Genomic DNA, 72,089 nt, shown 5'->3' on the forward strand with positions numbered 1-72,089 from the left:
CCAAAACACCAAATAAATGGCCAAGGGATTCTTCACACAAAACAACATTAATATAAGGAGCTACAAAGAAGATTCTTCCCCAACAACTTGTCAGTTGTGAGAAGTATCATACACCATGATCCTTAAGCAATAAGGAACAATGAGACAGAGTTTCTCTTATCCTTGTCTAGAGCGACTTTGCATACGGGGCGTATGCCCTAGCTATTCAATGCGTTCGTCCTTATTCATAGACTTTAGTGTGATCCTCGTCAATAAAACTGTCAAGTCTTTCTCTTCACAATTATAATGAATAATAATAAGGGCTATTCTCCATCAACTTGAAAGTTAAGATGATAATTACACGCCATGAGCCTTAAGTAGTAAACAAGGAATGAGACTGGAGCTTTCCTACACTCATTCTAGATATCTTTGGGTGCGAGACGTTTGGCCTGTTGCTTATCGTATCCACCTTTACTCATAGACTTTAGTATGATTATTATCAAGTAACTATCAAGTCTAATCCACCCTTCATTTTAATCAATCACTCCTCTTGCCTCCTTAATCGTTCTTGTTTTCAGCCCTAGTGGGCTAAACTACGAAAGCTTTGATTTCCTTATTGCACTATATGAATACATAGGTAGTAGAATCCAGTTTCTTCGCGAGCTACCCTATTTATAATTCAATCATTCTTCATTCGTTCAATAAAGACCATCTTTTTGAGATCAAATATACTTCTCCATGGACTCCATGCACATCCTTTTAGGACGATATAACGGTAGTCCACCTCATCAATCGAGAGTTGTTTGGATCGTCCCCAAACATTTAATTCATTATTTTTGGCTAAAACACCACCTTGCTCTTCGATTCTTAGTCCATCTCGTAATGTATCCAAGGTACTTCTCCTTTGATCTCGAACTATATGTTCCTCATCCAGTGATATACTGTTCCTTGTACACAATAATACTTTTTCTTGGACCCCGCATATACCCTTTTAGGATGATATAGCAGTAGTCCATCTTGTGAATCAATAGTTGTTTAGATCGTACCCAGACATTTAATTCACCTTGTTTTTGGATTTACCCTATAGCGACAACCATGCTAGCCCACATACTAGTAAATGCATTTTACTCTTTGAATCCAAGTTCCATCAATTTGTAGGCTCCCTTGATACCATTCTGTTGGTACAAGTCATACTTTTCATCACTGTATATCTCTCTCTTTGTTCTCGTGGTTCCACGTGTAAGAACAAAGTTGGTTCTACAATATATCTCTAAGATTTTGATGATAACAAAGGATGAAACAAAAATGGTACTCTAACGAGATTTCTTAGTGCGCAGGACTCTGATCAAACATCAGATAGAAAATTACATCATATACAAAATATTTGATTATTAGATGCTACTCAGAAAGAATGTGTCCAGAAGGCACTGATTCTGATCAACACAGATACCAGTGCAACATAAAGAAGTCAGAAACTCTGATAAAAGAATATTGAATCCAGACTCTGAATCTGAAGAAGTCTAGAGCATTGAGAAACTCTGATGTGGTCAGACATAATCAACCTTTGAAGACAAACTCTGATTTATCAAGACTCTGATGCAGACTCACCAGTTCAGAACGCGTAACCGAAAAGAAATCTTAATTTGGAAAGAAAGTATTTTGAGAAGGAAATAATGAGGCGTGCAAAACTGTTTTAGAAAGAAACAAGGAGAGTAATGACATTAAACATTCTTCAATGACCAAGATCATGTCATCACTCCAACGGTCCTTCACAACGACTATATAAAGGACGGAATACTTCACAAGAACACACATGAGACACACAAGAATACGAAAACTCTTAAATCATTCTTTCTTATCTTTCACGAGTTGCTGCTCATACGTGAAAAGCTATCGTTCTTACAATTCTGTAATTCTTGCTTGTTTGTTAGAAGCACATTACATTACACTTTATACTTTTGCTTAAAAATACTTCCTCAAGTGACTCTATGTAGTCTGAATACTTGAGAGGACTGAGAGATTATTCTCTTAGACGATTGGTTGTGTAATCTTTCAAGACTAGTGGATTAAGTCCTTTTTGAAGGCGAAATCACCTTGGCCGGGTGGACTGGAGTAACTTTGAATTTCAAGTGAACCAGTATAAAATTCTGTCTCTTTTCCCTTTTGATTCTGTGTGTGTCTGATTTCTGAAAAAGTTTTTTATTTCCAAAATAATTCAAACCCCCTTTCTTGTTTTTCTTAAACTTCAATTGGTATCAGAGCTTCAACTTTGTTATTGATTTTCAAATCAAACACTTAACCGTGTAGAGAGATCCAGCGTGAGAAAAACACTATGGCCAACACCAATGAAAGAGATAGTTACAATGCTAAACCTCCAATCTTTGATGGAGAAAAATTTGATTATTGGAAAGATAGAATTGAAAGTTTCTTTCTGGGCTACGATGTTGATCTATGGGATATAGTCATAATCGGTTACACACCACCTGTGATTGACGCTGGTGTTGCTATTCCCAGAAGTAAAAGGACAGATGATCAGAAGCGTGAATTCAAAAACCATCACAAAGCCATAACGATACTACTCAATGCCATTTCCTACCATGAATATGAAAAGATCACCAACAGGGAAACAGCTAAAGAAATACTTTACTCCCTGAGGATGACTCACGAAGGAAATTCTCAAGTTAAAGAGACAAAGGCTCTGGCTCTAATCTAGAAATATGAAGCCTTCAAAATGGAGGACGATGAAGCTATAGAGGTAATGTTCTATAGATTTCAAACTTTAATTGCAGGACTCAAAGTGTTGGACAAAGGCTACACAACTGCAGATCATGTCAAAAAGATTATCATAAGTCTTCCAAAGAAATGGAGACCTATGGTCACAGCCTTAAAGTTATCTAAAGATTGAACAATATCAGCCTTGAGGAACTCGTCAGCTCACGTAGAAGCCACGAGATTGAATTGGAGGAAGATGAGCCTCAAAAGAAGATCAAGTATGTAGCACTAAAGTCCAGATCTAAAAGACGCAAACCAGAAAGAAACAAAGCCTTCCAAGATGAAGAGGAAGACAATGACGACTCTGAGAAGGAAGACTCTGACGATGAAGAAGAGTCATCTCTTTTAACTAGAAGAGTAAAACAACTCTGGAGAAAAAGGAATAATAACTTCAGAAGACCAAGACCCAAGGGAGATCGTTCAGAATAACTTCCAGAGGTAAGTCAAACAAAGATATAACATGCTATGAATGCAAGGAAACAGGCCATTACAGAAATGAATGTCCCAAGCTAAAGAAAGAGAACTCCAGAAGAGAAGGTTTTAATAAAAGCTCATTCAGAACTAAAAAGGGACTGATGGCCACCTGGGACGATAGTGGATCTAATTCCTCAGAATCAGACTCTGAAGAACGGGCAAATGTTGCACTCATGGCTATCACCTCCAGAAATACATCAGATGGAGAATTTGACTCTGAAGAGGTATTTTCTGATCTTTCTCGCTCTGACCTTGAATCATGCCTTTCTGAAACTTTAAACTCATATCAGAAACTTAAACAAAAATTTAAAGCTGTAAAAGAGGTTCTTGAAGAAACCATCGAAGAATGTGGTAAACTTGAGATGACAGTTTCAGAACTAAAAGATGAAAACCAAACTTTGATATTAGAAAGAGACTCCATAAAGAAACAATGCTCAAAACTTGAAGAAGCATTATCTCTAGCTCCACAAACTTCGAACACAGTAATATATGAATATGAAAAAACTTTTCAAAAGTTTCTGAAAAATGGGATAGAGAGAAGCAGAATGGCATCTATGATTTATGGAGTAAGTCAGAATAATAAAAGAGGAATAGGGTATGTCCCCAATGAAGATAAATCTTCCACAAATGACAAACCTAAATCTCCTTTTTCTTATCACTACACACATAGACAAGCACAACGTTTTGATAAATCTAGAAAACCCAAAGTTCTAAGAAACTCTGGAAAAACTAATCATAAATGACCCAAAAGATTCAGGGTACCAAAGGATAAGATTGTTTATGTTGCAAATATCTTATGCAGCAGAGTTAAGACACCAGTCATGGTACCTGGACTCTGGATGCTCGCGACATATGACGGGAAGAAAGTATATGTTCTAAAACTTAGAACTTAAAGATGCGGGCTCTGTAAGGTTCAGAGGAAATCAGAAGGGAAGAATCAGAGGCTCCAGAACTATTGGTAATGGAACTTTTCCCTCTATATCTGATGTCCTCTATGTAGAAGGATTAATGCATAACCTTTTATCTTGAAAAATTTAAACATTCAAAATTGTCCAGAATAAAATGTGCCTCTGAAATAGCAAAATAAGACTTTGAAGTAAACACCTGGAATTTGTATCTGACTCTGATGCTACTACAAGTTAGAAGTCATCTGAGTCAGAAATCCTCAGGATCCAACCCTTTGGTATTCCTGAAGATCAGATAAAGTAACACGTGGTATGTCTTGCGTCTGACCTTGGAACTTCTAGACAGTTGTCTAGCAGAAATCAAGAAACAGACTCTTGATATCTCCTCAAGCAGTGTGCTGATTTGGGGATTAGACCTTCATCATGGGTTGTAATCATTCTCCTTCAAATGTGCTTACTTGGTTAATGTGCTGCATTCAATTTCTTAACTGTTAAACTCACCTTCTATTGTCGTTTTACATGCACCACAAATGTGTATGTATTCATTTCACAAACTACACTTGCACACTTTACACTCACGACCTCACAAAACCCTCTCTCTCAGTTCTTCATCTTCTTCAAAAAATTCTGCAGTTTTCATCAAGCTCTTCAATCCTTCAACATCATCTTCAATTGTTCTTCATAGATTCTCAGCAACAATCCGTTTATAACTTCTCCCAGCAAATGAACTCAACGGAGCAAACACTTATTTCAAGTCAACAAACTACAGCAACCACTGGTGTCGTCTCAACCCCAATCTACAGGGAACCCCATATCCTTAATCGTGAGCCCCACATCCATCTAGCAACTCCCTTTGAGAAGCTTGAAGCTCTTTGTGAATCATTAGTTGGTTTTGAAAACATGAAGAGAAATGGCGTAGACCTTACTGAAGAATTAAGAATACAAGGGTGGGAAACCTACTTTCAACGCCTCTATGGTCATGTGTACACAAATCTGGTGAAGGAGTTATGGCGTTTTGCAGACTCAGATGATCACTACATTGTCTCCTACATTCTGGGAGTCAAGATAGTCATCACTGAGAAATCAATTGCCACCCTTCTGAACATGGAGAAGACGGGAGGAAGACGCGTCTACAACATAAACCCTAAGGCAAAATACTTGTCCCAGGAAATCAATCCTACCATCTTCCAACAGAGTGCTGAAGGCAAGCATTCCAAGAACAAGGAGCTACATCAGAACCTCTGGGTCTGGTTGAAGATCATCTTAGACACCATTCATTATCGCCCTGCTTCAAACTCTTCTGACTACATCAACACAGATCAGAAGTGTATCCTGTACTGCATTCCCAAGGGTCTGAAACTGTGTCTACCTGCACTCCTCTTCAAGTACCTCAGAGACTCAGTCAAAGACACCAGAAACAACATAAAGACAAGGAACTACATCCCTCTTAGGAGACTCATATCAGATGTATTGATTGAGAGTGGCTTAGTGGATCACCTGATTCAGCTCAGACTCATGGAGGATGTCATCATTGACACTAGAAGACCGCTGAATGCTAGGAATATAAAGAGCATGGGAATCATTGATCAAGTAAGAGCCAAACCCACACTTGATACCTCCTGGGAAGCACTCAGAGATCAGAGGAAGATTCCCAACGGACTCTACCTGTTCTCCAAGATTGACCCTCCAAAGGTAGTAGCCTACTATCTACAGGACCTTGCCAATCAAGGGGTGGATATATCTGACTTCACAATGGACTGGCTTCCTGAGCATCCACCTAACTTCATGAAGAGGATGCGGGAGCCCTCTAAGAAGTCCAAGAAGGCGAAGAAAGCGAAGCTGGGAGAATCCTCTGGACGAAGACCCCTAGTTCCTCTGGTTGGCTCTCCAGGTAAGTCTGTACCTCTCCCTCGCTCTGTCAAAATTAAACCAATTGCTTCTTCTCTTCCCCAAATAACTCCCATATACACCTCTTTTGAAACTCCTCCCTCAACCACCAGATCCTCTAACCCACCCTCTCTCAAATTCAACCTCGCTACCACCACATTACCCGTTTCGGAAGCAGAAATGCTGAATGAAACCACTTCACCATCATCATCACCATCTCCTTAATCCACACCTTACTACGAACTCTCCTCTAACACCGAACCATCTGACCCTCAATCCCCCACTCTAGCTCAGCTACAAGCCCGTGCTCTGGCCTCTCAACAACCATCACACTCTGAACCTGCACCAGACTCTCCTTCCCCACCTCTTGTACATCCAAATCGCACCATATTTGAACAAACACCACCACCTACACAACAACCAACCCACTCTGAACCACAACCAACCCAACCACCATCTGAACCAACCCCATAACCTGAACTATCCTCACAGTCACACTCTGACATTCCACCACCCATCACTTCCGTTGACCCCATAACTCCCACACTCAATCTAAGTGCCCCGAACTCACCCTCCCCAGCCTCTGCCACTAGACCAGCAACTACCCTACCTACCCTTGAAGAAGCAACCCAGGTTTTTGCAGAGTCTTCAGTCGAGAAGGACAAGTCTCTGACCATCAATTCTGGTATCAGTGATGATCCCTCTACTGTAAGGATCCACTGGAACAAATGATAAGTTGGATAACCTTTGAAGCCTTCGAGCTGAAAGGCCTCTTTGGACAAGTCCGCAACGACTTCATAAAAAACGTTGGTATTAGATTTCAAGAGCGCTTAGCCAGAGAAGCTGAGGAACGGGCAAGGAAGGAAGCTGAAGAGAAAGAGCGCCAAGAAGAACTTAAAAGAATCAGATAAGCTGAAGCAAAGGCTGTTGCTGATGCTGTTGCGGCTGCTGCTGAGGCTGAGGCAAAAGCTAAAGTCGACGCTGAAGAAGCAGCTCGTATTGCTGAAAAAGCTGCTACCAAAGCCAACGCTAATGCACTGACTCAGGGGGAGCACTCCAACTCTGGGTTCGTCCCAATGGTCTTGAAGACTCTAGAGGAACTGCAGAAAGAACAACAGGTAGTTCGGGCCAGGTTGGATCAACAGGACTCAGTCAACGTCAACATTCAGAACATGTTATCCCAGTTGTTCCAAAGGATGCCTCCGTCTCCAAACCCTTAGGCACCTAGGCTATTTGCTTGTTTCTTTCTCTGCTTTGTTGTTTTCTATTTGCTTTCTGATTTCTGACTAATGTGTTGCTTATCTATAAATTCCTTCTATCAATATCAACCTTTTTTTGCTATGTCTTTTTTATTCTAACAAAAAGGGGGAAAACTAAAACAGCTCTGATGGAAACATAACTATATCCTCTCAAGCATTGCAAACATCATTAATAAATTATTACTGAATCAATGACTAAAGATATGCAGGAAAGTAGCTAAAGCACTAAACCAAGGAAGGTCTGGTAAGAACTTCTGAGTTATCCAAGGATCTAACTCAGGGGGAGCCCACTTTCCTATCTGATCTAAGATTTTCTTTAATGTTTCACATTTACTCTGTATTGTTTTGTCATCATCGAAAAGTGGGAGATTGTAAGAACAAAGTTGGTTCTACAATATATCTCTAAGATTTTGATAATAACAAATGATGAAACAAAAATGGTACTCTAACGAGATTTCTTAGTGTGCAGGACTCTGATCAAACATCAGATAGAAAATTACATCAGATACAAAATATTCAATTATCAAATGTTACTTAGAAAGAATGTGTCCAGAAGGCTCTGATTCTGATCAACGCAGATACCAGCGCAACATAAAGAAGTCAGAAACTCTGATAAAAGAATACTGAATCCAGACTCTGAATTTGAAGAGGTCTAGAGCATTGAGAAACTCTGATATGGTCAGACATAATCAACCTTTGAAGACAAACTCTGATTTATCAAGACTCTGATGCAGACTCACCAGTTCAGAACGCGTAACCGAAAAGAAATCTTAATTTGGAAATAAAGTATTTCGAGAAGGAAATAATGAGGCGTGCAAAACTGTTTTTGAAAGAAACAAGGAGAGTAATGACATTAAACATTCTTCAATGACCAAGATCCTGTCAGCACTCCAACGGTCCTTCACAACGACTATATAAAGGACGAAATACTTCACAAGAACACACATGAGACACACAAGAAAACAAAAACTCTTAAATCATTCTTTCTTATCTTTCACGAGTTGTTGCTCTTATGTGAAAAGCTATCGTTCTTACAATTCTGTAATTCTTGCTTGTTTGTTAGAAGCACATTACATTACACTTTATACTTTTGCTTAAAAATACTTCCTCAAGTGACTCTGTGTAGTCTGAATACTTGAGAGGGCTGAGAGATTATTCTCTTAGACGATTGGTTGTGTAATCTTTCAAGATTGGTGGATTAAGTTCTTTTTGAAGGCGAAATCACCTTGGGCGGGTGGACTGAAGTAGCTTTGAATTTCAAGCAAACCAGTATAAAATTCTGCCTCTTTTCCCTTTTGATTCTGTATGTGTCTGATTTTTGAAAAAGTTTTTTATTTCCAAAACAATTCAAACCCCCTTTTTTGTTTTTCTCAAACTTTACCACGAACTACGATTGCTCTGACTTTCTCATTGCACGATGAGAATACGTAGGCACGAGGATGCAAATCCTTGGCGAGCATACTCATAATTATTCCTTTTTCCTCCTTAGGGCTCCATTCATATCTTTCATGGTCCATTATCTACCTTCAATCATTAAACTGCTCACCTAGTGACATAGTATTTCTTTGACATCGAAACATAGCTTTCTTTGGTTATCTATATACACCCTTTTAGGACGCCTCGCGAAAAGTCCACATTGCTACCTAGAGTTGTTTGGCTCGTACCCAAACATTTAATTCCTTCTTTTTTGGCTAAATATCAGATAGTGACAACCATGTTGTTCCACGTATCACGTAACGTCATTTCCTTCTATGGTATGAATCTCATTTCTCTTATGGATTCCAATACACTTTCACCTTTCGATTTCAAACACTTCCTCAGTCACTCGTTACTGAATCCTTCAATTCTGTGACTTTAGTCAATTCACTCCGTTCATCTCCATGATGCACCCATATTCTATTTTCATTCACTCCATGTGATATACCAGTTATCTTTGAGCCAAATACACTACCTCTTTGTGCTCCTTCTTTCGTTCCCTTATGAACCAATAGATGTTTGGGTCATACCCCCCAAACACTTATTTCTTTGTGTTTTCGGTATTACTCTATAGCGGCGGCCATGCTAGCCTACGTACTGGTAAAAGCCACCTTACTTCTGGGTTCATGTTCTCACCCTTATTGGAGTTCAAAACATAATCATTTGGTTTAGACCATACTTTGATCACAATTCTTTTTCACCTCCTGCCACTAGTTTTTTGAACTACAAAGCTCTGAATTCCTCATTGCACTATGAGGATACGTAGGCATGAGGGTCATAATCCTCACCGAGCACTTTATCTATTTCTTTCCTTTTCCCACATTCTTTGCAAGTAATCTTTAGATATCACACCTATTTGAGCGAGAACAATCAACACGGTTCCCATGGAGTACCGTTGATGTTTGGGGTGCTAATACCTTCCCCTTGCATAAACGACTTCCTTACCCAACATATATTTTTCCCCCGAGTTTTATCGATATTTTCCCTTTTCTTCGGGAATAAATAAAGTTTGATGGCGACTCTGTTGTATATTTGAGCATGTGATACATTCGGGTATATTTCCACTAGCTTCAGAGATTTTGTACAAAGAACCAAACTCCGAAAACATACCACACACTAAAAAAATGGGAAGGACCTATCTCAGTCTGGCTCATGTTGATTCATCTGACACAAGATCATTGATGAATCAACTAGCATTAGACATGAAGAGAACTCATTAGTCAATGATGGATCGGGGAAGAATAGGGATGAAGATGAAGAGGGAAGGGGAAATAGAAACCCAAATTGATCATAGGAGGAATTTCATCTGATCAATACTATCCATTCATTTTGGGAGATGAAATGTACAATTCATCAATCCCCTAAATCCAATAATATTGGTCAAACAAAAATCAAATCAACCATGATCAAGGTCAAATAGAAAGTCAAACATCACAAGACCAAGTAAATGGCTCAACACAATTTTTAAATAATTATTCAATTAAAAATGAATTAAAATGCATTTTTAAATGGACAAAACCTTAAATCCTTTCAAAACACCAAATAAATGACCAAAGGATTTATCATAGATCAAACAAGGTCAAAGGACCTTAGACAAAAAAATTCACAAATTTTGGAAAATTAAAAGTATTTTAAAAATATTTAAAACAAGTTGAAAATCATTTAATTCATGAAACATATTAAAATTAATCCAAAAATGATTTTAATTCAAAATATGGAAGAGGAAAATATTGAAAGATTTTTGGTGAAAGTCCCATATTTTTTGGATTAAAAATGAAATTATTATGAGTTAAACAAAATAAATGGATTAAATGAAAAATTAGAATTAAAAAAGAAAATAGAAAAAACGAGGACCACCAGATCTCCCTCATTAATTGAGGTGGCATATCTGATGGTCAAGCGCACGCGTTCCACCATAGTCTTTAGTCAACGCGACACAAGCTTGGTAATCAAAACAGATGGCTAAGATTAAAATATTTCAAATGGATCAAATGGTAAGGAGACATGACAACCCACCACCAGAGCCCTAGCTCCAGTTGTCTTCTCCGGTGGACCTCACCGGACTGGTCCACCACTAAAATAAAAAGTGAGTATACTAATTTAAAGAGAAAAAGCTCAGTAACTCGAATCTGGCCTAGATTTTTCCTATTTCCAAATATATTGAGAGATATGAGGAATTGAATTTTGAGGTACACAATCTGAATTGCTTCAATTTGACCTCAAAGTAACTAATCTTGTTGCCTACATTAGTAGGACTTCAGATAACCAGTAAACAAGTACAATAGTGGAGAATTGAGAGAGAATAGAAGGCTTAAAGTTTTGGAAAATCACCTTCGAGTAGCATTGATTTGACTGGATCTTGATGTAATTCCAATTGGTTTTTCCTCCTCTTGCTTGCAGTGATCAATTTAGATGATAATGGCTATGAATCCTTGGAGTTCTTGTTCACAAATAAAAGTTGAATCAAGAACTCGATTTCAAAGAAATCTTTAAGAAATTCTATGGAGTAGGGTTCTGAGTTTGCTTGGCAAAGCTTGGGCGAGGTGTATGTATCATTTCTGAAGCAATGCACTTGTATTTGTAGGCTATGGAATTCAGTTTTGCACCATTTGAAAATTGAGCCAAAAATAGCAATGTTGTGCATGAGTGCATATGCATGGAATTAGGCCCAACCAATTATGCAATCCACTTCCAATTCGGGTGCAATTTATGCTGAAGTCATTACATGGAAGCATGCAAAAGGAATTAATCACTTGAGTGCAAAAATTGCCAAAATAAACCAAACAAACGAACCATGCGCAAGTCCCCCAATTCTTGTTCAAATGAAGTAATCTTGGATGCTTTAGAAAGGTGACATTAAGGGAAACAACTTTTATGTTGAACACTTTTCCATTTGGAGCTTGTATCATGATGAATTTTAAGGTGGAAGTTAGACAAATCAAACATGATTGAAAATTTTCTAAGTACAAAGTCAAATGACCACTTCTTCCACCTTGAATAACTTTTGCTATGAGCTTCAAATGAAAATGGTTTCTTCACCAAAGTTGTATCTATTTCATTCCCCTTAAATTTTGTCACAAATTTGACACCATTTAGATTTAGCATGGGGAGTTATGGATTTTAGAAGTTGATGAAAATTGCTTATTCAATGGTAATGACCCAAAATGACCTATAATGTTTCCTCTTGGAACATGCCCTTGCAAGTTGAACTTGATATTTATCAAAGCATAAAAGTTGGAGAAGATAGCTTGAAATTTATCATGAAATTTGGATGGCCTTTATATCATAAAAATTGAGCAAGTTATGATCCTTGGAAGTTGACCTCCTAACTAGGGCACAAACAAAATGACCTATAATCTTTCACCATAAAAATGACTTTTCAAGCAAAATTAGCTTTTTATGTCAACATGAAAGTTGTTTGGAATGTCATAAAGAGTAACTTTTCTCTTGTAATAATTTTCATATGACAAAAATTGTAGGAGATAGGGTCTAGGGAACCCCAGTTTTGACCAATTGACTTTCTCTGGTCAACCTCTTTGAACCACCTTGAAAACTTGAAGTTTTTTATCTTTAGGGATCATGGAGAATCACATATGCTTGAGATTATGTATAATGGAATATCCCTTTATATCTTTGACTAATTTTTGGAGAAACTTGTCGAGGAAGTCACACAAGATACTCAAATGAATTAGGATTTCCCAGGCAAACAAACTTCAATCTCTTGATGAATTCTTGGTCAAATTGACAAATGAAGAACATGGGGATACATATATGATGTTTAGAACCAATGTGGATCATTGCTTGCTTGATCTCTTTCATTGAGGGTCTCAATCCCTAAGTATGAGCTTGATGGGGCACATATGGACACACACACTATCTACAAAGGAAACAAAGCTATACATAGACATATTTTTGGTATTTTGGTTAGTAAAGAAAATAAAATAAAGTATGATACAATCAAATGTGTTTGGTGATCTCTCCCAATGCAAACCAAATGACTGAGGGGTAAGGAGGATGTCAAGGTGTGATCCTAAAGCCAATGCAAATGATGAGATAGCATGAGGGATCTTAGGGTCAAAATTGGGGTCTTACGGACATCTGTTAGCCTGGAATTTCTATTTTGGAAAAATTTAATTGAATGTTTCATTGAGAAAATAATAATTGTTAGCATTGATTGACACAAGTCGACATGAATGAATATGTCGACTGAAACGTTTTGACTAGCATCTTGAAACATGGTTTGGAAGAATCTCGATAGAAGATTTTGAAACATAGTTTGGAGGAGTCTCAGGAACAGATCTAATTGATCACTCGACAATTTGTCGAAATCGAAGCATTCAACGAACTTCAAAGACTTAAAAGATTTTGGAAACCAAAGACTTGAGAGGGGTCTTAGAACTTTTAGCAACCACCCTCGATGAGCAGACAATTGTTAGTCACTAAGAGCAATTACGAATGTGAGATAATGGTTTTCAATAATTTTTAAGTTTTGTCAATGTGGCAGTGCTTCAAATGACTAAGTTTCATGTTCTTGGTACGTGTCTATTTTCTAGGAATAAGTTGTCGGAGACAGTTATAGTTATTTTAGTATAAATATCGGATTCATGTATCATAATCAAGATCGTAAAATTTATATACTTTCTCTATAGAATTGGAGTACTCGAGTTAAAGAGCGAAACAATTTGTGAGTAACATGTGAGTCTGTGTCCCTTGTTTTTATTGCATTTATGTTTCCTTAATTGAAACACTTTAGAATTCTTGTCATTTTTCATGCTTGTCATTTACTGCTTTTCATTTAATGCCATCTATTTCAGTTTTCATTTATTTTAACTCAAGCTTTTGCATATGTAAAGTTTGTTTTCCCTTTGTCTGCATACAGACATTCAGAGTTACTTCACACACATATGTTCTTGTACACGCGTTTTGCATAAATTACTTTTGAGATTTTTCGAATTAATCTCATAGACTATTTAAATTGAATATTCGCTAAAAACACATGCGAACACATGGTCAAAACAAAGAAGATAAGTATGTACAATCTAGTGGATATGAACAAAGACTTACTTCTAAAGCTTGAATGGAAAGTTAAAAATGATGATAAATATTTATGGTGTCAAGTAATGAAGGGTAAATATGCAAGGAATAATAACCAAAATACGGTGGAAACCAAAAATAAGTGATTTAATCTTATGGAAAAATATAGCGAGTATTTAGCCATTTTTACAAGAGAAGACTATGTGGTCAATTGGCAATGGAAGAATGATATATGCGCTCTTATATATCAAATAATTTAACTCTTCAATTTTTTAAATAAGAACATAAACCTCCCTATTACCCCCACCGGAGAAACCCTCGCCGTCGCTGAGAAAAAGAAGCAACGTTACATAACCACCGTCAACCGAAAATGGAGGACATCGGTGGAATGAAGCAGGAACTGCAACTTCATCTCCATAAACTGCGCCACATGAAATCAGAAGAAACTCTAAACCACATACTCTCCACTCTCTGGAACACAAGGAAAACCGGTCTTCCCCCTCCCGATAAATCGAATTTCCAATCCCTTCTCAAACTCTCTTCACATTCTCAACTCGATCCTGTAATATACTCTACTACTCTTTTCTTTTTCATTCAAATTCAAATTCACTGAAATTCATATTAATTCAAAACGCATGAAATAGGTGTTGGCGTGTCTTCGGTGGCTTATCAGGAAATTTGTTTATCAAAACTGGAGCGACGATGAGCTTCTCGAATTGCTTCCGGCCGATCTCCCGTTGCAGTTGCAAACCATTCTTTTACTCACCTTCCAGAAAAATCGAGATCGCTGGAAGCAAGATATATCTTCACAGCAAGTAACACACTTTTCATGTTTATTTCTCAACCTATTCCTTTAGGCTATGTTTGAATTGACCTGAACATGATGCATTCCATCCAATTCCATCATTTACTGTTTATTTTTGTACCTTCTGAATGGGGCGGAATAACAATTTTGTTCTATTTCATCCAAAAATATCCAAACAATAGAATGAGATATTTATTCCGTTCCACTCCGTTCGGTACTAAAATCTCTTTCAATAAGTATTTTTTTTGGAAAAGTTTGAGTTATTAAAACTGAATTTTAATAGCCGGCGTTGGATAGTATCATTCTTCTCTTGCCCACTCTCAAGCGTTTTGTATCAGGTCAGAACACATGTCCCTCCATCTTTTTCCTCTGCACCTTCTTCCTCGATGTCAATATCTACGTGGCCACGGCAAGACCATGATTCTCTTTCCCAGCTAATCTGCGGTGATTTGGGACTATCAACACCACTTGTTGCTGATGTTAATGAGTCGGGGCTGCCTGCTTGCTTCCAATGTGATATCACTTCTTCTGAGAATTTGGTACTTGAGGTCCGTTGGTTTTGCCGTGTCTTCTTATTTACCTTTTGTATCATATCCTTGATTTTGCATTAGCTGCATATTTTCTCCTATTACTGTTAATTTTTTATACAGTATCCAAATTTTCAAACTACATTACAGTCTTATCCTTTAGTTACTTGAATTTCACTTAGGTATGCATTACAAATGTATAGGATTGCATTAGGCTGAAGGGATTATATGCAAATCGTTTGATGTTTTGTACTGTATATTGTGAATTTCATTCAGCTGCATAAATTGTTACAGTGCTTCAAAGTGGAAGACTTTCAAAAGATTTGGTGCTAGGAAAATTTTAAGTTTTGAAAAGGATATGGCAATAATATGTGGAAGCTCAAAGAAGGGGAATTAAAAAACATAACCAATTGAAGATATCATAGAAATAATAAGGAAATGTGAAAGGGAAGATATAGTTGACAAGGGCTTTGGTTAGCTAGAATTTTGAAATTCTACTTTCTTTTATTTATTTATTTGTTATAATTTATAAAATGAAATTGTAGGAAAACCTTCCTTTTCTCAAATCAATGACTTGGACCATGGAGAATGGTGGCGCATCCCCCGCAGATAGAGTGGCTATTATCAGCCTTAAGGTAAATTTTGAAAAAGTAATTTTTTATCATCAAGTATCCGTAAGGTTAGTATATAATCATCCCTAAGCTAATGTGTGCAAAAGCAGCCTGTTTAAAGGATTTCCGCAACAATGCACATGCAATGTTGAAATAATTTTATTGTAGCTATGGTGGTATTGTTGTTATAGCATGAAAGGGTATTCTGTAATATCTGTAATGTTGTTACAGTATGAAAGGATATCCTTGTAATATCTATTTTCTTATATAGCTGCAGGATTATAGTAAGTCTCCGTTAGGTGAAAAAGAGCTCAAGTTTCAGCTCACAAAGGATACACTTGAGGCGATGCTGAGATCCATGACATACATCAGCGAACGGCTAAGTGCTGTAAGACATTCTTGTATATAACTATATTTATGATAGTGAATTGGAAGATAAACCCCAAATTATCAGAGTTTATCAAGAGTATTTTGTTGAAAATGAGGAAGAATATTAGTTTTTTTTTCTCATGAAAACCTATTTGCTCTGAATTGAAGAGTTAATCATGATATCTGATAATAAGAAGGAAAAGCAGAAGGTTCCTTTGAATTACTTAAAGTTTTTGTTCTTTATGCTGCAGACAACATTCTCTAGAATTGTACTTATTTGTGTCACTCACAAATGCATTTACACTGCAGGTTGGGACTAAATCCAGGCCAGCAAACAAGAAACAAAAGAAGTAACTTGTTTTCTGGTAATGGCTCATAAGTTTGGAATACTTAGAAATATTAAGACAGTTCTCATACTTTTAATCGCGAAAATTGAAAAATAGAGCTAGTAAAATAAAAAGAACATAGCTCTGACATATTTTGTAATTTTAGTTTTTTTTATGGATGACACTGAAGTAAAGTTCCAGCTTGTTGTGAACAGTTTATCTATCTTAAGATTTGTACAAGTGAAGATGTGTATACAACACAATGCTTTCTCTTTCAACTTTTTGTTTATCTTGAGATTGCGACTGTAATGAAGTAGGAAAAATAATGCGGAAACAACTACTTGGTATATTCACAAGCAAATTCAATCACCATTTCTACAATCAAATTATAATGTACAAAAATCCAATTTCTTTGGATTACACAATGGACAACACTGTTGGAAATAAGCTCTCACCCTATACATATACCAAATTGCTCACACTGAAGGGTAAAACTGAACCAAAAAACTGCACGCTTCAAGAAATAAAACCAAAACTCATTCTTGAAGGAAACCAATCCATCAAATTTATAGAAATCTGACCTGACTACCATTAGCCAAGACATATCGTTGCCGATGCTACAAACTCAAATCCCCACCGCCGAAGAAAAAAACATAAAACAACATAAATAACAAACTCACTACTCTTCCTTCTCCCTCAAAACAAACTCTCTTGATATCAATCAGAGTCACTAGAGCTCAAGCTTGAACTGGAACTAGATTTCTTACTGTGATTTTTATTTATTACTCGAGCTACTACTGGATACATTTTCCGATTTATCAACGGTAGTTCTGCTTATTTCTTCAGCATTGGTTGATACATCAGTCTTCTGCTCATTATCGGCTGCATCCAATTTTTCTGGAAGCTCCCCTTGATTATCTTTGGAGATTTCCTTTATAACAACATCAATATCTTCCAGGGATCTGGCTTCAATAACTTGAAGGTCTGAATTAACTTCCACATGATCTTTACATTCTTCACTACCAAGCTGATCTTTTATCGTACTTGGCAGGATGACATCATTAACATCAACTCCTTCTTGAAGTTGCTTAAAAGCTATGTCGATATCTTCAAGCGATCTTGCTTCAAGAACTGGTATGTCATTGTCCTGCTCAACCTCTGCTGTCTTTACATCCTCAGGCAGCGAACTAAGTTGAGCATCTCTCGTTTCATCATGTACAATGTCGGTATGATGCAATACACCAGCATCACCGACACTAAAATCACCAACGGTGTCCAATTCTGACAAGAATTCCTCATCAATTATATGATCAAATTCATTGATATTTTCTTCATTGTTCAGAGACATAAAGCCCTCTGCTGAAGGAACTAAGTTCTGTAGAGCTTCATTTTGATCTTCCTTCGCAATTTTCCCACATTGCTTATAAACTTCCACTTGCGATTCACTAATGGGTGAACGGAGTTCAGGTGTGTCAGAGTTAACAGAAGTTTCATCTAAGTCGTCATGCAATTCTCCAACTCCATAATTGGAAGTGCCAGCATCCTGTGAAGGTTCTACCTTAATATCATCAGAATTCTGTAGAATGTCAAAGAACTTATAATCAATTATTTTATCTAAGAGTATAAGATCAATAACTTCACTTTACACAACAAATGCAATGCCAGCAGAGTTGTGTACGACCATTAGATGAAAACAGATCAAAATGAAAAATATGTGTATCAATCACATGCATGTAGAAATAATCACAAAGAAAACACATTTTTGAACAATTACTTCGTTATAAGCAACAATTCTATCCACTTGTGCAATAGAAGTGAAGTTGGCATATGCTTCGTATCTTTTAAATAGATTAGTGATTGTACAATATTTATAACTTAAAAATACATATCAGATGTTATTTTTCTACACTTAAAAATAGAAGTTGGTGTTTAGTCTTTTGTATCAAGTTAGTATCCATCATATTTCTCCATGATTATATATATTTTTCACTCTTCTTCTCATTCTTTCATCTAAAACTCACAACTTTAACAGGAATATTACCAGTAGGAGGAAAAACTACAATTCATGTGTTAAAATTGAATAGGAAAATAATTCTATATAGCAAAACATTTAAACCAGTGTATATATTTTTTTCACCACGTGATTTTCCTTAAACATACGGAAACTAAAGCAAAATAATTTCAAGGGATGAGTAATTTGACTTACTTGACTTTCATCATGACCACTGGAAGATTGTGCATCCACCAATTTATCAGAGCTTGACAGATGATTCTCCAAGTCGGAGGGAGACTTGACATCAACTTCGTGTTGGCTATCAGAAGTGCAAGAAACCATATTGTTATCCAAATCTTGAAGGATTTTAGTGTTACCTTGCTCCACAGAACTTGACAAAAAGACATTATCTTGTTCAACTGGAAATATGTGTTCCTCATTTGACCGTTTTTTCTCTAAATGCTCTGTTTCTACCAGTGAGAACTGTGAATCCCCTGGCGCATGCATATGTGAACTATTAGAAGGTATATGGTGGGCATCAGTAGCCACCGAGTCCGGAATTTCATTGTCGTCTTGGACTGGAACAGAGATCTCTTCATTATCTTGTCTTGATGTAACTTCCTCCGCAGACTCATTATCTATTAGATGTAACTTTTCAGAAGACTGTTCATAGTTTGAATCTGGAGATTCTACATTGTCTTGATGAAGCGTTTCAGAATCAGCAAATATGTTTTCTATATCCTGTTCACGAACCATGCCTGAATCAGTTACACCCTTTTGTGATCCAGCATCCGAAGAAAATTTTGAATCCACCAACTCACCCACTGTTGAACCATTTTGATCAACAGAATTTGGTATAACTGCAGATGACCCCTCTGCAGCAACATTGTGCTGATCTATATCTTCAGATTTCTCGGACCTCATTTCATTTTCGACTTCCGCATGCAGTTCAGAAGAGGCTGCTTGAGTTTTCTCATGACCAGAAGAATAATTATCCAGTCTGTCGTTGCGTGCCTCAGATTCTTTATCAGCCAAATCAGCAGTAGTATCTACTGAAACAGGAGGCAACACTGTCTCAGAAATCTCTGCTGCTGAATCAGAAGACGCAGAAGAAAAAGATATGAGCTTTTCTGCTGCGGATGGACTAGAATCATAAACTGGTTCTACTAGTTGGGTGTCTTCCACCTCACGACTTATATGCTGCAAGTTTGATTCCTCCACTGAAGTTTGGGTCGAAATTCCCGATTCCTCCACTGAAGATTGGATTGAAATTCTCGATTCCTCCACTGAAATTTGGGTTGAAATTCTCGATTCTGGGATATGACCATCTTCATGCTGCAAATTTGCAGTTTTTTCTGATTCATCATCAGGTATGTCGTCAATCACTTCTGATCGGGAAGACTGGCTTGATCTGCTGCTGCTCACCTCAACACTCGATTCTCTTCTCAAATGCGTTTCCCCATCATTGAATTGCTCGTCGATTTCAACCTCTCCTGTTGTAGGATAAAATTCCATCTCAGAGGGATCTTCCACCCCACCGAGCACTATTTCATTTTCTTCTTGGAAAACATTGCTCTCTTCAGCTTGTATCATCTCCACGGATTCATTTTCTTCAGAGGATGCGCTTCCATGACCAGCCTCGTTAAAAACGTGTTCCGTGTTAGATGTTAATTCAGCCTCTGGAGACAAGTCTTGTTCACTGAATTTCCTTTCATCCTGATCACCTGAACTCACTGATTCAGTATCTTGAACAGAACTCAACTTTGAATCACTTACTTCACTAGATTGCCTCTGGAAATAGCTTGTACCCTCCGAAGCCATCCTTTCAGATATAAATACAGGCTTCCAACTAATATCATGCCTCTCTTGCTTGGATATCCCAAATACTGATGGTCCTATGTTGAAACTTTCATGCCTCCGAAATACTGCATCTTTTTGATTAAAATGCGTGAACTCTTGTTGAAAACTGTCCCGTTTAAGATCAGGTTTTTCTTCATTTGGATCATATGGAATGTCAAAAGGGTTTCGTCTAGGCTGTAGAATTGATGGGGCGGATCCAGGAATGGGTGGTAGTCCCATGGCAGCAGCATAGGACTCATCAGGGAAATCAAAAGGGTTGCGTCTAATAGAAATAGGCGCAACATTATAGGGAATATCGGTACTATCTAAGTCTATTAGATTCTTTTCAGTCATCAATCTCCTTGCCATTCTCCTGGCAATAAGATTCTCCAATCGTCGGTTTCTTTCAAGCTCCAAAGTTCCCAGATCCATAAGATTCTTTTGGTCGTCCTCTGTCCACTTGATAGCAGATTTACTTTCATCCTCTTTGCCACCCTCCATTTCTTCTTCCTCTTCGTCAACACCATCTTCTTCCGCTTCACCAAGTTTTTCAACATCTTCATCTGATTCAGCACTGTGATCATCATCTGATTCAACACTGTGATCATCATCTGATTCAACACTGTGATCATCATCTGATTCAACACTGTGATCATCATCATCACTTTTATGAGATTTCTCAGATGCAGCATCAGAACCATCATGGGACAAATGAGCAGGCTGCGGGGCATCTATGTCTAAAAGTGGGTGGAGCTCATCAAGCATTGGAATGATGTCAGCCATGGAAGCATCTGGCGAAGAACTCTCTGCCCCATCAGACCCTGAATCCTCAGAGTCATCGTCCTCATCAGAGTTGTTCTCCACCTGTTTCCAAGATGAACTTGGCGAACAATCCGCATCACCTTCCTTCAAAGAAACATACTCGCCTCCGGGAACTTTTCCATTCTCAATTTCAAAAATATCATCATCATCTTCTTTTTGAACCATCACATACTGTTTCTCAATAGCTTCGTCATCACTTGAAACAACTTCAGACGTGAGGTTCCCGTCACGAACTTCGTTGCTCTTTCCCAACTCAAAACTACGGAACTCCCTTTCCACATCCTCTTTTACTTGATTCTCGGGCTGGACATCCATCAAGTTTTCGCGATCCAGCGCAGAGTCATAAACCAAATCAGGATCCTTCTCAGTTCTATCATCTTTCTCACCCGCCACATTCGCTTCATCAATGCCACTCTCTTCTACATCACTCCTAATTTCTGAATATCCTCTCACAAAATAGCTCGCATCTCTATCAGAAACAATAGTTTCACCCTCCGAAAACCCGGTTTGGAAAGACGAGATGCCATGAGTCACTCTCTCTTCCTTTTCTTCAAACTCAGGTACATTCGGCTGCCCGAAACTGAGAAGGGTTCCAAGCAGAAGAGCAGTGCAGACCAAAACAGGAGATGCAGAAACCAAAAGAGAAAACAGAAAAGGAAAATATCTGTACAAAAAAAGCAAGAAACCTAAGAATCCCAAAAGAAATGGATGATGGCAAGCTGATCTGTAAACCCCTCTGATTGAAATGAAAACAAGTTTCCTAATTCTGATTCCAATTTCAATCGCTGATCCCATCTCCCTCTCTTTTGATAACTCTCCTCAAGTTAAAAACCTGTTTTTGATTCATCAAACATAAACAAACAAAAGGTATCCCAAATAAGATCCACTGATCCATGATCAACAGTTCCCATATAAGGGAAGAAAAGCTAAAATAAGAAAGTTCAGAAATTTATCAAAAAAATTAAGCTCAATTTTACCTCAACACCAATGAACCACAATGATAAATCCAATCCCTGAAATTAAAAAAAAAAAGTTTTTGGGGGAATGATGAATTGATCACAGTATAATGAAATAGGGGATAAAGGGTAAACGAAAATGAAAAAAAGAACAAATTTTTTAGAGAAATGACTCACCAGTTATAATGAATTAGGGTATTTGGGAAGAGTCTTGTTTGGTTTGGCTAAAGAGGCAAAAGGAGATGAATGTGTAATGGCATTGACAAAAGAGAGAGTGTGGGGCGGCACGAAAAGAAGAGAAAGAGAAAGAAAAAAGAAAGAAAGAAAAGGATAGAATACTATCATCATGATGACAATAATAATAAAACTACTCTAAATTTTCTTTTTTTCATTGTTGCTCTATCTGGAAAGAAACCTTTTACTCTGTCATGCTATCATGTTGTGAGATCTATGTTGTGGGACATGTCATGGTAATTTTGGTTTTAGGGATTCAAATGTTTGATTTCAAATGTTTGATTTAATTCATGACTATGATGTTCATGAGTCTCCATGCTTGTTTTCTTATGTTTTCTTTCATATTTAATTAATATGAAAATTAATGTTTATTATTAAATAATTAAAACTTTATAATAACAAAATATGACTTATGTTAATTTGTTCTGTTGAAAGACAACTTAAAAACTAAATATGGATTGTTTAAGTTGTAGTACAAGTTAGCAAAACTAATTAAATATTAATTAACAGAAATAAAGAATATAACTACAATAGATGTTGGTCACCATCATTGAATTTATAACTATTTTTATATTTATTCCATAAAACATGCCATATTGTCAGTGTTTTGTTCTTCCAGGCTGGTGTTGGTGTTGGATTTGCCAATCTCCTAAATAATTTTTTGTTAAAATTTGGTTATTGTATTATATTTTGTACAATTTAAAATATTTTATATATAAATATGTTATGAACAAAAAAAAATTGGTAAATGATTTTGACTGGCCTGCAAGTGAATGAATGTCAGAATAACTAGTTATTATAATGAAAATCAAGGGTTGGAGTACATTCTCTTATTGATAGAATATATGAAAATAACTGGACCCAAAAAATAAAAATCAATAGTCACTAACTAAAGTAAATGAAATCAGCCAATGTTGCCATAAAATATATACAAATTAGTCAATTAATCTATAATACTTTAATAACAGAGATTAAATTGGCATATTTTGTATACTTGATTTTTTAAAACTTATTTTATATATTTAAGATATAAATAAAAAAAGTTTGTTTAGTTGGTTTATTACATGAGACTAGTCCCTTAAATTGTTCTTCTCCAATTTAAGAAAAATAAAATTGTATGTTGGTATCAAATTCTAACTCATATTTAATTATGTACGATATGATTTGTAGCATCTTCATTCTACTTAGAGAAAAAGGCTAATTGATATCATTTACATTTAAAATTAAAATACTTTATTAGTTGAAATTGATAAATAGTTCATTTTTTATTAGATCATGTTAGCTCATTTGAAAGAGGTTAAATTTTTGCAAGCGCAATTGAATAATTGTCAGTTTTTTATTAGGTCTACAAAGGTCGTAGCCTCGTAGAGATGTTAGAATAAATCAAGAATCGGTAAAACTTGATAATTTGACAACTTACTCATGTTTCATACTTATGACACGACTTATCCAAAAAAAAAGTTAAGATGCAAGAAATCACACTCTGAGGGAGATGCACGTGTGTGGATAAGGGGAAAACAGATAAATGAGAGGATTGAGTCGAACATGGAACATCACGTACCTCCAGTAAATAAATAAAAAAGCATGCATCATGTGTGCAAATTGTCGAGCAAACCTAATTTCTATAAGCCACGTTGTTTTGGTCAATCAGACTAGTGTTTGCCTATAAAATGCTAGACTAAAAACTCTTCAACACACACAACTAATCTAACAAAATATTTTACACACTTATATCTTTTAGAAGACTCAGCCAATATAGAGAACCCTGATGAGTTAGCCTTCTTTGTTATTCATGTAACAATAGGGAACTGGGATTATAAGAGTATTATAGCTAAAATGTAAACTCAAACTGACATTTACGTGTTAGGAATATATGTCAAACTCATCAGATTCAAGAGAGCAAAATTCACCATTGTGGCTCAAATGTGGATGACCTTCATCCTTCACAACATCACTCCCAAAAACCACATTTCTACTACAATTTTGCACACTGCCAAAGTTATCCAACATATCCTAACTTTTTAGGAGGTTGACATAGCCCGAAGTATTTCTGATAAAATTTTGGACATCATCAATTCCAAATCCAAACCTCCTATAACTTTCAGAAGGTTAATCATTGGATTGTTTATAAAGTACAAGTACCTTTTTCAACCCATTCCACTTTAACATTAGTATGGACCTTGATGTATATTTCATTCGCCACTACTTCAAAACCACACTACAAAGTCGTGTAACACCCCATCCACCTATTGCACATGTCGTTGCATATCTAGTTCATCAACCCGAAGTTCCACATTTTGCTTAAATCGATTCTAATTTGTGTGTATGTTTTACTCATAGCTTGAATGTGAATGATGTTTGTTAAAAAGACAGTCTTTCTTTGAATGATTCCATGAACAAGTTACAGATGCAAATCCATGACCCAACCTAAAGGCATGCCATTTTATCTTAAAAAGATGGATCCGAGTGAAAGTGATCCAAGTGGAAGTGGCAATGTGGAAAGTGAAGAAGACAAAAGTGAAAGAGAGGAAAGTGAAGAAGAAAATGGATAAAATGAAAACGACAATAAAGAAAGTTGCACGCCAAAAATTTGTAAATTTTATCTTGTTTATTTACTTTTCATTAATTTATTTTTAAATATGCTTTATTGAACAGTTAAGTTAAGTTTTTTATTTTGTGAAAAACAAAGATAAGAACTTGAACATGTCGTTCATTTTGTCAAAGCACATTAACATGTTCAAATTCGAATACATGAGCTATTTTTGGATGAAACTTAAAAATGTGCAATTTCGTTTGATGACATGGGTAACTGGTGAAATATCGTTGGATTGTTTAATGATTGAATAATCAGGCACATATGAATTTAGAAATATAGGCTTATGACAAATTAGAATCAACTGTATGATGAAAATAAGAAAAACGTGATGGAAAACTAGAGATATAGCGGAAAGTTGATGGTTGAAGCCCATAAAGAAATGCTAATCAAATATCAACATGGGGAGCAAACATAAACCCTGGGGGAAATCCCTTTCTTATAGAAAAATTAATCTAAAATCAACGACCCAGATCAAAGACAGGGTACCAATTCAAAGGTTGTCAACGCATTGTTCCACCAAGCAAAACATAAGGACTAAAAATACTTAAGTATCCTAAGTAAGGAAATTGTTCCCTAGTATGCTCACCTAGAATGACATGCTAGGAACAAATAGTGAAACGTCCCAGTGATAAGAATCCATTTAATGCTTGTGTCCCCTGACCTTTTCAACTCACTCCTAGTGTTTCATTCCTTATTTGCCCAGAAAACCTTCTTGGAGGTCGACCTATCGTTAAAGGCTTCCCTGACTCCTTCAGTGCCCGAAAAAGCCTTGGAGACAACAGTTTCGAACCGGTCAAAGGCCTAAATAGTTAAGGTTCAATATATCTTAAATCCACTTCACTTGAACAAGAATATAATAATCAGTTCCCATGAAGAGTAATATAGATTTTATTTTATCAACTTTTCACAATAATCATCTTGAATATTGAACTGACTTGAGCGTTAGAGTGTTAACCTTACAGGTTCATCCCACGTAGTTGTATCGGACATTGAAGCTACTAGTTTGAGAATACATATCCGTCAATTAAATCCAACACTATATATATATATATATATATATATATATATATATATATATATATATATATATATATATATATATATATATATATATATATATATATATATATATATATATATATGGTATCCGGTGAGAACTAATAAATATATGAGAATTATTAGTATCAATTGTCAGATTTAATTGACATGTAAGATTTAAAATTTTCATATCAAGATCACCCTATTGAATTTTTCTTTTAATTTGGAAAATTTCCATAAAAAAAAATTCTTGTCCAAAATAATTTTATTGCAATGATTATATTATTATTAAAATATTTGTTAGAATCATATTTAATATTTAATTAGCATACAAATATGAAATATAATTTAAATGTATTTTGTATTTGAAGAGTGCTATAATGTATGAATGATTTAAGCCACAAACCACGCGATTTTATATGATTTTATATGCGGCATCACATTCTTTGTTTAAATCAAAAATTAATTAATATAAATTGAAAAATAAAACACTTTCTTTTAAATGAAAATTCGGTCGTGTAATTTTATCGAAACTTAATTCGTACCATTTAGCATTTTTGTTAGTATTTTTATTTAAAATTAAAATAATCTAAACTATAAATAATTGTGAAGACTAAATAAAATTCCAAAATAAAATATATGAAAATTATACTAATTTTAAAATAATGAGAACTATAAATTGTTTACTAATCTTCCTAATAATATTTTTTTTAGGAAAATCATGTCATAACTTTCTTTTTGAAAAATCTTAACTCTTATAAAGTTGATTTGATTTTAAAAAAAAACTATTTTAAGTTGTATCTCAAATTTTATATAATTATATATCTTTTTCATAATTTATTTTGATAAGTAATTTTTTTCTAAACTTATTTTTAAAACCAAACAAGACTCCTAATATTTTAATCGAATCATTACAATAGTGATTACTAATTCAAAAATTAACACAAATTACATTGCTCGTTTCTTGAATTATCATGAGTTTTAAAATAATAAAATGATTGGAATTTCTAATATTAAGTATAATGATAACGAATTGAAAACTATTTTTATGAAAATCTGTGTGAAGACATGGCTTCTCGAGTATTTTGATGAAGACAACGATGCACGTACAGGGTCAATCATCAAAGAATGGATCAAATCTTCAATAGAGCAAATTCACACAAAGTTTCAATCATACATAGCTCAAAATCGCTCGAGAAATTGATCACAAAGGTATTGAAATTTAATCTTAGTTAATGTTTATATATAAAGTGTTCAATTGATTGTTGCATGTATAATATGATATGGACACTTAGAATTTATTTCAAAATGGTTACAACTTTTAAAAGTTCTCAATTTTTCCTTTTTTCAATAGTGGTACCCGATTAACACTTTTGGGGTAACCGGTTAACCCGAAACAAAATTCAATTTCTAGGCAGATTTTGTTAGCATGTAACCGGTTAACACTTTCATGGTAACCGGTTACAGAGTTTAAAATTTGAATTTTTCTTAACGTTACAATTAATGTAACTGGTTAACACAATTTGGGTAACCGACTACTACTAGGAATTTTTGTAGAAAAATTGCAACTTTTCATATTTTCAATTCATGCTTCTTCTCTATGAACCATGGCATCCATTGGTTGTTTGCACCTGTTTAAAGAGGTTCATAGAAGGATATTTAAACTAAAATTTTTCAGATTGCAAATCACCTCCTTAAAAATTAATTTTCACAATCTTTCTTTGTTTACTATTTTCAAAGATAAGTGTCCAAAATTCATATGCATCATTTGAACACTTCTATAAACATTGTAAGATTGATTATTCCAAAAGGAGAAGATCAATCCTTTGATTGATGTGCAGATATTTCCAGATTATTCAAACTTCCATTTAAATTATACATTTGTTGTTCTTCACATCTTAATTTTTCCAGCATTAGTGGAATTAAGATAATGAGTGTTTTATCCTTACTTGTTTGATAGTAAGAGGTGCATAGGAGAGGATTGTTCTCTTATCACTAAGAAGGTTTTCTTGTTGTTTAGAAACAAGAGAGTCACTTTGAGAGGATTGTTCTCATAAGTGGACTTTGTTGGAAATCCAAGAGTTTGTTCTTGGTGGTCTTTGTTGGTCATTGTACAAGTCCAAACAAATAGTGGAAATCTCTTTCTTGTTGGAAAGGGGATTGGATGTACCTTCGGATTGTGAAGGGAACCAGGATAAATCTTCGTGTCATTATTTTTCTGCACTTTACCACTCTCCTAAACACCATTATAAACCAGAAAAATAATCCTTACAACAAGAAAATTTCCAGGTTTCTAATTCACCCCCCTCTTAGACTGATTTCAGACTTACAATTGGCATCCGAGCAGGTTATAGGTAACCTGTTCCTAGACGATCCAAAATGGCTTCCGCAAATAATAATCTAGTCTTCAGAGATGGTGGTAGCAATAACAAGCCTCCACTATTCTGTGGTGAATACTTTGACTTCTGGAAAATTCGGATGAAGGCTCATTTAGAAGCACAAGGAGAAGAAATATGGGATGATGTCCAAAATGGTCCTTTTGTTCCTACAACGGTTGTTAACGGCGTTGGTTCATCAAAGCCTAAAACTTCATGGGATGATGATGATAAGAAGAAGGTCCTCTATGATAAAAAGGCAATAAATCTTCTTCAGAGTGCACTCGGCATGGATGAATTCTTTCGCATTTCGGCATGCACAACGACAAAACAAATATGGGATACCTTGGTAGAAACTCATGAAGGAACTGCCGAAGTTAAAAGGTCAAGATTAAATACCTTGAGTCAAGAATACGAGTTGTTCAGAATGCAGCCCGGAGAATCCATCCTTGACTTGCAGAAAAGATTTTTGCACTTGACAAATCATCTAAAAGCTCTAAGTAAGACTTTAAGTAATGATGAATTGAATCTTAAAGTGCTTAGATCTTTAACCAGGGAATGGCAACCAAAAGTGACAGCAATATCAGAAAAGAAAAGTCTATCCACAATGACTTCCGCTACATTGTTTGGAAAACTTCAAGAATATGAGACGGAACTTGGAAGACTTGAAAAACATGAGAATCAAGATAAGAAGTCCAAAAGCATCGCTCTGAAAGTTGACTCCAAAGATGTTGAGAAAGAAGACAATCCGGAGGAGGATGAAAACTTCTTGTTACTTGTTGAAAGGCTAGGCAAATTTTTCGGTAAGAATAAAAACCTTCCTTCTATGCGAAAAGAAAGAAACACTTCAAGAAAATAGAAGCTTCCACTTCAATGCAAGAGGTAACATGTTATGAATGTGGTAAGCAAGGCCACATAAAACCAGATTATCCTCAACTACCTAAGAAAAGTGGATTTAAAAGCAAGAAGGAGAACAAGTACAAAAAGGCTTATGTCGCATGGGAAGATAACGAAATAAGCTCGTCATCTGACTCGGATAGTGATGAAAGTGAAAACCTAGCATTAATGGCCTCACACCATTCCGATGATGAAGTAAATGAGGTTAGTAATGATTTTTCGCTTTTTGATAATGATGTGCAAGGTGCCATAGATGAACTATTAAATGAATGCAAAATTTTGTATAAAACTATATCATATCAAAATAAACAAATCTCAGTTTTGGAAGAGAAAATTGAGAAAATGGAAAAAGGTTTTGAAGTTGAAAAAGAAAAGATGATTAGTGATCAAAAACAAAATTTTGTATGCAATAAATGTGAGTCACTTTCTTTTCAAATTGTCCAACTAAAAAGAGTTCTTGAAAGATACGAAAAAGGACAAATTGGATTGGAGGGTGTACTTAGCCAACAAAGATATTCAAATGATAAAAGTGGGCTTGGTTACTCAAAGTTTTCAAAACCAAGCTCAAACAAGACAATATTTGTTAAGGCAAGTGACCAACCAATCCAAGAGAAAGTGAACAAACCTAAAATAATTCATCATTATCCTAAAAATAAAAACCTTGTTAAGAAGAAGTCTTATCCTTCTAGGTATAGAAGTAACTTTGAACCAACATGCTTTTATTGTGGTATTAAAGGCCATACACCTAATGCTTGCTATATTAGAAACTTTAGTGTTGCTAATGGGCATTACTTATGGGTAAAGAAAGACACTAATTATGAAGGACCCAAAGAAACTTGGGTACCTAACAAAACTTAATCTGTTTTGTAGGCTTGCTTGGAATCCACATCAAACTTATGGTATCTCGATAGTGGGTGTTCCAAGCATATGACGGGAGACATCAACAAATTTTCAAATCTAAATCTTAAAGCCAAGGGTTTTGTTACATATGGAGATAACAACAAAGGAAATATTCTTGGCAAAGGCATTGTTGGTGCACCATCTTTCACATTCATTGAAGATGTTCTTTATGTCGAAGGACTAAAGCATAATCTTCTTAGTATTAGCCAACTATGTGACAAGGGCTTCAAGATCAAGTTCACTAAAGATGATTGCTTGATAGAAGACGAAGTCACACATGAGATTAAACTAAAAGGTAAACGCCTTAACAATATTTTTATGATTTCCCTTAATGACTTGTCTTTGAAGGTAAAGTGTCTCATGGCAAACAACAACGATTCATGGCTTTGGCACAAAAGATTCGCACATATTCATATGGAACATTTGAATAAGTTGATCAAGCATGACCTCGTCATTGGTTTGCCCAAGATGAAGTTTATCAAAGATAGACTTTGTGATGCGTGCCAAAAGGGGAAACAACATAAATCAACTTTCAAATCCAAAAATGTAGTGACCACTTCAAGGCCATTACAACTGCTGCACATGGACTTATTCGGTCCATCAAGAACAAGGAGCTTCGGAGGTAATATTTATGCCTTAGTCATTGTTGATGATTTCTCTAGATACACTTGGACTCTCTTTTTAGTGCAGAAAAATGACGCATTCAAAGCATTTAAGAAGTATGCAAAGCAAATCCAAAATGAGAAGTCACTAACCATTGCCTCCATAAGAAGCGACCATGGTGGAGAATTCCAAAATGCTTCCTTTGAAGAATTTTACGATGAAAATGGAATCTCTCACAACTTCTCGGCACCAAGAACTCCTCAACAAAATGTCATTTTTTTCTTATACCAGTAACATTTTAGCCAATTTAATATTGAGTTATAAAACAAAGCATTTGTTAAGAAATAATGACTTCAAATGTTTTCAAACAAAACTAACAAAAACACATCACAAACAAAGCCATAAATTTCCTTTATAAAATTGATTCAAATGTATATTTATAGATTCTCATATTCGTATAGGTTCTACAAAATAAAATGGAATCTCTCACAGAGATTAAATTGACATATTTTGTATACTTGATTTTTTAAAACTTATTTTATATATTTTAAGATTAAATAAAAAAGTTTGTTTAATTGATTTATCACGTGAGACTCGTTCCTTAAATTGTTCTTCTCCAATTTAAAAAAAATAAAATTGTATGTTGGTATCAAATTCTAACTCATATTTAATCATGTTCATTAAGATTTGGAGCATCTTCACTCTACTTAGAGAAAAAGGCTAATGATATCATGGATGATTTGGAGCATCTTCACTCTACTTAGAGAAAAAGGCTAATTGATATCATTTACATTTAAAATTAAAATACTTTATTAGTTGAAATTAAAATACTTTATTAGTTGAAATTGATAAATAGTTCATTTTTCATTAGATCATGTTAGCTCATTTGATAGAGGTTAAATTTTTGCAAACACAGTCGAACAATTGTCAACTTTTTATTAGGTTTACAAAGGTCGTAGCCTCGTAGGGATGTTAGAATAAATTAAGAATCGGTAAAACTTGATAATTTGACAACTTACTCGTGTTTCATACTTATGACACGACTTATCCAAAAAAAAGTTAGATGCGAGAAATCACACTCCAAGGGAGATGCACGTGTGTGGATAAGGGGAAAACAGATAAATGAGAGGATTGAGTCGAACATGGAACATCATGTATCTCCAGTAAAGAAAAACTCATGCATCATGTGTGCAAATTGTCGAGCAAACCTAATTTCTATAGGTCACGCTGTTTTGGTCAATCAGACTAGTGTTTGCCTATAAAATGCTAGACTAAAAATTCTTCAACACACACACACAACTAATCTAACAAGACATTTTACACATTTATATCTTTTAGAAGACCCGACCAATATAGAAAACCCTGATGAGTTAGACTTTTTTTGTTATTCATGTAGCAATAGGAAATTGGGATTATAAGAGTATTGTAGCTGAAATGTAAACTCAAACTGCCACATACGTGTTAGGAATATATGTCAAACTCATCAGGTTCAAGAGAGCAAAATTCACCATTATGGCTCGAATGTGGATGACCTTCATCCTTCACAACATCACTCCCCAAAGTCACATTTCTACTACAATTTTGCACACTGCCAAAGTTATCCAACATATCCTAACTTTTCAGGAGGTTGACATAGCCCGAATTATTTCTGATAAAATTTGGGACATCATCAATTCCAAATCCAAACCTCCTATAACTTTCAGAAGGTTAATTATTGAATTGTTTATAAAGCACAAGTACCTTTTTCAACACATTCCACTTTCACATTAGTCTGGACCTTGATGAATATTTCATTTGCCACTACTTCAAAATCACACTACAAAGTCGTGTAACACCTCATCCACTTATTGCACATGTTGTTGCATCTCTAGTTCATCAACCCGAAGTTCCATATTTTGCTTAAATCGATTCTAATTTGTGTGTATGTTTTACTCATAGCTTGAATGTGAATGATGTTTGTTACAGAGTCAGGCTTTCTTTGAATGATTCCATGAACAAGTTACAAATGCAAATCCATAATCCAACCTCCCAGAGTCATAAGGGGCCTACTTAGGAGGAATTCATTACACATATTTAGTGGCCTAGAGGCAGGCCATTTTATCCTAAAAGGATGGATCCGAGTGAAAGTGATCCAAGTGGAAGTGGTAATGTGGAAAGTGAAGAAGACGAAAGTGAAGAAGAAAATGGATAAAATGAAAGCGACAAATAAAGAAAGTTTCACGCCAAAAATTTGTAAATTTTATCTTGTTTATTTACTTTTCGTCAATTTATTTTTAAATATGCTTTATTGAACAGTTAAGTTAAGTTTTTTATTTTGTAAAAAACAAAGATAAGAACTTGAACATGTTGTTCATTTTGTCAAAGTACATTAACATGTTCAAATTCGAATACATGAGCTATTTTTGGATGAAACTTAAAAATGTGCAATTTCGTTTGATGACATGGGTAACTGGTGAAATATCGTTGGATTGTTCAATGATTGAATAATCAGGCACATGTGAATTTAGAAATATAAGCTTGTGACAAATTAGAATCAATTGTATGATGAAAATAAGAAAGGCGTGATGGGAAGCTAGAGATATAGCGGAAAGTTGATGGTTGAAGCTCAGAAAGAAATGGTAATCAAATATCAACATGGGGAGCAAACACAAACCCTGGGGGAAATCCCTTTCTTATAGAAAAATCAATCTAAAATCAACGACCCAAATCAAAGACAGGGTACCAATCTAAAGGTTGTCAACGCATTGTTCCACCAAGCAGAACATAAGGACTAAAAGTACTTAAGTACCCTAAGTAAGGAAATTGTTCCCTAGTATGCTCACCTAGAATGACATGCTAGGAACAAATAGTGAAACGTCCCGGTAATAAGAATCCATTTAATGTTTGTGTCCCCTAACCTTTTCAACTCACTCCTAGCGTTTCATTCCTTATTCACCCAGAAAACCTTCTTGGAGGTCGACCTATCGTTAAAGGCTTCCTCGACTCCTTCAGTGCCCGAAAAAGCCTTGGAGACAACAGTTTTGGACCTATCAAAGGCCTAAATAGTTAAGGTTCAATATATCTTAAATCCACTTCACTTGAACAAAAATATAATAATCAGTTCCCACGAAGAGTAATATAGATTTTATTTTATCTAGTTTTCACAATAATCATCTTGAATATTGAACTAACTTGAGCGTTGGAGTGCTAACCTTACAGATTCATCCCGCATAGTTGTATCGGAGATTGAAACTACTAATTTGAGAATACATATCCGTCAATTAAATCTAACACTATATATATATATATATATATATATATATATATATATATATATATATATATATATATATATATAATATATATATATATATATATATATTATATATATATATATATATATATATATATATATATATATATATATATATATATATATATTATCCGGTGAGAACTAATAAATATGAGAACTATTAATATCAATTGTCAGATATGTAAGATTTAAAAATTTCATATCAAGATCACCTTATTAAATTTTTCTTCTATTAAGTTTAATTTGGAAAATTTCCATAAAAATAAATTCTTGCCCAAAATAATTTTATTACAATGATTATATTATTATTAAAATATTTGTTAGAATCATATTTAATATTTAATTAGCATACAAATATGAAATATAATTTAAATGTATTTTGTATTTGAAGAGTGCTATAATGTATGAATGATTTAAGCCACAAACCACACGATTTTATATGATTTTATATGCGGCATCACATTCTTTGTTTAAACCAAAAATTAATTAATATAAATTGAAAAATAAAACACTTTCTTTTAAATGAAAGTTCGGTCGCGTAATCTCATTGAAACTTAGTTCGTAACATTTAACATTTTTGTTGGTATTTTTATTTAAAATTAAAATAATCTAAACTATAAATAATTGTGAAGAGTAAATAAAATTCCAAAATAAAATATATGAAAATTATACTAATTTTAAAATAATGAGAAGTATAGATTGTTTCCTGATCTTCCTAATAATATTTTTTTTAGGAAAATCACGTCATAACTTTCTTTTCGAAAAATCTTAACTCTTATAAAATTGATTTGATTTAAAAAAACTATTTTAAGTTGTATCTCAAATTTTATATAATTATATATCTTTTTCATAATTTATTTTGATAAGTAATTTTTTTCTAAACTTATTTTTAAAACCAAACAAGACTCCTAATATTTTAATCGAATCATTACAATAGTGATTACTAATTCAAAAATTAACACAAATTACATTGCTCGTTTCTTGAATTATCATGAGTTTTAAAATAATAAAATGATTGGAATTTCTAATATTAAGTATAATGATAACGAATTGAAAACTATTTTTACGAAAATCTGTTTTTATAGAATTTTGAAATATTAAGCGTTATAGAAAAATATTTAATAAAACACTCTTTTAATAATTAACGTATTAATAATATTTTAATAATAATATAATTATTTTAATAAAATTATTTTAGATAAAAATCTCTTTTTATGAAATGTTTATATATTAAACTTAACAAAAGTATTTCAGGAAGGTGTTTCTTAATGTGAAACTTTTAAATCTTAAGCGTTAAATATTTATGGAAACAAAAATATGACTCGTGAAGTCGAGATAGGGTTAGAAAAGAAAGAATATGCTGAGTCAAGCAAATCTAAAATAATATCTCTCAATGTATTATTCGGCATGTCGTTGTGATACATCTAACTGGAGTATGAATTTTCTTACTACATAAATATTTTGGTTCCTATTTGCACCGTAAGATTCACGTCCAAGAAACACTAATGGATAATATCAACGTAACTTGTCTCCTGCTTATATTGAAAAATATTTATAATGTTTTTTTCATATTGTCTATAAAAATGGGAGAATTAGATATAGAAACTTTGGTGTGTATGATCAGTAAGGACACTTATTATACATAAGGTAGGGACACAGAGGAATTAAAGGACAAGCTAATGTTTTTTATTGAACCTATTCGTATTTCTATAAAAAAAACTATTGAACAATTTTTTATATATCAAACCATAAAAATATCATTGAAGCACAAATGCAAAATTTCAAAAAGAAACTCAGAAAAAGGTTGTCTTGATCAAAAGATAAAGAGAAAATAAAGATAAAAATAATTATGATTTACTTGTTCCTAAAAATCTTTTGTCCACGGGATGTTTTAGAGAATTGAGAATTCTAATTTATTTGTGTTAAATTATAATTTATTTCAGTTGCATTTAAATTTAATTTAGTTTGGATTTGAATTTGCATTTAGACTCTGAATGTATAAATACTGAAGGTTAGTGTTCAGTTATAGAGTGTGAATCATTTTGTAATCAATTTCAATTTTGTTAGAGAAAAGTTAGCTACATATTCAGTTTTTCTCTCTTCTCTCTCCATCTTCATCTTCTTCCTCTTGTGCACCAATAATTGGTATATAGAGCTCCAGTTCAGATTCACGAGAAACATGAGTGTACGTGAGACGTGTGTGGTTGATTTTGTTTCTTGAGTTCGTGTTGAATTTATGATCAGAATCATAAAAAAATCATATTTTTTGATTCTAAGGGATTGTGAAACATAAGTGTTTGAAGAGATTTGAGTGAATTCTTGAACAAGATCTAAGATGAATGGTGGAAACGGTAGCTTAAACACAAAGTTTCGAGTCTTTGATGGAAAGAATCATAATCATTTGATGATTTAGATCTGTGTGTTGTTTGACACTCAAGATGTTCTTGATCTTGTCAATGACGATTATGCAGTAGTTGCAGCAGATGCAACTAAAGCATAAAGGAACACATATAGAGAGTTGAGGAAGAAGGATGAGAAAACTATGTTTTACATCCATAAATATGCGGATGTGAATATGTTTGAGAAAATCATTGATTCGACGATGGCTAAGGTTACGTGGGACATACTAGTACGTTGCTATGGAGGTGATGCATCAGTGAAGAAGGTGAAGCTTCAGTCCCTGTGTAAGTAGTACGAGAACATCAACATCAAGAATAATGAGAAGATACCGTTTTACATCTCTAAAGTCATTCTTATCATAAATGAGATGAAATCTTGTGGAGATACTTTTTTTGAATAAGTAATCATTGAAAAGATATTGAGATACTTACTCCTCAGTTTGATTATATTGTTGTAGCAATTGAACATTCTAAGGATCTGAGCACCATAAGAATTGAAGAGCTGCAAAGCAGCCTAGAGGCACAAGAGTTACGTCTAACTGAGAGAACCTCTGAAAGAGAGGTAGAACAGGCTCTAAAAGTATCTCCTGGTAAGAAGAATCAGAAGCAGTCTTGGTCTGAGGCCAAGAAGAGACATGGTAATGGTTATCTGAAGTCATATGTCTCTAATTCTGATAAGAATAATCAGCAGAATGGAAAGGAGAAGTTCGACAAGAAGAAGGTTCAGTGTTACTGTTGTAAGAAGTTTGGTCACTTTGTTGTTGACTATTGGTCAAACAAGGAAAGGAAATCAAAAGAAGCAAACATAGCCAGAGGAGATTCCGATGATGACCATGTCTTACTAATGGCTTCTGAATCTGATGGTGGATATTTGGTAGACTGTTGGTATTTGGACTCTAGCTGCTCAAAACACCTAACTTGGAACAAACAATGGATGACTAATTTTGACTTTAGAAAGAGGAAAAAATCAAATACGCTGATGATAAGTATCTGAATGTTGAAGGGATGGGAAATGTTAAGGTCAGAGTGAAGAATGACAAAGTTGTTATAATCAAGGATGTTTGGCATGTTCCTGATATGAAAAGCAATTTGATGAGTGTAGGTCAGCTAACTGAGAAAGGTTTCTCAGTTACTATGAAGGATAATCTCTTGAAGTTGTATGATTCTAATCAGAAGATGATTATGCAGTCTGAACAGGGAAGCAACAAAATATTCAAGGTGAATATGGAGACAATTGAAACTAAATGCCTTAATGCAAAAGGTGCTAAAGGTGATATTGAGATATGACACAAGAGATTGGGGTATCTGAACTTCAGAAGCTTATGGCATATGAGTTTTAAGAAGCTGGTACATGGCATTCCTAAGATTGTGAAGCCTAAGAAATCATGTGAGAATGCATGAAAGGTAAGCAACCTAGATTATCATTTGCATCAGAAGTAGCTCCAAGAGAGAAACATGCTTTAGAAGTAGCGTATTTTGATGTATGTGGATCATTTTAAGTACCTTAACTTTGAGGAATCAAGTACTTTGTGTCATTTGTGGATAAGTTCACAAGAATGACATGGGTAACACTCATCAAATTTAACCATTAGGTGTTTACTGAGTTTCAGAAGTTCAAGGTAAAGGCTGAAAATAGAGTGGTCAGAAGCTGGAAATTCTCAAAATTGATGGTGTGGAAGTGAGTACAACTCTACAGAGTTCAGGATTTTATGTGAGGAGAATGGAATTGAGCACGAGATTAATACTCCATACACTTTTTATCATAATGGTCTTGCTGAAAGAATAAACAAAACTTTGTTTGATATGACGAGCATGTTGAAGGAGAAGAAGCTCCCTCCCACCTTGTGGGGAGAAGCTATTGCCATTAAAACATATGTGCTCAAGAGGTGTCCAACTAAGAAGCTGAAGGAAATTCTTGCTTTTGAGAATGTCATACCCCAAAATTTGCCCATTGGTGTTACAAAGCATTTTCCAAGACCCTCTGACTTGTCCCGCAAGGCACTGATGCCAAACGGACAAAAGCCCAGCTCACTACAGGCCCAATCCACAGGCGGTCCAAAGTAGCTTGCTCGCTAGGCGAGCAGCTCCTTCGCCTAGCGAGTATCTCAGCATGCCACTCGCCCAGCGAAGCGTCAGGTCCAGAAAAAGCCCAAACCTAATTTGCTCGCTAGGCGAGTAATTCCTTCGCCTAGCGAAGCTGGCGAAAATTGGAAATTTTGGACCTCATTTCAAGCCCATTAGGTCACCATTGCCACTACTATAAATACATGCTCTTCTGCCACGAAAAAGAGAACCCAGAGGCGGACGAAAAACGGAGAACCAACACGGAAAAGCAGAGAAAGACGGACGGAAACCCTAGCACGGGAACTTTGACGGCCACGTATCCACACCGGAGTTACCACTGCCCAACGCAACCCGACACCAGCAAGGATCCGTCAATTCAGCATCATCACTAGGTTGCTAACAGGTTTGTGTATCATTACCGTTTTATGTCTTCATTCCATAAGCTCTAAATGCATAACACCGCATGATATATTGAATTTTTGGATACGAGTTCATACTTTGCATGCAAGCTTAAATGTGTCTGAACATCATGAATATTGGACCCTGTTATTGCTGTAATTGAATGTGATAAGATATGTAATATGCTGGAGTCATGCTGTTCTGAAATTCCAAACCCGTGGTCGCTCGCTAGCTCATCGCTAGGCGAGTCTGCAGCGAGCCTTCGCTGAGCCTTCGCTAGGCGAGGCAGCAGCGAACGGGACAGTGGCTGCTTTGTCCCTTTGCTGTTCCATTTTATGTGTATTTCATTATTGTTGCATCATTTGGCCTGAACTCTAACTGTTATTTTATGGCATTTTATGGTATTAATTAAATCATATTTTATCCTTATGCTCTAACCCGTGCGTTGAATGATGTAAAAGCTTCCATATCCCCAATGAAGTGGCCGGCTAGGTACCCTTACGTGCGAGAGACTTTCGTGGAGATGGAGTCCAAATTACTTCACTTTAATGTGAAGATTCCTATTGATTACCAATTAATTTTAATGTGTCGATTTTTAATGTATTGATTGATTTTAATGTGTTGGTTTTAATTGGTTTTAATGTGGAAATTCACCATAATTACCTAATGAACTTAAAACATGGACTTTAAATTAATGATATCGGACCTCTCTCTATTACCCCACGATTACAATATTACGGTCATGTCCCGCGAATATGGGGATATCCTTAGCAAAGACCCTTCGGTAAAATCATCATAGTCCCTCGGATGTTGCCTTCGAAAATACGATTTTGTCCCTCAATGACCCTTCGGTGTAGCCTACGGTTAAATGATGATAGTCCCTTCGAATGCTAAGGTATCCTCACAACTGTTGCCTTCAATGACCAACCGATGACCCTACGATGACCCTCCTACATCCCCAGGATAAAACTACTTACTTCTCAATAGTAAGGACAGTTTTACCCTCATAAGGATAGGAAATGCCCGGAAAGACCTCGGACAGGTATAACCTTAATTGCTCATTCATAACAAAAAATGCTTTTCACACCCCACACCTTTCAAACGTCTTCTTTTGGAAAATCACCACTTAGCATACATCCGTACTAGGATCATTGCCAAGTTATATTTTTCTAAGCTACTTTCAAAAAAACTAAATGAGATAACCACTTTGTATACATTCATGCAAGAATCATTACAAAGTTAAATTCTCCTTTTCAAACATTTTTCATACATTTCTCAACCACCTTTTTCAAACAAAGAAAACATAAATGATTGAGCAATTAAGAGCCCATGGATAACCATGGATACAAAGGGTGCTAAACCCTTCCCTTTGTATAAAGTACCTCCCGAACCTAAGAATTTAAAATTAAGGTCTTTCCTGTTCTTTTCCACCTTTCCTTATGGGATAAAAGAAAAGTCGGTGGCGACTCTTGCTAACCGCGACATTGCGATTACAAATCCAATAAAGTCCAGTTCACCGTATGACAGAACTGGCGACTCTGCTGGGGACTATTAAAGAGAGGTCCACCTTAAAAATCATTTATGTTTGAATTTATTCTTTCGTTTTAAGGGATTGTCTGAGTGAAAGATCCTACACCCGGATCTAGTGTACCTTAGGTAAGTAGCAATAGATCATCGCGACTATCCGGCGTATACTGGAATGGTCAAAATGATGGCTACGGTTAATGTGACACTTTGGTTGTCCTGATGTTCCTCATGTTACTTGAGGAAAAATTTGGCTTCCGCGTGGTGTCATCAGAGCATTAACCAGACCTTTAGAACCCTAATTGACTCATCCTAGCCATTAGAAAGTAGTGAGATAACTGGCTTCGGTTCCGACTGAGGTTGGTTGATACTCGATACTACACTCTTTGAGATTGGACTTTAGGGAAGCTCCGGTCAACCACTTGGTGTTGCACTGAAGTGGACTTAAAGAAAGGTCGATGATTTGAGATCCTTCTAGAACCCGGTTACTATTCTAGGACAGGTTGAACCAACCAAACTTCGGTGGGGAGGGTACTTACCTATGGAACTCATGCAAGCCTTAAAACCTAGGAATGATTGTTGTGTGACATGTCTGTGCTTGCATAACAGCATAACATCCTAACATCATAACATCATAGCATCATGGCATTATCATACTAACCATTTCAAGGACTTAGGAATTTAGCTTTGCTCTTTGAACAGGTTATGGCTTCCAGGAAGACTATCCGGATCAATCTTGTAGCAATCTCTCCTCAACTCAAGGATTTGGTGCTAGAACTTCCCGATCATGCTCAGTTCAACAAGAAACATGGTCATCTTCTCAACTTAGTTACCACTGGTTTCAAAGAAGATATGATGAGAGTTCTATTCCAGTTCTTCGATCCTAAACATCATTGCTTCACTTTCCCAGATTATCAGCTGGTACCCACATTAGAAGAATTCTCCCAGCTACTTGGGATACCTATCCTGGATCAAATACCCTTCAGTGGTTTAGAAAAGATGCCAAAGTCTGAAGAAGTTGCCGCAGCTTTACACATGACAAAGTCTGACATTGAGACCAATTGGGTAACAAGGAGTGGAACAAAAGGTTTACTTGCCAAATTTCTGACAAGTAAGGCCCGAGAATTCTTAAAAGTTATGAATGTCCGTGCTTTTGAAGATGTTCTAGCATTGCTAATCTATGGTTTGGTGCTATTCCCTAATCCGGACCAATTCATAGATGTGAATGCTATTAAGATATTCCTCACTCATAACCCTGTGCCTACCTTGCTTGGAGATGTCTTGCATTCCCTTCACACTCGTACTATGAGGAGGCAAGGGACTCTCATGTGCTGCGTACCTTTGTTGTCTAGGTGGTTTATTTCGCACCTCCCTCAATCAGTCCCGAAGAGTAATCAAAATCTGAAATGGTCTCAAAGGATAATGGCACTCTCCCATTCAGACATCCGTTGGTGTTCCAGTCTCAGAGAAAACGTCACCCTCATCGACCGTTGTGGAGAATTCCCTAATGTACCACTCATGGGGATAAGAGGAGGTATTACTTATAATCCTGCCTTAGCCCTACGTCAGTTTGGGCAGGCCCGAAGAGATGGTCCACATGAAATGATTATTCAAGGTACAGTGTTTGACTATGACAACGACTCTCAAGGTCTCCGCCAAAGGTTTGTACGAGCCTGGAGCATGGTGAAAAGGAGCAATTTAGGAAAGAAAAATTCTATTCCTATGGAGCCTTATCTCAGATGGGTACGCGCCCGAGCTCGTGAACTTGTCATGCCATATCTTGCAGTCGGACCATTCATTGTTGAATCAGAGGTCGAAGGAGTTGCTTCTCAGATCATTTCTTATCCAGATATGCCTATTGATGCTGAGGAATTGAAAAGATCCTGGACCCAGTTGAGAGAGGAGAGAGATACTTTCGAGGCTCAGTTCAATACAGAAAGGAAGAAAGTGTTAGAGCTCACCAGTCAGCTTAATGAGGAACGAAGACTCAATGCATATCTTCGCCCGAAAAGAAGTCGCCCCTGGGAGACCTGAGCTTTCATCGTAGTTTTACTATTATTCTTTTTGTAATGAATATTGAAAAAAGTAGCAATAAACATTTCTCTCTTGTTGGGGATTTATGCAAAGTTAAATTCCAAAAGTCCTTGAAAACATTTCATGCATTGCATCACATAACATAACATTGCATAACAGGTATTCTAAAAGACCATATTCTCACGGTCTGCCTCTTAAACAGAAAAATGGATCTCGAACAGACTGTCAAAGATCTCCAGACTCAAAATGCTCAGTTCAAGGAGATGATGTTAAGCCTATCCAAGGGACAGGAGGAGCTGAAGGCTCTTCTGGTTGAAAAGAAGAAGGACAAGAAAGCTGTGAGCTTCATTAACCCGGGCAGAAGGCGTAAAGGACAGGCTACGGGAATCAAATTTGGAATCCCGAATGGCCCAGAAGAGGGAGAGGAAAATGATTCAGAGGAGGAGAATGTCGATTTCTCTAACCCTGAGGATGTTGATGAAGAGTATGAAAATGAACAGTACTCTCCAAGGGATGATAAATACAAACTGCTGGAAGAACGCATGCTAGCCATGGAGGGTCAGCAGACACCTGGTCTGGATTTCGAAAGTTTGGGTCTGGTCTCCGATGTGACCATTCCTCGCAAATTCAAAATCCCCACTTTCAATAAGTACGATGGTGCGTCTTGTCCTCAGATGCATCTAAGGGCTTATGTGAGAAAGATTCAGCCGCATACCACTGATAAGAAACTATGGATCCATTTCTTCCAAGAAAGTCTGTCTGGCACTCATTTGGAATGGTATTATCAGCTCGAGAGTTCTGACATCCGCACCTGGACTGATTTAGCAACAGCTTTCTATAAGCAGTACCAATACAATTCAGAATTAGCACCTACTCGGCTACAGTTGCAGAATATGGCCATGGGATCTAAAGAAAGCTTCAAAGAGTATGCTCAGAAATGGAGAGATTTGGCCGGCAGGGTCAAACCCCCTATGACTGACCGAGAATTAGTAGACCTGTTCATGGGTACCCTGACTGGCCCATTCTACAGCCACCTACTGGGGAGTTCTTCATCAGGTTTCACTGAACTTATATTGACAGGTGAACGGGTGGAGAGCGGCATTCGAAGTGGAAAGTTACAGGCAACTACTTCTACAAGCAGTAAAAGGTCCTACCATGGGAAGAATGAATCCAATGCTGTGTATGGTCAAAGGAGTCATAATAAGAAAATCGGTGACCATGCCATTGGAGCGGTGACAATCGCAGCCCCGCCAGCTCAAAACTTCCAGCAAAGACAAGACAGACCAAGAAGGCAGTTTACCAAGCTCAATATGACTCTAGCACAAGCACTGCAAAGCATGCTGAAGGTAAATTTAATCACTCTCAGAGGTCCTCCTGCAAATGTCAACACTGCTTCGCCTCGTTATAATCCCAATGCCAGGTGTGCATATCACTCCGATAGCCCCGGGCATGATACAAATGACTGTTGGCTGCTGAAGAATAAGATTCAGGACATGATCGATGCTGGGGAAATTGAGTTCGAGCCTCCGGAGACTCCTAATGTCATCAATGCACCTATGCCTAATCATGACAAGGCTGTTAATGCTCTCGATGACGATTCTCTCATCACTACTGTAGCGGACTTAACATCTCCTCTCCCGCTCATAAAGCGGAATTTATTGCAAGCTGGTTTATTTCCAGGTTGTACTGAAGATTACAATCTCTGCACACTTTGGCCCGAGGACTGTTTGAAATTGAAAAATGGCATTCAACGGCTGATGGACGACCGTACAATTCTCTTTGAAAGGGTTTCTAAAACGGAAAACCCTATTGAAGAAATATCTGTGATTGCAAGGTCCAAAGTTCCAGTAAAGATTACCGCTCCCAGGGTACCTGTGAAGATCATTGCTGAGCCTAGAGCAGCTCCCCTGATCATTACTGCACCTGGCCCAATACCGTACTCCTCAAGCAAGGCCATTCCGTGGAATTATGGAGGCGAGGTGTACATCCATGGCGTAAAGCAAATTGGTGATTCTGCTAATCCTAAAGACATCGTGGGGACTAGTAAAATTACTCGAAGCGGAAGGATCTTCTCTCCAGAGATCTCACCCCCAGCTCCTGAGACTCGAGGAAAGGAACCAGTCAATCCTTCCCAGTCAGAGACACCGGTCGAAGCTACTACTGAAGACGTTGCCAAACGAGAAATGGAAGAAGTGTTGAAAATCATCCGCAAGAGTGATTTTGATGTGGTAGAGCAGTTGGGGCACACTCCTTCCAAAATCTCGATGTTGTCCTTGCTGTTGTCTTCTGAATCTCATGCCAATGCCTTGATAAAATTCCTGAAGACTGCCCATGTACCTCAGGAGACCTCCGTTGATCAGTTCGAAAACTATGTTGCTAATCTGACTGTCGACGGTGGCCTAGGTTTTTCCAATGCTGACCTGACACCAGCGGGAAAGAACCATAATAAGGCTCTGCATATCTCTATTGAGTGTAAAGGAATCACCCTGTCTCATGTGTTGATCGATAATGGCTCTTCTTTGAATGTGTTACCGAAAGCCGTGCTCGAGAAACTTGACTGCAAGAGCATTGAGCTGAAGCCTAGTGACATGGTGGTGCGGGCTTACGATGGTGCAAAGAGTGTTGTCCACGGTGAAGTTGTTCTCCCTATCAAGATAGGACCTCAAGTCTTCAACACTACTTTTTATGTAATGAACATTCGCCCTGCCTACTCCTGCTTACTGGGACGCCCTTGGATTCATGAGGCAGGCGCTGTAGCTTCGTCTCTCCATCAAAAGCTGAGGTATCCAATAGAGGGTAAGATCGTCACTGTGTGTGGGGAAGAAGAATACATTGTCAGTAGTGTGCATACCTTCAGATACGTTGAAATGGATGGTGAATTCTTCGAGACTCCGACTCAGTCATTTGAAGTGGTTTCTCCGCCCGATCCTGTCCTTAAGCCAACTCCCTGTGTGCCCAAGATTATTCGTGCTCCTCCTGCTATGATTTCTCTGAAAGATGCTCAAGCTGTAGTGGAAGATGGTGGCTGTACTGGCTGGGGTCAACTGATCAACGTACCGTACAAGTCTGACAAAGCTGGTCTGGGATTCAACTCTGAAAAGATGGTCAAAGATCAAATCAATGTTGTAGAAGATGCTGACAGTGATTGCGACCTGGATAGCTGGATCTACCCAACAATTGGCAACGGACTCAATAATTGGAAGGCTGAAGACATCATCCCGATCTCCTTTAGTCAGGAGTAATTGTTATTGTCTATTTAGCATTGCAAATTTTAATTGAACTTCGTAAAGCATTGTGTCTATACCCGGGGCACAATAGCTAATTTGTTAAGGGTTTTGTCATTTCATAAGCATATTGTCATATTCAATAAATCAATGGACATTTCGCATTCAAATATTGCGCTCTTTATTTTTCCTGTCGTCTTTCAAACAAGCTATGCATTCTTACACACACTCACGTAACAAATTGCAGATCCGTACTCACTCTGGATCCTATTGATAATAATTCCGCTACTGTTCATTATGACTTTGAAAATCCAATCTACCAAGCCGAAGATGGAAGTGAGGAAGATTGTGAAGTCCCTGGAGAGCTTGCCAGACTATTACTGCAAGAGGAAAGGACTATACAGCCGCATGAAGAATCCCTCGAAATTGTAAATCTGGGTACTGAGGTAGACAGAAAAGAAGTCAAAATAGGAGCAGGATTGGAAAGCAGTGTCAAGGAAAGATTGATTCGGATGTTACATGACTATGTAGAGGTTTTCGCTTGGTCTTATGAAGACATGCCTGGGTTGGATACTGATATAGTGGTGCATCGGCTACCTACGAAGGAAGATTGCCGTCCTGTCAAGCAAAAGGTTCGCCGCATGCGTCCTGAAATGTCTGAGAAAATCAAAGCCGAGGTTATGAAGCAATTCAATGCCGATTTCCTAGCTGTTACTTCTTATCCTCAATGGGTTGCTAATGTGGTGCCTGTGCCAAAGAAGGATGGTAAGGTGCGAATGTGCGTAGATTACCGAGACCTGAATAAAGCAAGTCCCAAAGACGACTTTCCACTCCCACACATTGATGTTCTGGTAGATAACACCGCTCAACACAAAGTATTCTCATTCATGGATGGATTCTCGGGTTATAACCAGATTAAGATGGCACCTGAGGACATGGAGAAAACTACGTTTGTGACGCAATGGGGCACCTTCTGTTACAAAGTAATGCCATTCGGTCTAAAGAACGCCGGGGCAACATACCAGCGTGCTATGGTGGTTTTGTTCCATGATATGATTCATCATGAGATAGAAGTATATGTGGATGACATGATAGCCAGATCTCATACTGAAGAGGAACATCTCGATCATTTATACAAACTGTTTGAGAGGTTGAAGAAATACAAGTTGAGATTGAACCCGAACAAATGCACTTTCGGAGTAAGATCCGGTAAACTCTTGGGCTTTATTGTCAGTGGTAAAGGAATTGAGGTTGACCCGGCTAAAGTGAGAGCTATTCAAGAAATGCCAGTTCCCCGTACGGAGAAAGAGGTCAGAGGTTTCTTGGGACGCTTGAACTACATTGCCCGATTTATCTCCCACTTGACCGCTACCTGCAAACCCATCTTCAAATTACTGAGGAAAAATCAAGAAATGATATGGAATGACGAATGCCAAGAAGCCTTTGACAAAATCAAGAAATATCTCCAGGAACCTCCAATTCTGATACCACCAGTCGAAGGAAGACCTCTAATCATGTATTTGACCGTGTTAGAAAGTTCAATGGGGTGTGTATTGGGGCAACATGACGAGTCTGGTCGAAAAGAGCATGCCATATACTACCTGAGCAAAAAGTTTACCGACTGTGAAACAAGATACTCACTGCTCGAGAGAACTTGCTGTGCTTTGGCCTGGGCTGCTCGCCGACTAAGACAGTATATGTTGAATCAGACCACTTTGTTGATTTCTAGGATGGATCCCATCAAATACATGTTCGAGAAGCCTGCCCTCTCCGGAAGAATAGCGAGATGGCAGATGATCTTAACAGAGTATGATATCCAATGTACTACCCAGAAAGCAATCAAAGGAAGCGTGTTGGCTGATCATTTGGCTCATCAAGCGGTGGATGATTACCAATCTATGAATTTTGAGTTCCCAGATGAGGATGTCATGTTTGTTACGGATAATGAAAAACCTAAACCAGATGAAGGACCCGAATGGGGATCCCGATGGACTATGGTCTTTGATGGATCTTCTAATGCATTGGGCCATGGTGTTGGGGTTGTACTCATTTCTCCCGGAGGTTACCATACACCTCTCACTGCTAGACTATGTTTTCATTGCACCAATAATATGGCTGAGTATGAAGCATGTATTTTTGGACTCAAGGCTGCTATAGACTGGCGAATCAAGCTTTTGAGTGTGTACGGAGATTCGGCCTTGGTAATCAGTCAGATCAAAGGGGAATGGGATACTAAACATCCAAATCTCATCCCTTATCGAGAGCAGGTGATGACATTGATCCCATACTTTGAAGAGATAACATTTGAACATATCCCACGAGAAGAGAATCAGTTGGCAGACGCATTAGCTACCATGTCGTCTATGTTCAGAGTCAGATGGGACGGTGAAGCTCCCATGATTACCATTGGGCGGTTAGATGAACCAGCGTACTGTTATGGACTTAACACTGAGAAGGTACAGGAGAAACCTTGGTTCCACGACATAAGAAGATATTTGGAAGCTCAGGAATACCCTGAAGGGGCATCCATCAAGGACAGAAAATTCTTGAGGAAGTTCTCCGCTAAATTCTTTCTGAGTAATGGAGTGTTATACAAACGTAATCATGACTCGACTCTGCTTCGCTGTGTGGATAAAAAGGAAGCAGAAAAGATTATGGGAGACATGCATGACGGCATTTTTGGGACTCATTCTAATGGACATACAATGGCCAAGAAGATTCTGAGATCAGGGTATTATTGGTCTACCATGGAAGCTGATTGCCACCGTCACTCCAGAACCTGCCACAAGTGTCAGATCTATGCGGATAAAGTACATGCGCCTCCTGCTCCATTGAACGTGTTGACAGCTCCTTGGCCCTTTGCAATGTGGGGCATCGATATGATCGGAGAGATTAAACCTACGGCTTCAAATGGACATCGCTTCATTCTCGTCGCTATTGATTACTTCACGAAGTGGGTAGAGGCAGCCTCCTTCGCTTCTGTCACCAAGAATGTGGTGGCACGGTTCATCAAAAATAGTCTTATTTGTCGGTATGGCATCCCTGAAAGAATTATCACGGACAATGGTACTAATTTGAATAACAAGATGATTACGGAACTCTGCACGCAGTTCAAAATAAAGCATCATAATTCTTCTCCGTACCGGCCAAAGATGAATGGCGCCGTAGAAGCTGCTAATAAGAACATCAAGAAGATCATACAAAAGATGACGGTAACATACAAAGACTGGCATGAGATGTTACCATTTGCTCTTCATGGTTATCGTACCTCCGTGCGAACTTCGACAAGGGCAACTCCTTTCGCTTTAGTCTACGGAATGGAAGCCGTTTTACCGGTGGAAGTCCAGATTCCCTCTCTAAGAATCATGAAAGAGGCGGGCTTAGACGAAGATGAATGGATTCAGACTCGACTCGATCAAATAAACTTGATTGACGAGAAGAGACTTGCGGCTGTTTGTCACGGGCAGATATATCAGAAGCGCATGACCCAAGCATTCAACAAAAGAGTCAAGAGACAGGTATATCAGGTAGGCGACTTGGTGATCAAGCGTATCATTCTACCACAAGGTGACCCCAGAGGCAAGTGGACTCCCACATACGAAGGGCCATTTGTGGTTAAGAAGGTATTCTCGGGTGGAGCCATGATACTTGCTACAATGGATGGCGAAGATTTCCCGCATCCTGTGAACGCGGACATAGTTAAAAAATACTACGCATAAAAGGGACCCGCTAGGTCGACGTACCTAGGCAAAAGTAAGGGCATCCCGGCGAACCAAAAGGGTTCGGGCAAAAATTAGGGATAAATATATAAAGACGTATACCCGGCAAGTCGAAAACCTGAAAAGGCGGCTTGGGCAAAAAAGGGTATCCCGGTGGACTGAAAACCTGAAAAGGCGGTCCAAGCAAAAATTAGGGATTAAAGCGTATGACTATGTCCCGTTCTCTGCCCCTTCAACCCAGTTCCAGGGACTGAACAAGCCAATCACTTCTATCTGACAGCAGGGGATGAGATACTTAAAGACATAATGACAATAGTGGAATCAAAATCAATAGGACTTTTTCTGCATAGCTTTCTCTTTTTCTTGACAATTTCCTCTTACTAGGATTTCCGTCTCCTTGTACATAAATTGCCTGTTTATAGGCCCTCTTTCAACATCAATACAATTTCATTTCCAAAAAGATGCTTTTGTTTCACGTTCTCTGTTTTGTTTGCGTAAACGTCCATTGGTTTCATTTGAATTGACTTATGCACTTGAATATGATCGATGTTTACCAAAAATGCATGCCTAAAATAGCGATAGCAATTACTACACGACTTCAGGATCGTGGAGAAGGTCTAACCACGCTTCCCCAAGGAGTCAGTTGCTAATCCGATTCCCCGGCAACGCCAGTTATTCCCCAGAAGAGGTCGGCAACACCAGACAGACAAGTCATCTCTTCCATCCCCAGCCAGGCCCGTTGGACAGAACCCAAATCCCCAGCTAAGGAAGGGCCATCAACACCAATGCCTCTGACCAGCAGACTGAGATCTATCTCCCCAGTAGTGTCCCCTGGAAGAATGCTTCAGACGCCTAGTGCATTCATTACATCATTTCATACTACATACCTGCATACAACGCCCACATTTATTTCATTCCGCATCATACACTTTACATCATTTCATATACAGGCATATACATGCATACCAGGTTCGCAGGCATAAAACATCTCATGCATCATGACATTGCATGAGGCTAATGTTGTTTTTCAGGTTAATTATCCTCTTGATACAATCAACACAAAGGTCCATCCAGACGGACATCTGTATCAATTACATTCAGGATTCAACTACACCTCCCAGATATACTCCCGGACATTTATCGCCAATGCAACAAATATTATCAGATACAGCCTAACGTACGGTTCATTCTGATTCGGTCCAACATATGACTCTTTCAACTCAGATACGGTCTAACGTACGATCCATTCTGACTCTCAGCAACTCCAATACGGTCTAACGTACGACCCATTTGGACCTCTAGCTCAGATACGATCTAACGTACGATCCACTCTGATCTTCAACAACTCAAGTATGGTTTAATGTACGACCAAGTTAAACCTTCATCTTCTCAGGTGCTACCTTCGGACAGGTACATTCCTGAATGGTAGTCTAGTATACGGCTACTCCCTTTCTCAGGTGCTACCTTCGGACAGGTACATTCCTGAATGGTAGTCTAGTATACGGCTACTCCCTTTCTCAGGTGCTACCTTCGGACAGGTACATTCCTGAACGGTAGTCTAGTATACGGCTACTCCCTTTCTCAGGTGCTACCTTCGGACAGGTACATTCCTGAATGGTAGTCTAGTATACGGCTACTCCCTTTCTCAGGTGCTACCTTCGGACAGGTACATTCCTGAACGGTAGTCTAGTATACGGCTACTCCCTTTCTCAGGTGCTACCTTCGGACAGGTACATTCCTGAACGGTAGTCTAGTATACGGCTACTCCCTTTCTCAGGTGCTACCTTCGGACAGGTACATTCCTGAACGGTAGTCTAGTATACGGCTACTCCCTTTCTCAGGTGCTACCTTCGGACAGGTACATTCCTGAACGGTAGTCTAGTATACGGCTACTCCCTTTCTCAGGTGCTACCTTCGGACAGGTACATTCCTGAACGGTAGTCTAGTATACGGCTACTCCCTTTCTCAGGTGCTACCTTCGGACAGGTACATTCCTGAACGGTAGTCTAGTATACGGCTACTCCCTTTCTCAGGTGCTACCTTCGGACAGGTACATTCCTGAATGGTAGTCTAGTATACGGCTACTCCCTTTCTCAGGTGCTACCTTCGGACAGGTACATTCCTGAATGGTAGTCTAGTATATGGCTACTCCCTTTCTCAGGTGCTACCTTCGGACAGGTACATTCCTGAACGGTAGTCTAGTATACGGCTACTCCCTTTCTCAGGTGCTACCTTCGGACAGGTACATTCCTGAATGGTAGTCTAGTATACGGCTACTCCCTTTCTCAGATGCTACTTTCGGACAGGTACATTCCTGAATGGTAGCCTAGTATACGGCTACTCCCTTTCTCAGGTGCTACCTTCGGACAGGTACATTCCTGAATGGTAGTCTAGTATATGGCTACTCCCTTTCTCAGGTGCTACCTTCGGACAGGTACATTCCTGAATGGTAGCCTAGTATACGGCTACTCCCTTTCTCAGGTGCTACCTTCGGACAGGTACATTCCTGAATGGTAGTCTAGTATACGGCTACTCCCTTTCTCAGATGCTACCTTCGGACAGGTACATTTCTGAATGGTAGTCTGGTATATGGCTACTCCCTTTCTCAGGTGCTACCTTCGGACAGGTACATTCCTGAATGATAGTCTGGTATATGGCTACTCCCTTACTCAGGTGATACCTTCGGACAGGTACATTTCTGAATGGTGGTCTGGTACACGACTACTCCCTTTTCAGCAGATTCAGCCTAACGTACGGCCCATTCTGCAACTCAGATACGATCTAGCATACGATCCATTCTGATCTTTCATCCCTAGCAGCATATAGCATACTCTGACTCCCCAGCGAAGTCGACAGCATAATGGACGGCTCACCATACGGTCTAGCGTATGACCCGGTATGACATCCATATCTTCAGACATCATCTAACGTACGACGCAATCTGGAAATCTCCTCAGCAAGTTTCTTGGATGGCATCTCTAAGCCCATCTCCGGCAAGACCGAAAGACAAGCGCAAATTTTCGGGGCATTCTAGTGTTCAATAATCTTTCACCTCCAGACCACGAACGGCACGTGCCATTCTACTCTCTCGGTTCGAGAATATTGAACAGGGGCAGCTGTCATACCCCAAAATTTGCCCATTGGTGTTACAAAGCATTTTCCAAGACCCTCTGACTTGTCCCGCAAGGCACTGATGCCAAACGGACAAAAGCCCAGCTCACTACAGGCCCAATCCACAGGCGGTCCAAAGTAGCTTGCTCGCTAGGCGAGCAGCTCCTTCGCCTAGCGAGTATCTCAGCATGCCACTCGCCCAGCGAAGCGTCAGGTCCAGAAAAAGCCCAAACCTAATTTGCTCGCTAGGCGAGTAATTCCTTCGCCTAGCGAAGCTGGCGAAAATTGGAAATTTTGGACCTCATTTCAAGCCCATTAGGTCACCATTGCCACTACTATAAATACATGCTCTTCTGCCACGAAAAAGAGAACCCAGAGGCGGACGAAAAACGGAGAACCAACACGGAAAAGCAGAGAAAGACGGACGGAAACCCTAGCACGGGAACTTTGACGGCCACGTATCCACACCGGAGTTACCACTGCCCAACGCAACCCGACACCAGCAAGGATCCGTCAATTCAGCATCATCACTAGGTTGCTAACAGGTTTGTGTATCATTACCGTTTTATGTCTTCATTCCATAAGCTCTAAATGCATAACACCGCATGATATATTGAATTTTTGGATACGAGTTCATACTTTGCATGCAAGCTTAAATGTGTCTGAACATCATGAATATTGGACCCTGTTATTGCTGTAATTGAATGTGATAAGATATGTAATATGCTGGAGTCATGCTGTTCTGAAATTCCAAACCCGTGGTCGCTCGCTAGCTCATCGCTAGGCGAGTCTGCAGCGAGCCTTCGCTGAGCCTTCGCTAGGCGAGGCAGCAGCGAACGGGACAGTGGCTGCTTTGTCCCTTTGCTGTTCCATTTTATGTGTATTTCATTATTGTTGCATCATTTGGCCTGAACTCTAACTGTTATTTTATGGCATTTTATGGTATTAATTAAATCATATTTTATCCTTATGCTCTAACCCGTGCGTTGAATGATGTAAAAGCTTCCATATCCCCAATGAAGTGGCCGGCTAGGTACCCTTACGTGTGAGAGACTTTCGTGGAGATGGAGTCCAAATTACTTCACTTTAATGTGAAGATTCCTATTGATTACCAATTAATTTTAATGTGTCGATTTTTAATGTATTGATTGATTTTAATGTGTTGGTTTTAATTGGTTTTAATGTGGAAATTCACCATAATTACCTAATGAACTTAAAACATGGACTTTAAATTAATGATATCGGACCTCTCTCTATTACCCCACGATTACAATATTACGGTCATGTCCCGCGAATATGGGGATATCCTTAGCAAAGACCCTTCGGTAAAATCATCATAGTCCCTCGGATGTTGCCTTTGAAAATACGATTTTGTCCCTCAATGACCCTTCGGTGTAGCCTACGGTTAAATGATGATAGTCCCTTCGAATGCTAAGGTATCCTCACAACTGTTGCCTTCAATGACCAACCGATGACCCTACGATGACCCTCCTACATCCCCAGGATAAAACTACTTACTTCTCAATAGTAAGGACAGTTTTACCCTCATAAGGATAGGAAATGCCCGGAAAGACCTCGGACAGGTATAACCTTAATTGCTCATTCATAACAAAAAATGCTTTTCACACCCCACACCTTTCAAACGTCTTCTTTTGGAAAATCACCACTTAGCATACATCCGTACTAGGATCATTGCCAAGTTATATTTTTCTAAGCTACTTTCAAAAAAACTAAATGAGATAACCACTTTGTATACATTCATGCAAGAATCATTACAAAGTTAAATTCTCCTTTTCAAACATTTTTCATACATTTCTCAACCACCTTTTTCAAACAAAGAAAACATAAATGATTGAGCAATTAAGAGCCCATGGATAACCATGGATACAAAGGGTGCTAAACCCTTCCCTTTGTATAAAGTACCTCCCGAACCTAAGAATTTAAAATTAAGGTCTTTCCTGTTCTTTTCCACCTTTCCTTATGGGATAAAAGAAAAGTCGGTGGCGACTCTTGCTAACCGCGACATTGCGATTACAAATCCAATAAAGTCCAGTTCACCGTATGACAGAGAACTTGGCTGGAGATAAGTAAAGTGTGAGCCATCTGAAGGTGTTTGACTTTATTTGTTATAAACATGTCCTAGATGCTAAAAGAAGGAAGTTGGATAACATAAGAAAAGTTATATTACTTGTAGGGTACCACAATACAAGTGCTTATAAGATCTAATGTCTTGTCACTAACAAAGTTGAATTCGGCAGAAATGTCATTGTGAAAGAATAAGAAGCGTGGGATTGGAACAAGTCTCAATCAAACTCTAGTTCAGTGTTAACACCTGAGTTAACTTCTGAAAACATTTAAGACTCTAAAGGAGATTCTGAGTCTGAAGATGAGTTAGAATATGAATGTGACTCTAAGGCTAAAGAAGAGTCTGAAGGAGAATCTGAATCTGAAGGTGAATCTGATTTTGATAATGATCCATAGTCTGGTGGTAATTGTTGCATCTCGAAAAATACGACCCCTCGCGATGGTCGCGGAAAAAATGATTCGAACAGAGTCGCCACCGAACTTTATTTATTTCGATAAAGAAATAGGAAAATATCGATAAAATCTTTAAAAATAGAATGACGGTCGTCACAACCATATTCGGGTTCAGGAGTCGATTATGCAAGGGGAAAGTATTAGCACCCCTCACGTCCGTTGTACTCAACGAGAACCTTTTAGTTAAACCTGCGATTTGAATGTTTGTTAATGTTATTTGTTTTATTTGAATGAATATAAGACTGAGAAGAGAAATGAAATGAGGACCTCAAAAGGGGAAAAAGGGAGGTTTTTTATTAGTGTGTTCGCCAAGATCTCGTAATCTCGTTCCTATGTATCCATATAGTGCAATAAGGAAATTAGAGTATTCGTAGTTCGGGGAACTACAATTTGTTGGTGTCTTTTAATGAACAACTATTTAGATCGTGTTCTAAACTCTAAACATTGGCTTGTATACTCTCGGCGGAGGCTTAAGTACTAGTTTGTTATGCGCGTTAGAAAGGATTGAACAATGTTCTTTCTGAAAAAGAGTTAAATTTGTTGGTCACAAGGGGGCGAGAAATTAAGTTTAATGTATTTGGTATTTTGAAGGAACGACAAAAAATTGAGCAATATGTAACACACCAATCGTTCAATTATTCAAGGAATAATAAGGCGAATGCCTCCTATTCCCTTTTCGTTCAAATTATTATTGAAAGTTGTTTGCGGAAATGGAATATGAGCGGTAATGAGGCGAGCGCCTTCCACTTGCTTATTTAAGGAATAACGAGGCGAGCGTCACTCATTCCTTTATCCAAGTTTATTTAAAGTGTTTTAATCGGAAGACGGAAATTTGAGCAATATGGCGAGCGTCAATCATTCAATTATTCGAGAGATACTAAGGCGAACGCCTACCATTCTCTTTTTCATCCAAAGTTTAAATTATAAAAATATTTAATCACTTCAAATAAGCGGAATAGAAACTCGATGTTGATCGAGGATTTATCATATTAGTGAAAATGGTTTGTGAAATGGTTTGAAATGATATGAGGTGCTTATTAAAGAAAAAAGTTTAGTGGGATTTTGAAAAATATACTTGATGTTGATCAAATATCTTTTATCTTAGTATTTTTGAAAGGTTAATTTTTAATGGCCATTTTGTCTTTTTGGATTAACAATTATGCATCAACTAAAAATACAATAAAATAAACTAAAAAATAAAGCAATAAAAAGGTAAAAGAAATAATAAAAGGAAAGGGACACACTATGAATGCAAGAGGTAAAAGAATTTAAAAAAACTAAAGAAAATAAATAAATAAATAAAACAATAATAAGAAAATAAAAATTAAAAATATATATACAAAAAACAAAAATAGATTGAAAATTGGAGGTGTAGTTAGGAGAATGCTCTAGGCCAATCTCACAAGGGTGCATTGAGCAATTGTGAGGTGGGAGATAGACTTCATCTTCTCCCCATATTTGGTTATTATTCCCGCAACAGAAAAAATGGAAGAAAATAAGTTCCAACGAAAACGTAAAAATACCATAACTTTCTTAATTTTTCACGGGATTAAGCAAATAAATAATAAAAATTTATCTACTCGATCTTACGAACATAACGGTATATTCAAAATTAGAAAATAAACAACAAAAATTTTCGAAAATCAACAAAAATGCAGCAACATATGTTTGTTTGATTTGACCATTTTATCCACCCTCATGACAAACGAACAATGAACTCATGCTCGGGATGATGTTGGGAAGTTATTGAATATATTATTTATGTAAAAAAATCATCAATTTTCATTTGACCATTTTTGTTCATGGAGGTTCGGAAACACTTTAAACTCATGATTTTGAAATCAATTGAGTTTCCATACAAAATGGTGATCATTAAGGTACTAAATAAATAAACCTAGAGTAAAAATGCAATAGAATTAAATAAAGAATAAATATAAGAATTATTTAAACAACAACAAATCACTTTTACTTATGGACGTTCAAGAACACTTTTCAACTCTTGATTTAAAATCAATTGAGTTTCCATGCAAAATTATGACGATTAAGGTACTAAATAAATAAAGCAAGAATAAAAATGCAATAGAATTAAATAAAGAACAAGCATAAGAGTCTACTTATTCAATAAAAAGAAAGAAATTACTTGAAAGAAAATAAAGAGAAAAATGAAAAGAGTTTTGACTTAGTTTTTTTGAATGATTGGTGATGTCATTTTGAAAGGAATGGGATTTATTTGTAGGTTCTATAAAGGATAATTTATGAGTTATGCAAAGAGTGTGAGTGCCTTCTAGAAACTTATTTAATTAAATGGTGAATAATGATGTAATATATGCATAGAATAATAATGTAATATATGTATAGAATAATGATGTAATAAATGAGAGATATTTTGGATCTTCTAGAAACATTGATTTTTATTTTATGATGCATGAAAATGATTAATAAAATTCAAATGGATATTTTGATGATAAATCAAATGATCATGAATTTATTTTGTTTCAATATGCATAATGAAGAAAAAAAAATGTAATTTTAGTCAATTTCTTCAACATGTAAAGTGTTGACTTTATGTTGACTTTTTACTATAATGCATATATGCATGATTATGGTGAATGCGTTTGATGGTAAAAATGCATATGGCTAAAAAATATATAACTTGACAAATGGACATGTATCAGATAAATTTGAAATACCCAGACAAAATTAGGGTATGACAATAATCATGCCTCTGAAGGTAGTTCATCATTTGATATTGTTCTAGCATATGAAGAAGATTCTGAACAAGTTCAGAGACCGTAAAAAATCAGAAAAATACCAAGAAGATTTGCAGAGTTTGACATGTTGCAAGTGTCGCATCTCAAAAAATATGATCATTCGTGAGGCGCTCGCACGTTCGTGGAAAAGATGTTCGAACAGAGTCGCCACTGAACTTTATTTATTCCAAAGGAGGAAAGAGAAAATATCGATAAAACCCTTAACAAAAGAAAAAGAAAACGGTCATCGCAACCAAATTCGAATTCGGGAGTCGATTACACAAGGGGAATGTATTAGCACCCCTCACGCCCGTTGTACTCAACGGGAACCACTTAGTTAGATTTGCGATAAAGTGTTAGCTAAGTTAATTATTATCTACAACTTACTGAGCGAGAAAAAGAAAGAAATGAGAGACTTAGGGTTTTTTAATATTAATGTGCATGATAAGATTTCGTAATCTTGCTTCTACGCATCTTCAGGTGCTATGAAGAACTCAAGGCATATGTAGTTCTGCTAAAAGAGAACTACTAGGTGGATTGCTTTTAAAGATAGTGATGTTTGGATCATATTTGAGCGATTAAACCTTTACTTGTTGCTCGCTTTTGGAAGTTGAAGTCTTTGTTTGCTTCACATCAAAATGGATGTTGCATAGTCTTTTCTGAAAATGTTTATGGGGTCGTACAAGGGCGGAAAACAAGTTTGATTAGTTAAGTACTTTGTTGGATGACGATTACTCGAATGGCCGAGTAAGACTACTCGTATCTAAGTAATCGATAAGAGGAATAAAAGGCTTTAGACCATCTCCTTTTTCATCCTTAATTGTGAAAGGATTTAAATAGGTTTAATGTATTTTGGACGAACGACAAATACTCGAATGACCGAGTAAAGCTACTCATATCCAAGTACTCGAGGAAGGAAATGGAAGACTCCAGACCACCTCCTTTTTCCTCCAAGTTTGTTACGAAAATGAGTTTTTACTTAAAGTTTGATTATGAAAATAGTTTGGATGTGGCGGGGGTTTATGCTCGACTTTGTACTCAATTTGGATTTGATTTGGGAAAAAGACTCGACGCTGGATCAAGTGTTTTTTTGTTCTTTTCTGAAAATGGTTGATTTTAATCTTTTGTTAATAATCAATTGATACAATAAAGTAAATGAAAGCAATAGATTTATTACATATTCACAAGAATATGGATACAGTTTATCAAATGGAGATACAACACAATAATTAAATGGTACAAGCTTTGTAAGACAATTGTAATAAGAATCTCGTTATAAGAAGGCCCAAGAGAAAACCAAGAGACTCGAAGTAAAAATCAGAAATTGAACTAAAAGAAATTCAATGCTATGTTAAGCAATCTTAAAGCGATTCATGTAGGAATAACTCTATCTGAGGCCGATCAACAAAATTTTATGCGTGTAAACAATTTCTGAAGTTCAATTGAATTTTTAACTTCAAAATTGTTAGGCATCTGTGAAAAACCGACTAGACAAATAAATTATTTTTAAAAAACTAAAAATAAACATTTAATCAAATAAATAATAAATTACAATAATAATAAACAATAATGATAAGAATAATAATTAACAGTGATAGTAATAATCAATAATAATAATTAACAAAAATGATCAACCAAAATAGATAATAATAATAATAATAATAATAATAATAATAATAATAATTAATAAACAATAATAATCAATAATAATACTTCACAATAAAAAATAAAAATAAAATGAAAAATAACAACAATAATAATAATAATATCAATAATTAATAATAATAATTAACAAAAATAATAATATTATTAATAATAATGATTAATAATAATAATAATAACAATAATAAATTTAATTACTAAATATAAATGACAAAAATAATAATAATCAATTACGACGTTAATTTATCTATTACGACGTTAATAAATTATTTAACTAACTAAATCAGGACAAAAAATAGAAACAAATCAAGATGGGGTGTAAAATGAATTATGTGTTGGCTAAAAAAAATGGGCTCGAATTTAGTGTAAATTAGACCCATAAGGATTTCTCTAACCTAGATCATAATAGTAAATAATAATACAAATAAAAATAAAAAGAAATAAGAATTTCTCAAACCTAGGTTTTATTAATCATAATAATAAACAAGAAGAAGAAAAAAAGAAAAAAAGAATGGAATAACCATCCCTTATAATCTCATGTGACAACATCTCATTCTCATAAACTTTTTTTTAAATAATCATATTTTTCAATTTAAATTCTAAAGTAATATATTTTTCAAATTAATTGCGAAAATAACCACCTTTCATTACTTATGTGTCAGCTGAACTGACGCATCTAATTGTCAATCAGAGGAGATGCACTAGTCATTGGCGCATGCATGTATTACAAATGAGTGTATGCTCCATAGGGATGGGCACATGCATGCCTTAAAGCCACATGCATTGGTGCATGCATACACTACATCAGTGTATGTGCCAATGCATGTGGTGCATGTAATATGCATGTTTTTTTTTATATTTTATATTTATAAATAATTAAAGTAAATACTTAAATGAAAAATAATATTATAATATAAAGTTAAAATACATAACAATTGACAAGAAAATTAATGACTCATTCGATTGAAACGCTCCCCTAATCCACATCCAGGTGCGCTAGTCTGTCTTCGAGGTCTCCCATGATTTTCCTGAGGTGTTTGGGGTCTTTGAGTGTTAACATGATGCAATGGTGGCTGATGTGAAAGTCCGGTGGAAGGTCCAACGGTATTTGATATATTTGACATCATTTCTCCCTAATAGTTTGGGAGGTTGTCGTTAACGGCGCTTCCATAATTGAGTTCGGTGCCCATGTTGTTTTAGTTGGGTCTTTGTAGTTTGGTGGTTTGTGGACGGTATGGTTGCATGAATTGGGATATTGAATTGTTTTAGAAACAAAGCAATGGTTCATGTGGTGTACTAAAGTCAAATAATGGTTGGGTTTTGTGGCGATGAGATGTTTGGATGTTCATTAGTGGGGGCTACGATGGCATGACGTTGAATCGTATGAATCATTTGGGCTATAGACTATTGTGGTGGCTGTGTATGGTTGTTGGTGGTTAGGGTTTGATTCCTAGTTTTGAGTTTGGGTGTGCGACATGAATTGGTTACAAGGTTGGGTGTGTATGGTAGGATGATGGTGTGAGGTTGGTGGTTGGATTTGGGTGGATTGACATTGTTTTGGGGTGGGGATTTGTTGTTGGGTGTTTGATGATGAAGCTCGTTGCCATGGATCAAACAAATATCTTGGCTCAGACACAAACTGTGGCGTTGTAACCGACCTAAACCATGTCATATAATGCTGAGTTGGTCTAGCGCCATGTATGACTGGTTCGTTTAAGATGTGTTGTCATCGATTTCTCCAATGACGACACATCTCTTTTGCGAAGTCTCTCTAATCGGAATAATCTCATTGCCCATCGACTCTTTGTTGATGCCAATCTCCTGAACACGTCGGAGGTTCTGGAATTTATTGTTGCATGCCGAACTCTAGCTTACACGGTCACTCTGGTGCATCTCCATAATAGTGAACCAGATAATTGGTGTTTTTGTTGTCCAAATTGCATCATCATCATGGTTAACCTGATAATTAAGATCCAGTTACGACCTCCAAATAAACTGTATAAGAATATGACATGATTAGAGGAAATGTAATTGGATAAAAAAACTTAAATCAAATGTAGATTTGTTTAGTAGTAATACATTGTTTGGTCCAATGTGGTCTAAAAGATTGTGATAGACTACTACATTGTGTTTGGGACACCTGTTGGAGTTCATCCCTTTAACTAACCACATAGATCGAAAAGATTGAAAATATATTAGTTACAGTTAGTTGTAGTATGAAATCTAATAAATTAGAAGATTAAATATAAACATACTTTGTTACATAGGGGAATGTGAATGGTTTATTGTTGACCGGGACGAGTGACAGTAGTCTTGATCAACCCCATGCTTGTAGCAAATAGGCGCAAGAATAAAACGTTCAAGTATTTTTTTTGGCATTTTTACACAATGAACTATATAGATGAGACAAAATAGCTGAATCCCAACTATATGTGCTTGCCTTATTTATGTTTCTTAACAACGATAAATACATAATATTTACCGTATTACCAGTACTTTCAAGAAATACAAAATTACCAAATAAAATCATAATATAACACTGAGTTTTAATTATCTTTTCATACTCGGTAAATTCTTAGTTTAATGTTATACTTGAATAATATTGTTTAAGATATTTTAAATTAATACCTTGACCCCTAGGTTGACCAAAAGTCTCTCTCGTAGTTGTGTCTTCACACAGAGGGGCACCCAACAATTTATCGTATATAGAGTTATCTTGGTTAACTATACCATTTACGACCTTTCCATCGATACGTAGACCTAACAACATGTAGACGTCCTCAAATGTGATGGTACACTCACTGAAAGGAAGGTGAAGTGTGTGGATCTCGGGTCTCCATCTTTCTAACAAATCAAGAATAAATTTGTAGTCAACTGAGTATGAGACTATATTGAGTAGATTTCCAAAACCGCATCCTCGAATATATGGTTCTACCAAAGGATCGTGTGGTAAATATTGATGTACACGACATCAAAATCTCTTTAGGTCCTAATAAGACATAAGTAAGAAATAAGTAAGAAGAAGTAATAAAAAATAGAGACATTTTGTTAGGAAATAAGAATAAGTGTAAGAATAAGAATAAGAATAAGAATAAGAATAAGTAATAAACAACATAGATTAAGTAATAACATACAAATGTCGTAATATTATCGATTGTTCCTCGATGTTCATCATTTATAGTCAATAGAGACATATTGTTGCAGATAGGTTAAATGTTGCAAAGAGGTTGAGTGTTGCAGAGATATGTTGAGTGTTGCGGTATTTATAGAAGTAAGTTTGACGGTAAGTTGCTTTTCATGTGATTTATATGTGAAGGCGCCATTGGTAAGGGAACATGCCTTGTATTTTTGCATGCATGTGAGTATGCGCCATTGGTAAGGGCATATGCCTTGTGTTTATGCATGCATGTGAGTAGGTGACATTGAAGAGGGCGCATGAGTTGCTTTATGCATGTGATCACGCACCATTGATAGGGGCGCATGCCTTATCTTATTATGGAAGAAGCATCTATGTAGAGAATCATGCAGGCACAAGCCTTGGCTTATTAGGGCAGAAGAATCTTGCATGAGTCATTGGTAAGGGCGCTTGCATTGTCTTATCTCTGCATGAAATCCTGTAGATTCTTAAAAAAGTTGATATGTGATCAGTGCACTTGCCTTGTCTTCTGCATGCGTTGCCTTTACCATCTACCGTGTTTAACAACATGCCAATATGTGATCAATGCACTCACCATCAAATAATAAACTTACATCTTAAAAAAATGTCTTCATCACCACATTACATGATTAGTGCCCATACGGATAGTGAAATATTTGAGTGTCACTTATTCGGTTTTAGTTTTTGCAGCATAGAAGTAACTCAGTTTACAATAAATAGACGATCAAAATTTTCACATTTGAAACAAAGAATAGAAAAGAAATTGCAGTGTAGTCAGGTGGGACAAATCATCTATAAAAATATGGTGTTTTTGCAGACAACTAAGTAAAGTTTTATCAGTTGAAGATTCGAGATGATGGCGATGTTCACCATATGTTTCTCAGGCATGAACAATTTGGGTACAATGATATAAAGTTATATATATTAACACAACAAAATCAAGTGTCTCAGTTCATTGATCTGTCACAAGTGTTTTGTGAAACTGATGACGACGAACAAGCTGAAGTCGATATTGTTGAGGAGGAAGAAGAAGAAGTCGAGTTAATGGTTGATGAAATGGTGAATGATGAAAAAGAAGAAGAAGAAGAGCCATTACCATCTAGTCATGTATATTATCCACCTCAACATATGACAAGCTTGAATTTGGGTGCAGATGAACCTTCCTCAGATATATTTTACAATCCTTATGTGCAAATTCAAGGATCATTGAAAGAGACAAATTTCGCACAAAAGAATTGTGTAAAAGCCATTAAAAAGTATCACATGGAATTATCAACTGATTATAGGTTTGATCGAACTAATGCAACGAGGTATAAGATTTATTGTTGAAATGAGTTATGCTTATTTCGGTTGTCAGCGTCTTACTGTAAGATGAGTGATTCTTGAGAGATTGCTTCTATGGGTCTAGTTCACACATGTTTAATTACGAACCCAATGTAAGACCATCGCAAAATCAACTCTCGGTTAATATGCGATGAAATTTTGTCTGTCATTAGCGACAATCCATCGTTAAATGTGAATACAATAATCTTGCATATTGTAACATAATACAACTATACTCCATCATATAGGAATGCATGGATAGTTAGGACTAAGGCAGTTGAAAAAATGTTTGGCAATTGGGAGGAGTCATACAAACAACTTCCAAAATACTTGGTGGCTCTTAAACATTATGCTTTAGGGACTACTATCAATTTGGAAATGTTGTCGGCGTATACCCCAAACGGGACTTGTGCTATTGGTAATGGAATATTCCACCAACTCTTTTTGGCGTATCAACCATGCATCAAAGGTTTTGCTTTATGTAAACCTATTATAAAAATTGATGGTACACAGTTATACATGAAATATAAAGGAATGCTACTGATGGTAATAACACAAGATGGCAACAACAACATTTTTCTAATCGCATTTGCCCTAGTTGAAGGGGGGACTATTGAGGTATGGAGTTTTTCCCTAAAAAATCTCTGATTGCACGTTGCTCATTAGCCTAACTTATGTTTGATCTCAGGCCGACACCCTTTAATAGGGAGTGCTACAAAAACAATGATAATGGTTGGTAGGATCCTCCGTCGATGCATGTCTACTGCATTAGACATATCACTCAAAATTTCATGCGGAGATCAAAGACAAAACATTATGGAAGAAGGTTGTCAATGCAGAGTATGCATTAACATAAACTTTTTCAAACACTACCGTGAAGACATCAGATTGTCAAACGCAGATGCAGTAAGGTGGATCAACAATAATCCATTGGATAAGTGGACTAGGGCATACGACAACGATCAACGTTGGGGTCACATGACAGCAAATCTTGTGGAATCACTGAACTTTTTCTTCAAAGGCATTTGAAACCTACCTATAACCGCTTTAGTGCAAGCAACCTATTTCAGGCTAGGGGCGTTGTTTGAGATCAGACGTTCCAAATGGAGTTCAGTGTTACAACCTAGGCAGTTGTTCAGTGATGCTTCAATGAAATTCATTAAAAGGAAGCTGCCAAAGCTAACACACATGTGGTCACGGTATTTGACCGTACTAAAGGTTGGTAGAATGTTGTTGAGTCCATGGATCACATTGAAGGCATGCCGATGAGACACTATTGAATGAACCTAGATAGAGGTTGGTGCGACTGCGGAAAGTTCCAAGCCTTTCGTATGCCTTGCTCCCATGTCATAGCGGCATGTTCAAGAGTTCGACGGGATCCATCCAACTTACTATCCGACGTTTACAAAGTCATAAGCCTTTGTAATATTTACAAAATTAGCTTTTCAGTGGTAGCAAAATAGGATTATTGACGTGCATATCAATGGGACATTCTCTGGCACAATGAAAGAATACGAAGAAAGAAAAAGGGTCGCCCAAACAACACCTGTATTTGAACTAAAATGGATATGCCAAACAAAATGGTTAGATTATATGGTTCATGTTGCTAGCCTGGTCATAATCGTACTAACTGTCTCAGCGTTGGGACACGTACAACAAGATAATTTTAATTATAACTCTTTTGATTTATATTAAAACCAACATTCATTTCTAATGATAACTTTGTGAGGAAATACCATCACAAACAAATACAACACATAAACAACAACACAATAAACTACAACAAATAAAATGCCATCACTAACAAATACAACACATAAACAACATAAATATGCGATTACAACCATCAAAACAATTTTGTACATAGTATACATCATCCTGTGAACGTCTCTGCCAATCTTAATATCCACTCACACACGAATTTCTTCATTTTGGTTAAACATGGTATCAAGCCATTGAATTCTTATGATCCTTTCACCCTCTGCAATTTCTCCATCCAACCAATGGTTCAAGGTTCTATTAAGACGTTCAAACGTTTCTATATTCCAAAGTCGAATCTTTATCGAAGGCTGCACTGCTGAAAAGATTAAATCGACATTTATCTTGTGAATATATGAATATTCAGACATTTTAAAGAAAAGAGAATTGAAGGGGATTGAAGGAAAATGGAAGTAAAATGAAAGGAGAGGGTAAGAAGTTGTGTGGAAAATTATGGGAGAAACACTTATATATCAGTTCACACACGCATGCGTCATTGCCTTTGGCGTACACACACATGGCTATATGCATGTGCCAATGCATGTGACGCACACTCACATGCCTACACGCATGCACCAATGCATGTTGTGCCTTCACATGCATGCGTTATTGCATGTGGAGCCTTCATATGCATGGCACAATGCATGCGCTAATGACTAGGGCGCCTCATTTAATTGGATAATAGATGCGTCAGTTCAACTGGCGCTTAGATAATGAAAGGTGTTTATTTTTGTAATTAATTTTAAAAATAGGTTATTTTAGAATTTAAATTGAAAAGGTGGTTATTTAAAAAAAAACTCATTCTCACCCTTTATTTAAAAAAAAAAGGTAAAATATCTAACAACTTTAGTTGAAGAGCACAAATGGGAAGCTGATAACTTTTTCAAACTGAACCTCAAATAAATTTTTCCTCTCTCATACGTGTTTCTTGCTTTTTTCATAGGAAAAGAAAAAAAACTTAAAAAACTTTCCTCCTTCCTTCCAAACACAACAAGCAAAACAAACTTATACAGATCAAAACATGTATATTTCTTACATATTTGAAATCCAATACAACCACGGAAAATTTGAATCACAAATTAGGTACATGATTGAAACAACTAAAAGCGATAAATTATAATTTGTTTACGGAATTTAATAGAAACAGTTCCTAATACATAATTGAAACCGTATTGATATTCACGGTGCAACCGAAAATCAAATTAAACTACACACAAAAATGACATGCAGACAACACAATGAAATCGAAATGAAATCAAATACGGATTCCACGGTAACTCTGTTGGAAATAGACCCTTTTGTGTTTAGGAAAAGTGTGTGGGAATATTAGAGGCTTGAATAAAAACTTGGTAGGTAGGAAAATTATTTATGGAAGAGAGTGTCGCAACGCGAAAAACAACCGGCGGAAAAAAAATAGTTTACAGAGCCGCCACCGACGCTATTCATCCTATGACGGAAAGGAAGCGCGGGACTAACCTAAGAAAGGGAAAGGAACGGTCTTGCGACAAAGATTGCAAGGTACGGGAGTCGGTTACGCAAGAGGAAGGTATTAGCACCCCTCACGTCCGCCGTACTCGGCGGGATCCACTCTCAAAAGAATAGGAAAAGAATAGAATAAGGTTGCTAATAAACTGCTCAAAGAAATGCACCAACTGGAATAATAAAATAGGTGAAAGAAGATGGAGGAAGGGGACTCGGCAGGATATCGCATCCTGGTCCTACGTAGTTTGTCGGAAACAAACATCAGAGTCAATGTAGTTCGGGGAAAAGGGAGACATGCTCGCTAGGATATCACATCCTATGCCTACGTATCTTCTCTATCCAGAGGAGAATCAGAGCAGTCGTAGCTCGGCTAACGCACACCGAAACAAAACGCCAAAAAGAGACGTTGAGACGTCAAAAGGAACACTCAACAGGAAACAGAATGCCAATACATGGACTTACATCCGACTCCAAGCAATAACAACAAGGAAACAGAATGCCAATACATGGACTTATATCCGACTCCAAACAATAACAACAAGGAAACAAAATGCCAATACATGGACTTATATCCGACTCCAAACAACAACAAATGCTAACCAGCGAACACCAAAGAAAAAAAAAGGTTCTCCGTGTGAACCGCAACAAAGCAATCAAATACTCAGAGATGAACCCCAAGTGAGTGACAACCATCACAAATGAACCCCAATATGAATCTCAAAGATGAACCCAACAAGGTATAAACATACCACACACGCCCACGCTGTACAAACAAGTACTCACACCAAAGAAGACAAACAAAGGGTGAACACACACAAAACAACAAAAGAAAAAGAAAAGGTTGACACACATAGACTCAAAAAAATAAAAGGGTGCCCGAAGAGATTGCTTGCAACCTCCTGCCTACGTATCTCATCTAGTATGAGAATTAGGGCGACGTAGTTCCCCTTAACAGGGGTACAACACTCTCCTAACCAGAGACCAGGGAAACAACAAACTAAATAGGGAGACTAGAGCTTGAGCCTAATAGTTGTCATGCAAACAATAATCCCTAAATTGAGGTCTCTAATCAGAACCTAACTCACACAGAAAGCAAGTTAATTCAGAGGAAAGCAAATAAACACACCAACACAAGTGAACAAGCATCACACACTATATCCACACAAGAGGCCCAAACAATGGGTAGGTTTTAGTCAAGAGGGGTCATATCAACCTCGACAAACAAGCCAAACTGTAATGGATATTCTGTAGCTCTTAACCACTAACATTGAGAGTTAGGGTGAAGCTGATCAAAGATGGAAATGAGGATGAGACCTCATGCTCTTAACCCTGGCCAGGGTGAGCTCAATGACAATGAAAGCGTGGGGATCCAGAAAGAGGGACCTTATTCCACTTGACAGACTCTGTACAAGGATCTCGGGTTCATGTTCAAGAGCATCAGCACGTAGTGCGAGCATAATGAACGACTCACTGAATAACGGGGGATTGATTGCTAATCCCTTTTATCCGTCAATTGCCTTTTCACTTAGGAGGACTTATCAAGTAACATGCCTCACTTAGAGGTCTTTGGCACAAATGTAGACAAACACAATCAGAGCCTCATAAGGAGGACTTCAGCCAAAATGCCTGCCAAAAAGGTGACAGGACTTCCAGACTACATGAAGTAAGAGAGGTAACTACCTAAGTGGTGTATCAACCATAATCCAAAGCTCAAGCAAGAGCTAAAAGCTAGCAACTAATGTACCTGTACAAAAGCTAAACAGTTAATATCTCAGACAACCAACCAGAAAACAAACAGACCAACAGTCCAACTGTTACACAATTCAATGAGCAATGTTCAAACAATCAAATGAAGCAATGAGCTAAACACATCAACTTAAATTCCTACAAAACACAAAGAAGTCAGAACACAATCCAATTTGCATCTCAAAAGGTGAGCAACTCAACCAATAATGCTAAGTGTCCAAACCTGAAACACAAGTCAAGGTTAGTTCATGTACAAAACACTAGTACAAAGACTAGGTTCAAAACCAAATTAAATGATCAAAACAAAAGTCAATCTTTTGCATATTGCACATTCAAACAGTCAAGAAAATGTCCTCAAAAGGACCAACATCAATTTGCAAAGCAAAGGCATCAAATGATCCATGTAAAGCAAAGGCAAACAAAGGTGCACAAAATGGACATACAAGTTAGAAAATCCAAATCAAAACAGAAAAGCATACAATGGCTATGAAATTTTTTATGCAAGTTTTTCATGTTATGAACAAGCAATGTGCAAAATATCAAATCCAAAAAAGTTCAAATGATAGGTAAACAAAAATGAACAAATGCAATGCAAAAAATGTGACACAAATTATCACACTACATCTTCATGTGTCAAAAACAGTGATAGCATATGAGAAAAATTCCAAACCAATTCTAAAAAATCATATCATGAATGAAGATCAAGCATACAAAAAATCAGATCAACTGGATCAAAGATGAGCATTTCACAAAGCATTGAACACAACACATCAAAATGGCACAAGGTTCAATCAAAAATTCCAAAATAAAAATCCAGAAACAAACAATTCATGAAAATAGTCCTATAAAAAGCTAGACATTTAAACAAGACTATGAAAAAAAATTGGACTTAATTTGGAGCATTTTACTATTTTTAATGCATTTTCAAAGATGAACAAAATATTTGAAATAATAAAAGAAAAAGGAGGGAAAGAAATAATTTGAATAAAACCAGAATCAATCAGAGCCATTGGATGAAGTGCGAAAAGAGCATCAACGGTCCAGGTTTAAAAATTGAAACGCAGCGCTTCATTAAATTACATGGCAGCACAAGTCAGCAGTCAATGCCACACAAGCAAGGTCAAACAAATGGTAACCAAACATACGCACACATAAGCGCTACATCAGCACACATGTAGGCCAAACGAAATGAACCGTTTCATTAATCCTAGTCACTAGCACATTCATCAGTCTTCGCTATCGTGGCACATGTCAAACGCATTATGGCCAATTAAACAGACAAGCAAGCACACACGTAAGCGACCACGTCATATAAACCCTAAATGAACCAGACGGCGGCGCCGGTCGTCTTCTCCGACCAACCAGGTGGCGGCGCCGCCGTGGATTTTTGCAGAATTCAACAAATTATATACCGTTCGAAAGCTCTTGCAACGAGGATCTCAAATATCATATCATCTAATCCTAAATCATCAAGCATTTTCCAGATCGAACACAAACATATTCATGACCTAAACTTTCATTGCATCATACATGCTTATTTCTTGCTCATTTTCAAAACTAATTACATCAGCATGCTCCAGGCAATGAGATCTACACAATTATGTACATAAAACAACAAAATGTGAGGATCGAATTCAACCTACTTGGAAATGGCAGTTTCTGTACACGTGTCCTTAAGCTCTCATATGCTCCAGATCAACTTCCTCAACCTTGCCTTGAAGCTTTGTGCATGAATCACCACTTGAAACCACCTGGATCTAGCTTAATTTTCAAGTTCCATCAACATGTTCAAGCTCATGAATCAGCACGAATCTTGCTCAATTGTCCAAAACAGAGGTTGATTCTTGATCAACGAAGGGTGATGATCAAGAATCTTGAAGAATTTTTGGTGTTTGTGTGAAGAAATGAAGAATTTGAAGAGAGAGAAAAATTGGAGGGAATTTGAGATTTTGGATCTGAATTTTCTGTTATGAGCAAATACAGTTATGGTTTGCTATTTATATGATGCACTAATCATGTTGAAAATCCAATTAGGCATTTGCTAATCATGCTTAGTGAGTTTTTAATCCATTTGCAAAAAATGAATAATGCACCATTATGCCCATGCAACACGTCCAAATTCTCATGCAAAGCCTTGAAATCACTTAATATCAACCAAGGATCATGATGGAAGAATTAATTTGCTTACACCATAAACCAATTTTGAATTGTGAAAATTGCCTCCAAAATGATCATGTGGAAAATAGTGAGCATACAAACTCTTTCCATGCATGGCAAGGCTTGTTTTGAGAAGTATTGGTCATGAGGAGTATTTTGCAAAAAGAATGGACCAAATTGAAGTTTTGTATCAAAAGTTATGCCACTTTGAATTTCCATGCACACCTTGTGATCATTTGGCCATAACTTCTCAACCATTCATCATATGGACATGAATTAGGACTTTTTGGAAATGGGAGACAAAGATCTACAACTTTCATGTTCACCAAAAGTCCATTTGAAACTTCTTTGATGTTGATAAGCCAAGTTGAATGTGGACCAAAAACGTGCCATTTTTGGAAACTTGAAATTACAGGTCATTTTCCATTTTTGGAAACTTTTGCGATGACTTCAAAATCTTCAAGATAAATATTTAGAATGAAAAATGGAACTCTTTTGAACATGATTGAGGTGTCTCAACTCATTTCCCCACCTCATAGCCCTCAGTTGACTTGTTGGATCCTCAGATGACCTTGAAATGCCCTGATCAGCTTGAGCCTCTACCACTTGGGGAAATTGCTCAAAAATGAAACCCTAGCTCATGTAAGCTTCTCATAACAAGCATGTGATCCTCATCCCAATAAAATACCTCATCTCCTTAAGAAACCCTAGTGTCGCATCCGCGAAAAACAACCGGCGGGCTGAAACAAAAACACAACACAGAGCCGCCACTGCGCGTTATTTATCCCAAGATAGGGAAAGGAAACGCTCAGAGAAACCTGGAAAGGAAATGGTCTCGCGACCAAAGAGAAAGGGTAAGGGAGTCGGTTACGCAAGGGGAAGGTATTAGCACCCCTCACGTCCGTCGTACTCGACGGGATCCACGCTCTAAGAAAAGAAAAGGTTGCTAAAACACCACACACACACGCACCGAAGACAACACAGGTGGGGTTAAGGGGAAGAGAGCTCTATAGGACGTCGCATCCTATGCCTACGTATCTCGTCTGGAACGAGAATCAGAGCTGCCGTAGTTC

The 72,089-nt window shown here is 36.9% G+C and overlaps 2 protein-coding genes across 5 annotated transcripts; one reads left to right on the plus strand and one right to left on the minus strand.

Annotated features, from left to right (window-relative positions):
- Window positions 1-13,984: 13,984 nt before the first annotated feature.
- Window positions 13,985-16,702, plus strand: LOC127126549 (protein FAR1-RELATED SEQUENCE 3). Of its 3 annotated transcripts, none has more exons than XM_051055493.1 (6): window positions 13,985-14,348; window positions 14,431-14,601; window positions 14,930-15,139; window positions 15,664-15,753; window positions 16,001-16,117; window positions 16,408-16,702. In XM_051055493.1, the coding sequence occupies exons 1-6, from the start codon at window positions 14,157-14,159 to the stop codon at window positions 16,450-16,452; spliced, it is 825 nt and encodes a 274-aa protein (XP_050911450.1). In that variant the 5' UTR covers window positions 13,985-14,156; the 3' UTR covers window positions 16,453-16,702. The 3 variants fall into 3 exon arrangements, with proteins under 3 accessions (XP_050911450.1, XP_050911451.1, XP_050911452.1); XM_051055494.1 differs by having other exon boundaries at window positions 16,007-16,117; XM_051055495.1 differs by having other exon boundaries at window positions 14,930-15,130.
- A 69-nt stretch (window positions 16,703-16,771) lies between these two features.
- On the minus strand, window positions 16,772-22,542 carry LOC127126548 (uncharacterized). 2 transcript variants are annotated; one of them, XM_051055492.1, is made up of 4 exons: window positions 22,212-22,542; window positions 22,056-22,091; window positions 18,631-21,910; window positions 16,772-17,967 (listed from the first exon to the last, which is right to left on the minus strand). In XM_051055492.1, exons 3-4 carry the CDS (start codon window positions 21,871-21,873, stop codon window positions 17,200-17,202), a joined length of 4,011 nt encoding a protein of 1,336 aa, XP_050911449.1. In that variant the 5' UTR covers window positions 21,874-21,910; window positions 22,056-22,091; window positions 22,212-22,542; the 3' UTR covers window positions 16,772-17,199. The 2 variants fall into 2 exon arrangements, with proteins under 2 accessions (XP_050911449.1, XP_050911448.1); XM_051055491.1 differs by having other exon boundaries at window positions 16,772-18,000; window positions 22,212-22,539.
- Between the last annotated feature and the right edge of the window lie 49,547 nt (window positions 22,543-72,089).

This window comes from Lathyrus oleraceus, chromosome 3 (assembly GCF_024323335.1).
Source record: "Lathyrus oleraceus cultivar Zhongwan6 chromosome 3, CAAS_Psat_ZW6_1.0, whole genome shotgun sequence".
NCBI lineage: Eukaryota > Viridiplantae > Streptophyta > Magnoliopsida > Fabales > Fabaceae > Lathyrus > Lathyrus oleraceus.

What these genes read in the sequence shown, in the direction of transcription:
- LOC127126548 (XM_051055491.1), bottom strand. Translation starts at nt 21,873, where the DNA reads ATGGGATCAGCGATTGAAATTGGAATCAGAATTAGGAAACTTGTTTTC. An exon ending in GTGGTCATGATGAAAGTCAA is followed by an intron (nt 18,001 to 18,630) that starts GTAAGTCAAATT and finishes GACATTCTACAG; the next exon opens with AATTCTGATGATATTAAGGT.
- LOC127126549 (XM_051055493.1), top strand. Translation starts at nt 14,157, where the DNA reads ATGGAGGACATCGGTGGAATGAAGCAGGAACTGCAACTTCATCTCCAT. An exon ending in CTGAGAATTTGGTACTTGAG is followed by an intron (nt 15,140 to 15,663) that starts GTCCGTTGGTTT and finishes ATGAAATTGTAG; the next exon opens with GAAAACCTTCCTTTTCTCAA. An exon ending in TGGCTATTATCAGCCTTAAG is followed by an intron (nt 15,754 to 16,000) that starts GTAAATTTTGAA and finishes TTTCTTATATAG; the next exon opens with CTGCAGGATTATAGTAAGTC.